At 48.2% G+C, this 62,009-nt stretch overlaps 2 protein-coding genes across 5 annotated transcripts; both read right to left on the bottom strand.

Moving 5' to 3' along the window:
* Positions 1–7,011: 7,011 nt before the first annotated feature.
* INTS15 (integrator complex subunit 15) lies at positions 7,012–22,462 on the bottom strand. 3 transcript variants are annotated; one of them, XR_006964066.1, is made up of 8 exons: positions 22,025–22,462; positions 21,289–21,510; positions 19,020–19,185; positions 13,604–14,128; positions 12,566–12,605; positions 8,206–8,757; positions 7,167–7,324; positions 7,012–7,049 (listed from the first exon to the last, which is right to left on the bottom strand). XR_006964066.1 is itself a non-coding variant. In XM_047089362.1 (6 exons), the coding sequence occupies exons 1-6, from the start codon at positions 22,214–22,216 to the stop codon at positions 8,568–8,570; spliced, it is 1,335 nt and encodes a 444-aa protein (XP_046945318.1). In that variant the 5' UTR covers positions 22,217–22,462; the 3' UTR covers positions 8,021–8,567. The 3 variants fall into 3 exon arrangements, 1 of the variants encoding a protein (XP_046945318.1); XR_006964067.1 differs by having other exon boundaries at positions 7,015–7,053; XM_047089362.1 differs by lacking the exons at positions 7,012–7,049; positions 7,167–7,324 and having other exon boundaries at positions 8,021–8,757.
* Positions 22,463–23,919: 1,457 nt separating this feature from the next.
* ZDHHC4 (zinc finger DHHC-type palmitoyltransferase 4) lies at positions 23,920–38,754 on the bottom strand. 2 transcript variants are annotated; one of them, XM_047089451.1, is made up of 8 exons: positions 38,401–38,754; positions 38,108–38,293; positions 37,411–37,534; positions 36,554–36,627; positions 35,906–36,084; positions 33,486–33,611; positions 31,698–31,915; positions 23,920–24,258 (listed from the first exon to the last, which is right to left on the bottom strand). In XM_047089451.1, exons 3-8 carry the CDS (start codon positions 37,525–37,527, stop codon positions 23,968–23,970), a joined length of 1,005 nt encoding a protein of 334 aa, XP_046945407.1. In that variant the 5' UTR covers positions 37,528–37,534; positions 38,108–38,293; positions 38,401–38,754; the 3' UTR covers positions 23,920–23,967. The 2 variants fall into 2 exon arrangements, with proteins under 2 accessions (XP_046945407.1, XP_046945406.1); XM_047089450.1 differs by having other exon boundaries at positions 31,671–31,915.
* Positions 38,755–62,009: the final 23,255 nt, after the last annotated feature.

Raw genomic sequence — 62,009 nt, forward strand, 5'->3', positions numbered from 1 at the left:
CTGATGGCTTGGAATGCATCTAAAGCACTCATGGCGGTGGCCCAGGGAGCAAATGTCGGGCATGGCTTCCTCAGGTCAATCCCCCCTCTCCTCCCCGCAGTGTTCCCTCTCAGAGCACCAGGAACCCATGGCGTTCGCCTGATTCTGCTTTTACAATCTGATTGGGGTCTTGCCAGCTGCAAGGGCAAAGAGTTCGTCTGGGTTGGTCACCCTTGTCTTCCCAATACTTCCTTCAGTTGACACGCAACACGTATTTGTCAAATGAATCAATAAAATAACCAAAAACACTTGCTAGCAGAGCGAAAACCATTCGGTATAATAATCCAAACTTCAGTGGGGGGCATGTGACCCAACACGGGCAGATAATCCTCTGCCTCTGCCGGGGAGGTGGAGCGGAGGCACACGGGAACCAAAGGTGGCTGGGTTGAACGCACCAGTGCAGGAGCCGCAGGGTCCCACCCTGGCTGTGACGAGCGCTTGTGTGCTTCCATGGAACCCCTTTTCCTTGCCTAACTCACTCAGGGTTGGTTTCTGCAAACAGAGAACCCTCACAAATGCAGAAATTGGGACTAGGAGTGGCACTGAGGCCCAGACGCCCCAGGAAAATGTGGGATTCGAAACTGGCTATTGGGCCAAGATGAGGACAAAGCACAGAGATTCCCACACGTGTTCCAGGACGGGGGTGGGGGAGGGGAGGTGTTCTGTTGAAACAACTAATCCCGGTACCAGCTAGGGCCACCTGAGACCGTGAGTCCTCTGATGTTGAGGTGCTCGAGGATCACTGGAAGGGGACAGGGATGCCAGGACCACACTATAGGATGGTTCCATCTGATGACATTCATTCCCATCCAGGAAGACATCAGCATTCCTTTGCTGAGGCCCAGGTGGAACCGGGGCCTTCGTGGGGCTGCTCTCAGAGCGTGTCAGAGCACTGGTAGCCACAGGCCAACACCTGGGTCTCAGGTTGATTCCTGGGTCACCGGAAGGGAGCTCCACTTGGACTCTTCTTTGAGTTTCCTGAGGTTGCCATGACGAAATACTATACAACAGGCAGAGGCCACAGAAATGAATGTGGGACAGCTCTGGAGGCCAGAAGTCTACGATCAAGGTGTTGGGAAGGGCGATTCCTTTTGAGGCTGTGAGGGTGGGTCTGTCCCAAGCCCCTCTTCCGGCTTCCGGTGTTGTCGATCTGTGGCGTTCCTTGGCTTGTAGAAGCATCACCCCCTTTATCTTCACATGGTGTTCCCCCTGTGTGTCTGTGTCCAAATTTCCCCTTTTTATAAGGACACCTGTTACATTGGACACGGGCCCAGCCTGATGACTTCATTTTAACCAACGACATCTGCAATTACCCCATTTCCAGATAAGGTCGTAGAGGGGCTGGAACTTCAGTAATATGAATGGGGAGGGGCAGGGAGTAGGGGTGAAAGAGACTGTGAGAAAAGTTATGCACAGGAAGCACAGTGTGGCTTCTTGGGTCAGGCTGAACGGGAGGCTTCAGTGCGGATGGGAGTCTGTGTTTTTGTGCCAGCTTGCCCGCAGGGTGTGGTGTAGCAGTTTCCAGGGAAGCCAATGCCAACCCGAGCCAAACATAGCTCTGTGCCTGGGGGCACTGCCCTTGGCCTGGATTGAGGAAGGAATACAGAGACGTTGGGGCTGGAGCCCTGGGCTGCACCGAACAGGGGCATTCTGCCCCTGCCCCAGGTTCCGTTCCCCCTTCTACTGTCTCTCCCAAAGGGGCTCAGAGGACTTCACCCTTGATTTGAGAGATGGGTGAGTGAAGAGACACCAGGATCGTTAGAAAGCTCTTTATCAGCCCGGTGGTGCCACCAGGCCACTGAAGTGAGCCTCCTAGTCTTCAGCAGCGATAGAAGGACAGTCTCCTGGCTGAAGCCAGAAGGCAGCAGTAAGCCTCCAAGAAGCAAAGCGGGGAAGCTTTGCAAGTTAGGTATCGGATGGGTGGCGCGGAAATCAGTTTTCAAGCGGTGGGTGGATACTCCAATCAGTGGCTACAGCTAAGGAAACCAGCGGGCAGCCCAGAAAGAAGACACGTGATGCGTGTAAGCTGACCTCTCTGGGTCTGTAGAACAGCAGGCTGAGCCACGGCTCCATGCTGGCCGCTACGGCCTGCCACCCAGTGCCTGTACCTGAACCTTGCCTTTAGCACAGAGGACACAGCCTAGGCCTGGCGGCAGAGGGGGATCCGTGACAGGTTTGGTTTCCTAGGACGCTGACTCTGGGATGGAGACGAACCTGCCTCACTACAGACGGCGGGGAACTGGAATGGAGAAGGGGAAAGGCAGGACCACGCCGAGGGAGGCTTTGGAGTGTGGCGTGGTCTCAGTGGCGCCCCCAGGCAACCCGATGGGGACCTCTGAAGCCAAGAGGGTCTTCAGACTGGTCACGAGCTGGGGCAAGAGGGCCCGGACTTCGTAAACTGGCATCGATCATTACATACAGGGGAGGGGCCGTGACCCCCAAGGGAGGTGTTGCTCTTCAGCGGATGCAAGTCTGAGAATGGCCAGCAGGTAGGCGCTGTCTTGGCAGCCCAGGAGGGTACATCCTTCAACCCTAAGGCGGGAGGAGGATCTGGATTGTGGATCTTGGCATCCACTACGGGCTTCTGCAGTCCTACCCCCACCTGGGGTTCCCTATCCAGGCCCTGGGTCAAGGCCACTAGAGGGAGGACTCAGGACTCAGCAGTTAATCCACACCAAGCTGGGTCATCAATGCAACATGCGGTCAAAGTGCTGTTGGGGGCTCAAGAGTGGCCGGGCCGGGGACGCCTGGGTGGCTCAGTCGGTTAAGCATCCGACTTCAGCTCAGGTCATGATCTCGCGGTTCGTGGGTTCGAGCCACACGTCAGGCTCTGTGCTGACAGCTCAGAGCCTGGAGCCTGCTTCAGATTCTGTCTGTCTGTCTGTCTCTCTCTCTCTCTCTCTCTCTCTCTCTGCCCCTCCCCCACTCATGCTCTGTCTCTCAGAAATAAACATTAAAAAAAAAAGAGTGGTGCAACCTTCGGAAACCACTGGCCATGGCCAATGTATAAATATGTCCCCAGAAATGAAATTAATTGGCAATCAACCTAGGTTTTCTAAGATTGTATTACCAGAAAGCCCCCAAGCCTGGTGCATAAGGGTCTGGAATTAGTTCTCTCCCTCTTGAATAGTAATCCCCAGGCCTAAGGAAAGAGCAAACGACATCTGTGGGAAGGGTCTGTAAGGAGATAAAAGGGGACTCATCTCCCTCATTGGCTGATTACAACTGAAAACTGGAAAACCCCAAAAAGCAATGACCTGAAGGCTGTGAAAAGTAAGTACTGGCAGGCAGGTTGGGAAGGAAAGTCAAACATGAAGAGAAACCAGTATGGCAGAGGTGGTTTCCTGTTTGTTTTTTTAATCTCCTTTATCTACTGGCCTTGGGCTCAGGGCCAGCTGAAGCGGGGCCTTGGGTAACAGGTGGAGACAGTAAAACCTTCAAGAAAAACTAGTGTTTATGGCCAGAAGACCAGGACAGTGGCCCCTATGAGCAGAAGTGTGGGAGAAGAATCACCACATTTTTCTTCCTTTTCTCCCTAGTCCTACCCTGAGGCCAGAGCCATTGAGGAACCTCATTGCCATGGTGGGGGAGGGGGCGTGGACACCTAACATCCTGAGAGAAGACCCACTTTCTGGATGGAGGAACGTGGACAAAGGGTCCCTGCTGTGTGAAGAATGATTTGTTTCCCTCTGTCTTTTCTCTCTTCACTCCAGAGGAGGCCCAGTCATAAAGAAATGTGCCTGCAGTGGGTTTGGGGGCGGGACAGACATTCTTAGAGAATCTCATCTTGCAGAAGAATCTGGAAAAGGGGACCTGGGGAGTGTGGAGGAAACTCTGGAGAGGAGGGAGCTTGGGAATGGGTTCCCCTAATTCTGCGTATCAACGAACACATGTCCCAACGGTGCCTCCATGGGCCGCACTCAGATATGTAGCAAAGTCTTTGAAAACTGAACTGTCATTGGAACCGCTGAACACAGGAGGAAGGAATGTGTGATTCAACCAAGCTGACCACCTGCTTTAAGCAAACAAAAAAGCACCATTCCGACGTTCTCCAGAGAAAGTAACAGGACCCAGTGTCTCAAAAACAAAAATAAACAAAAAGCAGTATTGCAAATGTACAGCCTATGATCCAAAATTACTCAACACACCAAGAACCAGGAAAATGGGACCGATTCACAAGGGAAGAAACAATCTCCATTTACCAGCCCTGAGATGACCCAGATGTTGAAATTATCAAAGACCCTAAGGCAGCTATATTGTAACTATCCTCCACGAGGGAAAGGTAAATATGCTTGAAATGAATGGAACATGTTTTCAGCAGATGATCATAAACTGTATAAAAAAGAAGACTTTAGAACTTCAAAATAAAAAAACCCAGTATCTGAAATATAAAAACCAAATCACTGAATGGGTTCAGTAACAGAATAGATGACAAATGAAAGAGTCAGTAAGATTGAGGACAGGTAAATATAAATTACAGGGTGAAAAGGACTGAGAAAATAAAGAGCATCAGTGACGTACGGAGCAGTATCAGAATCAGAAGGTTGGACATTCGTGTCATGAGACCCTGATGGAGAGGAGAAACAGATGATGCAGAGAAAATACCTGAAGAGATAACGACTGGAGACATCCTAAATTTGGTTAAAGACTTACACTTCCGGATTCAAGAGGTGCCTGGGTGGCTCTGTTAGTTGAGTGTCCGACTTCAGCTCAGGTCATGATCTTGCGGTTCGTGGGTTCGAGCCCCGTGTCGGGCTCTGTGCTGACAGCTCAGAGCCTGGAACCTGCTTTGGATTCTGTCTCCTCCTCTCTGCCCCTTCCCTGCTTGCGCTTTCTCTCTCAGAAAATAAAATAAAACATTAAAAAAAAAAAAAAGACATTATGGAGGTCAGAAAACAGTGGAATATTTTCTTAAGATTTTATTTATTTTTTTAATGTTTATTTATTTTTGAGGAGGAGGGGAAGAGAATGAGCAGGGGAGGGTCAGAGAGAGGGGGACAGAGGATCTGAAGTGGGTTCTACACTGACAGCAGCAAGCCTGATGTGGGGCTCAAACTCACGAACCATAAGATCATGATCTGAGCTGAAATCAGACACTTAACCAACTGAGCCACCCAAGCGTCCCAAGATTTTTTTTACTTTTTTATTAAAAAAAAATTTTTTTTAATGTTAATTTATTTTTTGAGAGAGAGAGAGAGAGTGAGCAGGGGAGGGGCAGAGAGGGAGAGAGGGAGACCCAGAATCTGAAGCCGGCTCCAGGCTCTGAGCTGTCAGCACAGAGCCCGACGTGGGGCTCAGACCCACAAGCTGTGAGATCATGACCTGAGCCGAAGTCAGACGCTTAACCGACTGAGCCACCCAGGCACCTCCCCACAAAATTTTATGTTTAAGTAGTCTCTACACCCAACATGGGCTGGAACCCACAATTATTTTTTTTTTTTTTACTTAAAAAAATTTTTTTAATGTTTATTTATTTTTGAGAGAGACAGAGTGTGAGCAGGGGAGGAGTAGAGGGAGGGAGACACAGAATCTGAAGCAGGCTCCAGCCCCTGAGCCGTCAGCACAGAGCCCGACGCAGGGCCCGAATCCACAAACCATGAGATCATGACCTGAGCCGAAGCTGGACGCCCAACCAACTGAGCCACCCAGGTGCCCCTGGAACCCACAATTCTGAGATCAAGAGTCACATGCTCACTGACTGAGCCAGGTGCCTCATCAGTGGAACAACATTTTTAAAGTGCTTAAATAGAAGAAATAATCAAGCCAGGATTCTATGTGGGGCAAAAATACCTTTCAGGGAGGAAGGTGAAGAAAGACATTCTCAGATCAAAGAAGATTAAGAGAATTAATCACTAGCAGACCTGCTCTCAAAGAAATGCTAAAGGGAGCTGTTCAGGCAGAAGAGAAATGATACCAGAGGGAAGCTTAGAACTTAAGGAACGAAGAGAGAGCAACAAAATGATAAATATACAAATAAATGTAATAGATGAATTTTCTCCTCTTAAGTTCTTTAAAATACGTATAATGTTGCGGTAAAGTTGTAAGGTTTGTACACTTTGCTCTAAGTGTTAAAATACTAACTTAGTAGACCACAGTCTAGTTAGGCACCCGTAATTACAATCCCTAGAGAACCCCCCCCAAAAAAACTAAACTAAAATCCTGAGATATAGCTAAAACATCAACATATAAATTCAAAATGGAATGCTAAGGAATTGAAGTCAATGAAAATCGTGGAGTAAGGGATTCCGAAAGCCAGCCCCTTCATAACAGCAATACAAAATCAACCTTTTTGGATCACCAGCAATGAGCTAAAAGCTTGCAGCATCCCAAGAAGTACCTGTTTAAAAAAATGGCTGATCTTTGGGGCGCCTGGGTGGCGCAGTCGGTTAAGCGTCCGACTTCAGCCAGGTCACGATCTCGCGGTCCGTGAGTTCGAGCCCCGCGTCGGGCTCTGGGCTGATGGCTCAGAGCCTGGAGCCCGTTTCCGATTCTGTGTCTCCCTCTCTCTCTGCCCCTCCCCCGTTCATGCTCTGTCTCTCTCTGTCCCAAAAATAAATAAATGTTGGAAAAAAAAAAAAAATGGCTGATCTTGGTAAGAGCAGTAAACTTTGTGACATCTGACCTTACTCTGCCCTGGGACTAGGTTCTGAAGTAGCCTTGAAAATGGCAGCTGAATTCCTGGGACCAGTGATGAAGTTTTGGGGTTGATGGCGGGGTGGTCCGGAGCCAATGGCCAAGAAAGAATTCTTGAAGACGTCTTTTGTACAAAAAGGTGATTTTATTAAAGCAAGGGGACAGGACTCGTGGGCAGGAAGAGCTGCACTGGGATTGTGACAGGTAACTCATTATATACCCTCAGGTTGGGAGGGGGTCAGGGATAGAGTAAGTCTCTAAGGAATTTTGGAAGTTCGAGCCCCGCGTCGGGCTCTGTGCTGACAGCTCGGAGCCTGGAGCCTGCTTCGGATTCTGTGTCTCCCTCTCTCTGCCCCTCTCTCGCTCATGCTCTCTCTCTGCCTCAAAAATAAAATAAAAACATTTTTTTTAATTATAAAAAAAAACCAAAAAGCAAAAAACAAAGAAAGAAAAACAGATTCCTGCAGAGGCTTCACTTGCAGGCCGATTCTTACCCACTGGCCGAGCGTGGCGGGGAACCCCCGAAAGCCAGAGGCTCCCGTGGCTGAGAAAGCACTTGCGCTTGGGGTCCTTTCCAACCAAGGATGGCCCTTAACACGCAGCTGCCTCTGGCTCATTGCTCCTTATCTTGAGGGATGCCCCGAACTCCAGACTTGAAAAAACACACACAGGAATTTATTAGGCAATCTGGTTTGGTCTGCTCTCCCGTCGTGGCCTCTGGCCAGGAACACAAGGGCAGACAAACCGCAGGGTTACATTTCATCCCACAGGTTAATCTCGGCCCTTTACTGCTCACTGTTCACTGTGACCCTCTGTCATTCCTCACTTTTAGCCCAGGGCAGTGCAACTTCATAGTTACCGGGACCTTTCCTTCCCAAAACTAGTAAATGAGAAATCAAAGCTGATACCTTCCATCGCATGCTAGGAAAAAACCAAGGGAAGCAGACAGCCCTGGGGCGCCCCTGCACGGTGGAGGGGACACTATCCGCTGGGTTTCTGTCAAAAGAAGTGCCTAAAATTGTATCCCGTCTTCTCTCCCTGATGACTGCGGACAGGGCATTGCTGCTGCTCACGTTTACTAAGTTTGTTTTTTTTTTTCTTTTTTTAATTTTTTATATGTTTATTTACTTTAGAGAGAAAGAGAGAGAGAGACAGAGTATAAGCAGGGGAGGTGCAGAGAGAGGGAGACACAGAATCCGAGGCAGGCTCCAGGCTCCAGGCTGTCAGCACAGAGCCCACGAACCCTGAGATCATGACCTGAGCTGAAGTCGGACGCTTGATCAACTGAGCCACCCAGGCGCCCCTCACGTTTACTAAGTTTTAAGAATACATTCCATAAACTCTATAAAACAGTTTAGAAAAAATTTATTTGAACATATGAAAGGAAAATTTAGACCCCAATAAAACAGAGAAGCTCCTCGGCGGTGAGGGCGGCCCTGGCCGGGTCCCCCACCCAGCGTCGAGCTCTCGGAGCTACTGGAGACCCTGGGGACAGGGACCCGCCACATTCACAAGCAGAGAAGCCAAACGGACCTGCAAAGGCTGCTCATGACACCCGTGCCCGGCCGCTCGGGCTCCCGGCACATCTGAAACGCCACACAGGCCCTCGGGCTGGTGGAATCGGCACCGGGGACGCCCATCCCATTCGGCGCGCCTTCTTCCTTCCATCCATCCGGTCTGGACTCCTGTGACAGTCACCCGGGCGGGAGGCACCCGGACTTCCCCACGCCGCGCAGCTTCCGCGCCAAGACAGTCCTGCCGCTGAGGGGCGGGGATGGGGGCCGCCGGCTGCCCCCCAAAGGTCCTCTTCTATGGGGTGGCTCCCCCTTTCTCTGGAAGGCTTCCTCCGGCCCCGGCGGAAGGCACACTGCCACTCGGCGGCACGTGGGGCCGGCCTAGCGGATGGGCCTGAACGGGAACGTCATGCCCGAGATGAAGGTGTGGCCCGGGTGCGTGGGCAGCGCGGGGTGGGCGGCGGGGTGGGCCGGCACGGCCCCGTAGCCCAGCGGGGGCGTGTGGATGTGAGGGTAGAAGCCTGGGGGGAGCGCCTGCTGCACCGGGCCCGAGATCACCAGCTGGAGCAGGCTGCAAATACAAGGACAAGGGTTAGGTGTGCGGCGGCTGGGCGGGCCTGTCCACTCGTGGATGGGCCGCGGCCGGGAAGGACAGAAGGCCTGGATCGGCGGTGGCCTCGCGCGAGCGCCAGGAGGGGCACCAGCTGCAGGTCCAGAGCCTGCACGTTTCCAGGCATGGAGATCTGTGAACACGCGTCGCATGGGGGCAGCTTGTGGCTGGGGAGCAGCGGCAGGAGAAGTGACCTGGAGGTGGCAGGACTGAGACGGAGACCCCCCCCCCCCCCCAGCAGAGAGGATCCTGCGGCATCGCATCGGAGAAACCACAAGGCGGCGCTGGAGGCAGGGCAGCGAGAAGGCTGTGGAGGAAGGGTCTGCACGAGGCTTACAGTCCCCAGGAGCTCTGGGCACAGCCTCAGTGTCTGTGGCCTGGGGACTCCCACATCCGGCTCAGCCCCAGGTGTACACTTAGGAGGATCGTGACCAAGGCCCGATGGCACGAAGGACGGCGGGCCACAGAGTCATGCGTAGTGACTGAGTCTCAGCTGAATTCCAAGCACAGCCACTAGAAAGCAGGTCTTTCATAGACTCCGCCCTAAATAGGGTACGCCCCGCCCCCACGATGGCCCAGGCCGGGGACCCAGCCCTTTCCCACCTTCAGGGGCCACCTCCCCCACCCCCACCAGGAGGCTCCAACCCTCCTGCTCGTTTGCTCCTTCACTCCAGGGTGACAGCCACACTCCAGCCCTACTCTTCATACCCCATCACTCCTTCCCCAAGGCCCTCCCGCCCACCACCGCCCCAAGCCCCAGGTGCCCCGCACCTTCTCCGCCCTGTGCTCTCCTCTCTGTGGTTCGGGACATCCATGGCCTGGGTCTCCCTCCTGGAATCCCCTTCAGCTTCCAGTGTTGGTCCCTTCTGGATCTCCCTGAAGAGTTCCCTCTGATCAGTCCTATCTTCGCCAGCCCCACATTGCCTCCCAGAGAGACCAGCAAAGATCGCTAACTTTCCCGCATCAGGAGCTTCCAGGCCTTAGCCCGCCCACACCCTGCAGTTAGCACCAAATACCCAATCACCCACCCAGTTAACGCCGGAATCAGAGAAGCTTCTCTGGCCCTCTCCTCTTCAGGACGGAGGCCTCCTTCCCCGGCCTGGCCTCTCCCCTCTCTCCCCTGGCCTCTGCGTGGGACAGACTGGCTCTGCTCTCGCTTTCCTAGCTACACCCCAAGGCCACGCCTCAACTGGGTTCTGTGTCTGCAGTGTCTACACCGGCCTCTCCACATCATCAACCATTCACACTCAGGACTTCCTTGTCTCTCCCTCACACTGCCCTGCTGGGTCCAGGAGCAACCCCAGGCCACCCTGCCCTGGCTACTGTCAGCCAGCTACCTGGAGCTCTGACAGGTGGGGGCTAAGTCGTCTGCAGACTGACCGTCACTGCCGCTCCCCCTGTCCACCCCCCCCCCACCTCCCCGGTATAAAGTCTGGTGCCCAGAGCCCACAGGAGGAGCTCAGAAAGTAAGCCGAGGTCAGGAAAAAAGCTGGTGCCTGGCCTGAAGCTCTTCTGAGCCCCTTTTCATTTATGTTACTATTTTTTTATAACTCGGGGTGAGGAATTCAATCAAAATAAGCAAACAAATAAATCTAAGGAGGGTGTTACAGAGGCAAAATTTAGGTCATACATTCGTTTGAACCTGCATACTGTGCCAGAGATAAAATGGGTTTCAAGAAGTTTCCAGTCTATTCAGAAAGACAACAGAAAAAAGACTATCACAAGTCAAAGAAAGTTTCCAAGTGACTACAAGTCCTCTGCGTGCATCGGTGCCAGGCTGCCCGTCCGGTATGTGCCAGGAGGGCAGGGCCTAGCGCCGGCTGTTAAGTTCCACCGGGGTTCCAATGGGGACCTCTAGCGATAATGCTGAGGTGACAAAGGATTTAAACCCTGTCATCATTTTAATGCCCTAAAAACATTAGATATGAAATAAGAGCTGTGCACAAAGAAGAGAAATACTACAACGGGATTACTGGAAGAGGGGCAGAAAGATACCTATTTATACAAACAACGTCTTCAGATGCCAGGGAATTTTCCTACACCCAGGGGTGGGGGTGGGGGCAAGAAAGGAACAGTATGGGCTCTTGAGGGAAAGGTGGCCCTCTGGACAGCTGTCTATGCTGTTGACAGAGTATCTCAAGCAGGACCGTTCTACCTCACCAGGAGCCATCGCACTCCACCAATACGATACTCAGTTATACTCGGTTTTCGGATCTACCCAGACACCTGACGGAAGCCGCCCCTCGCTGCAGGGTCTGACACGGAGTCCCCAACCACACACGGGGACGCAGACCTCAGGCTGCAACCACTCTCGCCATCAGCCCACGAGCTGGCCTTTGGCCGATCCCGGTTACTGGTCTGCCACATGTGCCCAGGCGCACCGGCCCTGGCGGCGATGGCGGGCCAGGCCCTGGGCAGCTGTGAGCACACGCGGCGGGCTCGCGCACCCTCCATCCACACTGCCTGCCAACGCCAGCCCTGGAGTCCCGGCCCCTGACGGTCTAAAGAAAGAAGAGTGTTAGTAATCCTACCGACTTCACTGACTGTTTTCTGTCCCTGTGCACACTACCCTGGTGGCCGGAGTTCTGCCTTCAACTGTAACATTTCCTCATCAGGATGCCACAATTACTCTTTTCAGTGGATACATAATTTCTGCCCTTCTGATGTATCACTACTAATTTACTAGGGATTCCCATGCTTTGGGACTGTTAGGTTGCTTCCAACTTTTTGCTACTAGTGATGCTGTATTTGCATGAAACATTTTTGCACCCTTGGCTTCTGCTTCTTAGAGTCAATGAAACTAATCACATCAAGCGACATGCCTAAGTTTTGAGTATAACAGTAAAAGCAACAGCAACAGCAGCTAATACTTCTTAGATACTTGGTACACACCAAGGCCTGGTCCAAGCACTGAGTTTTTACTCTAATCTTCGCAAAAATCCTACCTCAGGGGCGGGGCAGGAGAGGTGAGGGGAGCAGACAAGAGGCAGGTACTGTTATTTTTTTTGATTTTACATCAAAACAAGGCAGTGGGAGATAAGGAACTTGCCGAAGGTCATTCAGACGGCAAGCAGCGGCCTGGACTCTCCCCCAGAAGCTGTGACCACACAGCTCCCGCTCCTCACCTCTGTCATCACCACTACCCCCAAATCGTGACAACAGCCACCATTTACGGGCAGATTCCCACGAGCCAGGGACTCGGCCTGGAAGTTTACAAGCACCAACACATTTGATCCTTCCTCCAACCCCGGGCACAGGCGAATTCCCCGCCCCCTCCCCCGGCCAACTTTACAGAGGAGGAAACGGAGGCTCAGAAACAGGTGAAGGGATTGCCCGAGCAGCACAGAAAACCAGTTAGACCCATGCTCAGAACCCAGTCAGTGCCATCCATCGACAAGGCCTAACTGCCACGCTGTGCCCTAGGCCAGGGCTCTGAAGTGTTTCCCAGAGGGCTGCGCAACCCACAATACCACCAACAACACGCGCGTGGACGCCGGGAGTCACCACAAAACACGTGCGGTAATTTAAGTGAGCGGTAAATGGCTCCGAGCTTGCTCAGGTTTCTTTTCTGGACTCCCAGGCAAGGTGACCGCATCTCCTCGAGTTGCTCTCTCACGTGGGTCATGCTATCTCACCCCCTACTTATCATCGGGTCCTTCGGCAGCTCCTTACACACGGAAGCCAGGAAGCTGGCTGTCGTGTCCAGGAAGCCAGGACAAGAGGTCCAGCCCGCCCCCGCCCAGGTAGAATTATTCGAGAGAGCACTTACTTATTATGGGGCAGCCTGGAGCACAGGGTTCTCAGGTCATCTGAAATCAAGGAGACGCATGGTCAGGAATAGACCGGAGACAACAAGGTGAAATGTTCACTGAGTTCTTTTCAAGGACACCGGTAAGATAGCAATAGTGCCTGTACTGCCTTTTCCCATCACCACTCAGAAACTGCAGTCTCTCGGGGCGCCTGAGCGGCTCAGCTGATTAAGTGGCCAACTCATGGTTTCAGCTCAGGTCAATCTCCCGGCCTTGTGGGTTTGAGCCCTGCATCAGGCTCTGCGCTGGCAGCACAGAACCTACTTGGGATTCTCTCTCTCTCTCCACTCTCTGCCCCTCCCCAACTCATGTGGTCTCTGTCTCTCTCAAAACAAACTTAAAAAAACAAAACAAAACAAAAAACCCCTGCGTTCTCTCTTCCTTCAATTCTTGCTTTAACAAGGAGGCCCCCAAAAGAGTACATGGCTCAGGAGAAGGGGCAGGTCTACTGGCAATCTGGCAGGTGGCTAGGAAAGGCTCCAGTGGCAAGGCTCTCACTGAGCAGAGCAGATGGCCCAGGTGTCCCAAGAGTGCCGAATGGGAAACGTATCACATGAGCGCCAGCTGGGGCCACAGGCCGCTTCTGTAAGCCCACAGTCACTAAACAAGCACAAGTTCTACGAGACGCTGGGAGAGGCCAGCACCGCAGTGGAGAATCAGGGACCTGGATGCAGGTGAAGGGAATGTTTTGCGCACTTGAACCTGTGCACCGTGGTAGGTAACGTATGCCTCAATAAAAAAAGGACGCAGGAAAAGAAAGGGTTCTCTGTGAGGAGAGACAGTGAGGGATCATCCTCACTCCCAAAGGGTCCCTGCTCCTGGGCAAAGCGGCCAGGATACACTCAGACATCACAGTCAGCGTTCTACCTGGGGAAGCTGTGCAACTTTGCCCTCGTCCCTCACGCTACGAGGAGAGAAGCTGTGAAGGGGCAGAGAGCAGCACTGGTCCAGGAGTCCCTATTTTCCTTCCAGGAGGGCCCGGGCGAGGGAGTCCTCACCTCTCGTGCACAGCAGGGCTCCGGAGGCCATGGCCACCTGCAGGGCCTGCGCCAGCCGGTCCAGAGAGAGCTCGATCTCCTGGGAGGCGTTTAGGGGGTTCAGTTCATCCGCCAACCTGTTGATCTCCTCTACCAGTGGGACCATGTGGTCAAACAGGACGAGCCCCAGGCGCCCATAAAGATTCTTCTCGGTTAAGTGCACCTGCAGCATCATGAGGACCTGGAGGACGTTGAGGTGGAGTTTCGAGTACAGGAGGTGGGGGTCTCTGTCCATCCCTCCCGAGTCCTTTGTAACTTTGGTGGCGACGTGCCCGTTGGACAAGGAGGGCTTCTTCTTCCGTTTATAAGCCAGAGGGGCCTTCACACACCAGCGGATCAATCCAGTGAGCGGCGTGAGCTCTAAAAATCCTATTGGGAGATTGGCGGCAATCGGGGTATTTAAAAAAGTGATGAGAATCAACCTCGGGTCCTCAAAAATCCAGCTGACAATCATCTCGAGCAAGTCCAACGGTGGGATGAGGTCATCTGCCAACAAAGATGCCGTAAGTCAGGCGGGTGTGCGGCCCCAGTGACGTAAGTGGATGGCGGGAGACGGACCCGAAGTGCACACAGCTCAGTAGCACCTGATGTTCACACTACATGCTCCGCCTACCTATTTTCTGTCTCCTTTCCTAGAACGTCCCCTCCGTGAGGGCCGAGACCCTTGTCCTGGCCAAGGTTTAGCCCCGGAGCCAGGACTGTCTGGCCACAGTGGGGTTCAAAAAAATATGTTAAATCGACACTTCCCTAGAACTCCTCCAATACCCTGAAGTTCATCCCATGGGTCAATGTAAATACATCTGCACACTCTTTATGTCCCAAACTACCGCCAACCCCCCATCCCTTCCCGGAGAGTAGCTTTTGTCTCCTGTGACGGCTACAGTGGCCTTCACAGAACAGTTCAGAGTGCGGTCTGTGGTCAGTCAGCTACCAAGAGCCACCCCAGCCCCAAATCTGGAATCTTTGTCTACGCAAAGCCTGAGCTGCCATGACCCTGGAGACCCTGCACGTTCCATAGCCTAGACAGAGAAGAGCAATAAAAATAAATGTTGACATTCCTTCTGGTTTTGCGATGGGCCAGGCACTGTTCTAAATCCTTTACACAGATTAACTCACTCCTCAAACAAGCCACCTACTATAGAATGGATGAGGAAATTGAGGCACGACGATGTTAAGTCACTTCCCCAGGACTCACTAAAAGTATGAGGTCAGGGGCGCCTGGGTGGCTCAGTTGGTTTAAGTGTCCGACTCTGGCTCAGGACATGATCTTGTAGTTCATGAGTTGGAGCACCATGTCAGGCTCTGCGCTGACAGCTCGAAGCCTAGACCCTGCTTCGGATTCTGTGTCTCCCTTTCTCTCTGCCCATCTCACACACTGTCTCTTTCTCTCAAAAATAAATATACCTTAAAAAGTTTGGGGCGCCTGGGTGGCGCAGTCGGTTAGGCGTCCGACTTCAGCCAGGTCACGATCTCGTGGTCCGTGAGTTCGAGCCCCGCGTCGGGCTCTGGGCTGATGGCTCGGAGCCTGGAGCCTGTTTCCGATTCTGTGTCTCCCTCTCTCTCTGCCCCTCCCCCGTTCATGCTCTGTCTCTCTCTGTCCCAAAAATAAATAAAAAACGTTGAAAAAAAAAATTAAAAAAAAAAAAAGTTTAAAAAAAAAATGAGCATGGGGTGCCTGGGTGGCTCGGTCGGTTGAGCATCCGACTTTGGTTCAGGTCATGCTCTCACGGTTCGTGAGTTCAAGCCCCATGTCAGGCTCTGTACTGACAGCTCAGAGCCTGGAGCCTACTTCGGATTCCGTGTCTCCGTCTCTCTCTGCCCCTAACCCACTTGCATTCTGTCTCTGTCTCTCCCAAAAATAAATAAACATTAAAAAAAAATTAAGTATCACAGACCAAGGATGATGAATAATCAAATTCTGTGTACCTGAGGTCCATTAAAAAAAAAAAAAAAAAAAAAAAGCTTTGGAGAGCCTGGGTGGCTCAGTCAAGCGTCTGACTTCAGCTTAGGTCATGATCTCAGTTTGTGAGTTCGAGCCCCGCAACAGGCTCTGTGCTGACAGCTCAGAGCCTGGAGCCTGCTTCAGATTCTGTGTCTCCCTCTCTCTCTGCCCCTCCCCCACTCGCACACTCTGTCTTTCTCTCTCTCTCAAAAATAAATAAATATTTTATTGGGGCGCCTGGGTGGCGCAGTCGGTTAAGCGTCCGACTTCAGCCAGGTCACGATCTCGCGGTCCGTGAGTTCGAGCCCCGCGTCAGGCTCTGGGCTGATGGCTCAGAGCCTGGAGCCTGTTTCCCATTCTGTGTCTCCCTCTCTCTCTGCCCCTCCCCCGTTCATGCTGTGTCTCTCTCTGTCCCAAAAATAAATAAACGTTGAAAAAAAAAAATTAAAAAAAAAAAATAAATAAATAAATATTTTTTAAAAAGTTTTTAAGTATGAGGCCAGCCCAGATCTGGCTTCAGGTGGCCTGGCTCTTAACCAGCTGGCCGCACTGCCATCCTGGGGCTGGTGCACAAAGCCCTTGGGTCGTCTGCGAGCACGGGAGCGGGTGTCCGGCCTCCTGTCTCTGGGGCTGTCGAGCCCTCAGCTGGAGGAGCGCTAAAGATGACAGAAGCCCGTCCAGGACGCTGAGGCCGGAGCCGAGCATGAGACAGGAGAGCGTGGGGCGAGCGAGACACGTGTGCATGGAGGCTCCAGCTGCTCTTTCTCAAGGGACCGGGGCCTTCTTCCCTGAGATCATGCCTTCTGCTCTGCAGTTAAACTGTGCCCTGCCCTTCCGTCATGAAATGTCGTCCGCAGCCTTTACTTGGCAAAATGTGTGTGGGGGGGGATGGGGAGGACCCTGTGTGTGGCCCCTTTATCACCCGAGAGGGAACGCCAATTTCACACCTTCTTGTCGGGCACGCCACCCCTCCTTCCCGACACACACACACACACACACACACACACACACACACACACACCTGCTGAGGCACCTCCGAGAGCCTGAGGGAGGTGTGTGTGCCCAGCGTGTGCAGTGTGTGTGTGGACTCGAGCGAACCATCCTACTCAGAGACCCAGCTTGTCTGCACCATCCGGGCAAGACAAGGTTCTGTCTCCTTAGGGGAGTTTCTTCCATCCTGTGGTCTGGAAGGCACAGACTCCCCAGGAAGGCTCCCAAGAGCAACAGCGGTCACCATTCTGACCGTGGACTCCAGGTCCATCCGCCAGGGCCACCGCACCACTGCTGTGTGCCCGGCGACCTCCCTATCTCCAGACTCACCAGGCTGTATGCATTAGAAATGTACAGCTTTTTGTATGTCAATCATACCTCCATAAGGCAGTTGTAAAAAAAAAACCAAAAATCACTGACATATTAGACTGGCAAACCGGCTTAAGAGAAAAACACCACGTCTCACGTCCATGCTAGAACACTGGCGGTATTCTCTGAACATTGCCTCCTTTTCCACGCTAATCTGTTCCCAGCGTTAAGGTCAATTTCCGTCCTTGATGGTGTGGAATCACTGATCAACCGGGAAGCTACACAAAGGGTTGAATTAAATCTTTCCTATGGGAAAACTAAGGGCCCGACTACTGTTCCCAGCTATCCAACGCTCTGAGGAAGCCTCTGCAGGAGAGCGCCAGGGAGAATCCCACTCCAGCCGCAGGGCACCGCTCACAAGACCTGCCCTAGTCCCAGGGGCACGCTGCCGTGACAGAAAAGGCAGAAAGCGCATGTGACCATGATACGCATGTCAACGTCCACACTACGTCCACGCGAGCTTTCTCAAGAGAACGGAAAAGCTGAACAGCAAGGGGGGGGCGGAAATAAAGGTCCAAGTATATACTCAGGGTGCTGCTGGGCTGTACAGAAGCAGAAATGTCGTTGAAGGCTCTCCAGCTGCTGGTTTAGGCTTCAGACCAGAATAGGAGACTGTTGGTCGGCCCTCTGAACAGCAAGAGTGGAGGGCAAAGGAGGAGGAACAGGAGGAGTTTTCTGCAGAAAAACCGCTCACCAGGATGAGGTCCAAAAGTTTCCCATGTGGAAACCCAGGGCCGCAGCCTGTCCAGGGGCTCACATGAGCCATGGGGGTCACGCAAGGACAGAGCCCTGTTTGCTCCACAAAGCCCTGTTTGTCAACCCGTGTTCCCCGGAAGTCACCCCTGGGGAGGAAAGAAGGCAGCAGAGCCCAGTGAGTGTGGGTCTGAGACTCCCACTCCAGCTCAACCGGAGAGGTTGATACTGGTTTTCCCCGATTTGGAGTCTGCAGAAAATGATTGGACCAGAGGGCCCTGACGCTGGGCGGGGACGAGGCACACGGGCTCCTCCCAGTTGAAGTCAAATGCCATCTACTGGCTGCCCGGAGAACTTCACCCGACATCTCCCTGAGGAAGCCTCAGAAACCTCACAACAGAAGCCGCACGCGAGCCTCCTCATGCAACAGGCTGAAGACACGTCACCACCTCGGTGTGACTGTTGCCAAAAATGTTGAACTCGAATCTTGCACAAGGAAACGACCAGATAAATCTAAATTGAGGGACATTCTGCAGAACAACAGGTCTGAGCTCTTCCAAAACATCGGTGTCAGGGGGCACCTGGGTGGCTCGGTCGGTTAGCGTCCGACTTTGGCTCAGGTCATGATCTCGCAGTTTGTGAGTTCGAGCCCCACGTTGGGCTGTGTGCTGACAGCTCAGAGCCTGGAGCCTGCTTCGGATTCTGTGCCTCCCTCTCTCTCTGCCCCTCCCCTGCTTGTACTCTGTCTCTCAAAAATGAATAAATGTTAAAAAAAAAAAAAAGTCAACGTCAAAGAGACTTTTTAAAATGCTTCATCTGTTCAAGATTTGAAAGGGCCAAAATGATGTAACAGCCATGTATAATGTATGATCCCTGATGGAATCCTGAATTCTCTGGACCTCTGGGGGGGACGGGGGAGAGGTTATTATTGAGATGATCAGAGAAATCTGAATATAGGCTATATAAGAGAAAATACTGTTCCCTCAATATTTAGTTTCTTAGGCGTGATAACAGTATCTTGGTTAAGTAAGGGGACGTTCTTGTTCCTGGGAGAAAGATACATATTTAAGAACTTAGTACAAGACGTTAGTAACAAACCCTCAAAAGTTCAGGAAAAACCAGTACTTGTGAGTGAATGTGAGAGAGGGGCAGAGAAAGAGAGGAAGAAAGGAGGAGAGAAACATGGCAAATGTTAACAGGTGGTGAACCCAGGCGGGAGTCTTACAACTTACAATAATCTTGTAACTTTCCCGAAGTTTTGTTATGTTTCAAAATAACAGAAACGCCAAAGCATTCACTAGACATTTTACCTGGGCGTTTGAGGGGACACGAAAGTGGCCAAGAACTGAACTTGTTGAGAGCAACAAGCTGTTTAAGGCTTACCTGACGACAGGTCATAGAGCGCAGTGACGGACGTGATGAACTGGCAGCAGAAGCGAGGGCTGGCACTGAAAATCTGCTTCAGCGTCTGCACGGATCCGGGCACCAGACAGCAGTAGTCGTCCACCAGGGCCCTGGCTAACCTCACGCAGTAGACCACCGGCGTCCGCTGGAAAGAAGCCACAGTCCACGTGACTACAGGTGTCGTGAGCTGGGAGGCTACAACCACGTACACACGGGGAAGACCCCCCCAGAACGGGCACATCCACTTCCCAGAGGAGATAAAGATGTTCACACCTAACTCCGAAGCAGGGCTTGGCAAGCAAAAGCCCACGGACCAAATCCATCCCGGTTTTTGTAAGTCAGAGACGTGTATCTGCTCATCTGCTTGCCTGTTGTGTAAGGCAGCTCCTATGCTACCAGGACAGAGTTGAGTGGTTGCGAAACACTCTGCATGATCCGTAGAGCCTCAACTATTTCCTGTCTTGCCCTTTACACAAAAGGCCTGCTGACCCCTGCTTTGAAGTGCAGTTAGTAAAGATCACCTCGGACTTCAGAGGAGGAAATGACAACTTTTGGGACCTGACAGGTAAGACTCCAAAGGCAGAAATGAACGGTGGCTACCACTTTGAAGAGCTTGAGGAGAGTTTGCGAGCTATCATGTGATTTAGAGCAGTGCTTTCTCACTTTCTCTTACAATCCTATCCTTATGGGTTCCCGTGATTCTTTCAAATCCTGTATCACCAGCCTCTCCTGCCTTTTTCCTTCCCACTCAGAGGCCGATGTGTAGCTAGGGCCACATTCAACAGCTGCTCAGGATGTTCTAGTTCCAAGGGCCAACTGTGGCCTACAGGGGAAACTGCAAGGAGAGAGCGTGCCAGATTGTTCCCTCAGGCTGAAATTTGCCCCCACAACCTCAAACCAGCCAACCCTACCTTCCCTAGCAGGGAGTGGGAGCCACTTACCCCTGGGGGTGGAGGCTTGGTGGCGGTGACAATCCCTGACTCAAGCCACCAAGACCCTGCCATTGACATCCGCTTTTATTTTGCCAAAAAGCCAGCACAATAGCATCAGGAGAGATAAATGGGAAATTATGTAATGAATTACAGGGGGCTAAGCCTGACTTCACTAAGTTACCAAGGGATAGAGGTAATTGTGAGATTAAATACAGCACACACCATCAGTTCAGATTCCCCAGGAGTCAGACTGGTGAGAATGAACGTATAGATTCCACTGAAGCTTACCTGTGTGCTACAGAGACCAATATATACGTTTCTAACCAAATTCTGAGGATAAACAGATTTCAAGCAAAACATCTACATAAACTGGGGAGGGGGAAACAACCCCAAATGATTTCAAATACTTGAGAATTAAGCAGGTCTGTGAAACTGAACGTGGTAAATTCTGTTAGCTTAATAGCGAATCATGTTAAGCAAAGTTCTGATTAATAATTACTCTAGGGGCACCTGGGTGGCTTAGTCAGTTAAGTGTCCAACTTTGGCTCAGGTCATGATCTCACGGTTCATGGGTTCAAGCCCCACATCAGTCAGGCTCTGTGCTGACAGCTCAGAGCCTGGAGCCAGGTTTGGATTCTGTGTCTCCCTCTCTCCCTGCCCCTGCCCAGCTTGTGCTCTGTCTCTTCCTCTCAGAAACAAATAAATGTTAAAAGTTTTTTTAAATAATTACTCTAAGTAGATTATCAGTTTCTGAGACTCGAGTAACAAAAGGCAAAACAAAATGAACCTTTCAAAGTACCAGCTAACACAAAATCTATTGTAAATATACATCTTTTCCTTTGATATTTAAAAACGGCTCTTCTGTCCATATCCATTGGGAGAGCCATCATGTTTGCAATGTCACCCTGGAACAATGCAAAACAAATTACGTGCTTACTGACCCAACTGTATAATTTAACTTACAATGATCTTTAAACAAACAAACAAACAAACAAAAAATCCTATCTTGGAGGCTACATGTGTAGCTGTTTTCAGAATACTAACTTACCATATTCAACTAAGGAAAATGATTTTTCACTTGTTCTGAAGATGGAACTTTTTTTCCTTCTCAAGTCCATTTACCACTCCAAACTATTATTTTCTCAAGAAGGGATACTACCTGTCTATAAACATAGGAGGAGGCTATCAGTGTGCCGGGTAGCAACACAGAGGAGATAACATATAGAAAAGGCCTCTCCTGAAATCCAAACAAGGGAAAATTCCTGACACTAAACTCCTCTTCAGAGGCTCTCAGAAGGCTCTTTCTAGAGAAGTACCTGAAGCCAGGAGGCTGCACACTCCAACACTGGGATCCGACAAACAGCTACCGCCATGGACACCAGTTTTCCCAACAAGCTCATCCGGCTGTCATCAGCCTTGTTCCCTTGGGGGCTGAAAAGGGATGAGAAAATAATCTGCCGGACAGAGTCCTTGGTTTGCTCCTGGAAATAATTGCACATGATTTCAAGAAGTTGGAGCTCCTGAAGTGAATTCAACCTCTGTAAAACAAATCCAAGAAAAACGATAAAAAAATTTAGCTTCAACAGATGCGTTAATTCGTAGAGTAAGAAAACAGGAAAAATACTATTCCCCACCCCCACCCCACCCCCCGCCCAGGGAACTGTTCACCCCTCTAAAGGCCGGGTCCCAGGAGGCAGAACTCTGTTAATCTCGGGAAACGTCACTATACATAATCGTACATCATCCTGGGTGGACTCAGGATGACCTACAGCGGTTCAAGACTCTCGGTTACAGGCCTTTAACGTCTCTTCCTGTAGCACTACTGACACCCGGCTGTCGCACGCCCCGCAAAACAGGCACACGGCTGAGCAATGCTCAGGACGCCAGAGAAGGTGGATCTGGGCTGCTGTGAAGGAGCACGGCCAAGGGCGAGAACGGAGCCTGAGATAGCAAGCGGGTCTGTGGTTTGGCAAATGCTTGCCACCTCGAGAGGCGGAAAAGGAGCGGGAGTTTCCTTGTCGCGGACGCGGGCATCCCGGCCGCCCGCCGCACCTTGGGCTGCGCGCCGCGCTCCTTGGGCACCTGGAACACGAACTCCTCGAGCAGCTCCACGGGGCCCTTGTCCACGATGGGCAGCGGCGCGCTCTGCAGCTGGCTGCTGAAGTAGATGTCCAGGTGGTACAGTACCTCCTTGGCGGCGCTCAGCGCGTCGCGGCGCAGCAGCGAGTGGCGGATGTCGCTCATGGTGCGGCCGCTGCGGCCCGGGGCGTCCAGAGCGCGTCCGCACTTCCGCCCCGGGCCCCGCGGGCGCGCCCGCCGCCGCCGAGACAAAGAGGCCGCGACACGACCTCTGCCCGCCGACCCCGGCGCCCGCCCGTCCGCCGCTCCCGCTCCGTCCTGCTCAGGGGGCCATCGCCGCCGCCGGCCAGCGGGCGCCCGGCTGTGCGACTGCGGCGCCACCGAGGGCAGCGGGAGCCCGACGCCGTGGGGCCGAACGGCGGCGGAATGCCGAGCGCGGCGACGGCGGCCCGCAGGGGCCAAGCGCGGGCCGCGGCGAGGCCCGGACTCTCGGGAGGGCGCCACCTGGCGGCTCGGCCGGCCCGCGCGGAGGTACGCCCCGCCCCTCAGGCCCCGCCCCCGGGCCCCGCGACCGCCTGTGGGTCCTGCGGGGGCTCGCCGGGCCGCCGCACCCGCCGCTGAACGCTCATTGGACTTTGCGCTCCACTCGCCCGCGTGCAAGACGAGAAGTTCCCCTTGTTTCCTCTGCGCGGCGCTCAAAGCCTATTGGATTGGATTTGACCACGCTTTCCCACCTGTAAGGTAGGCTGGTGTGCTGAGCCGTAGCAGTTCATTGTAAAGATCACGTCTACTCCGGAACTCTTGGCGCTGCAGTGACAAATGATGCCCCCTTACCCCTGGCCTCCAGCTTCTAGTCCCGAGTCCTCTTCCCCAGTCCTCTCTTCCCAATCCCCAATCCTGAGCAGTCTGGCCATGGGAATCTTAGGTATTCTGCTCCTGAAAACCCTCCCCTCCAAACCCCCCTCAGCACTTTCTATGAAACTCTTACGCATTCATCTCTTTGCACTGAATTAACGGGACAGTGGAGGGGTGGGGGGTGATAGTTTGGAATTTTAAAAAATAGGGCAGAGGTGGCTCAGTCGGTTAAGCGTGGAACTTCGGCTCAGGTCATGATCTCACCGCTGGTCGCTTCATGCCCCGCCTCTGGCTCTGTGTTGACAGATCAGGGCCTGGAGCCTGCTTAGAATTGTGTCTCCCTCGCTCTCTGCCCCTCCCCCACTTGCACGCGCTCTCCTTCTGTCTTTCTCAAAAATAAACATTAAAAAAAATTTGTTTTAATAGGTCAGAAAAGACTTGAACGTGGCCACAAGAGGCCAGTGAAGGGCAGGGGACCACCAGCACAGGAATGGGCCTTGTGTAAAAGGCCCATGCTGACCCAAGGGAGGGCCTGGGTGAGGGGTGCTAGATATGGTTAAGGGGATAAAAAGCCAAGGCCTTTCCCTAGGAGGGATGGGAAGGGTGCAGCCTGGCACAACCCCAGGTCACTGGAACTCTCCCGCACATGTGGGGACACAGCCAAGGCCCCTCCTGTCAGAAGTCTGAGGTCTGGAGTCTAGAGCGGGAGACCAAGGTTAGCTGGGTCCTCTGAGAAGGCATCTCTGGTCCCCTTGACACCAGGACTTCAGATATACTCTGTTCCAACAGGCTGAGTGAACAGAGGAAGGGCAAGGGGGTTTCTACCACAGGGTCCAGCACAGTACCTGTAAGGATTAGGCACCCAATAAACACGAGTTTTCTCGTCCCTTCCTTAACTACTTGAAGCCAATTTATAAACATGCAGCAGAAGCCAAGAGAGAAAAAAATAAAAAAACAAAACACCCCAAAACGAAGAAACACCACACTGATGCTTAAAAGTACAAATAAAGACGTACAAATAAATGTATACTATATTTAAACAGCAGTAACACTTCTCATTCTTAGTTCATCTTCTTGGCACAATGTGCAGTGGCAGGTAGGAAGATCTCTCCAAGGTTGCTCCAAAGCCCATGGGAGTGAATGTTCCGGTAGACCTGGGGCTCTGCTGATGGGGGCCGGGCCACATGGGGACAATGGTGGCACCAGGCCCGGTCACCTCTGTACCACTCATTAGTGGTCTGGTTGGTGGCAGCCAGGTACAAAGTGAAGCACAGGTAGCCCCCCAGGAGGAAGCTCAGCATCACAACAAAACCCAGCATGAAGACGATCCTTGGCAAGGTCAGGAACAGGTACTGGGGGCAGAGAAGGAACAGCACGTTAGGCAGCCACGCTGTGACACAAGTAAGGGCCAGCACCCACCAGCCCTGGCCTCGTCTGCAGACACGTGAGAGCTGCCGCCCCAGCTCACCCACCTGTACACACACCTGACCCACTGAACACAAAACAGAACCATAAATGGCACTGACAAACAGCCCCGGAAGCAGTCCTAGCATGCAGGAGTTTACTATGGGATAAATGAAATGTGCACACCGAAGGAAAAGGAAAAGGATACTAGAAGATGTGACTATGCCAGTCAGCTACTTGTAAAACAAAGAAATAAATACAGATCTTCTTTCATGCATCACCCAGACGGACACAGGAGACCAATCTCTCTCTCAACACAATATGGTCAAAGAAACACACGTACAAGAGTATTCACTGTAGTGATTTTCACAGCCCCTCTTCCGAAAAGAGGAAGTCCAGTCGTGAGAAAGAGTAAAATCTTGGGGTAATGATACTATGGTATAATAAGGAGCCGGTACAAACGAGGCCAATTTTTACATACTGATTCGGAAAAGACATTGGCAACATATTGCCGGATAAGAAAGACAAGAGGCAAGGATCCACATGGGATCATATTCTTATAAGAAACAAAAACACACTCCATGAAGGTGGGTAATATCGACAACCACAGGAAAAAAGCCTGAATGTACACACCAAACTACAAAAGAGGTGGCCTCTAGGCAGTGAGCTGTTGGGAAGGGCAGGGTATAACCCCCGTTTTCATTTTTTTTTAAAGATGCTTTAAATTTCATGTGTTTCCCCCCAGCTTTATTGAGACAGAATTGACATGACATTGTGAAAGAAAGCTTAAGGTGCACGTGACGTATAGCAAATGATCACAACAAGGTTAGTTGTTTCAACTACAAGTTTGTGCCTTTGAGCCCTTTCCGCCTCTTCTCCCCCTTTTCATTTTAAGCACTTCTGGACTGCTTGAATTTTTAGAAGTTATTTTTTAGAATAAAGAAAATGAATTTTGACAGTGTTCAGTATCTTTGAAAGGCAAGAGTAAGAGAGGCAGGCGCATCAAAACTCTTCACAGGAGGGACCTTCTAACTGAAGTCACACAGAAAAGAGACAGATTCGATGAGAAAGGATGTCTAAATTTTTTTATAGGATTTTTTTTTATACAAAAGAGGATACACAGGGGCGCCTGGGTGGCTCAGTCGGTTAAGCGTCCGACTTCAGCCAGGTCACGATCTCGCGGTCCGTGAATTCGAGCCCCGTGTCAGGCTCTGGGCTGATGGCTCAGAGCCTGGAGCCTGTTTCTGATTCTGTGTCTCCCTCTCTCTCTGCCCCTCCCCTGTTCATGCTCTGTCTCTCTCTGTCCCAAAAATAAATAAACGTTGGAAAAAAAAAATTCAAAAGAGGATACACAAACAGAAAACAAATACAAGAATGAACTATCATTATTATATGATCTCAAATCTAAAGTAATTCTAGTATAATAAAGGACATAATTCACAAAAAAAGATATACAAATGACTGCCAAACAAGGAAAGTAATCAAAAGTAATAAAGAAATATAATTCTTTAAAAGGGTACAACATGTATTCCTACTAACATAGAAGCACCTGCCACCACCGGGCATCCTCAATGTCCACCCTGACACAACAAAGTGAATACTTGCCAATCACTCTAAGCACAAGGTTTTATTTTATTAATGTTATTTATTTTGACAGAGAGAGACAGCGAGAGAGAGAGAGAGAGAGAGAGAGAGAGAGAGCGCGCGCAGGTGGAAGAGGGGCAGAGAGAGACAGGGAGAGAGAGAATCCCAGGCAGGCTCTGTGCTAGAAGCCCCACCTAACCACAATGTTCTAAAAAACAATTTGACGATATATATTAAAATCAAAAGATTTATTTATAAATGTTAATAATCTTTGACTCAGGGGTACCTGGGTGACTCAGTTAAGTGTCGGACTTGGGCTCAGGTCATGATCTCGCGGTTTGTGGGTTTGAGCCTCGCGTTGGGCTCTGTGCTGACAGCTCAGAACCTGGAGCCTGTTTCAGATTCTGTGTCTCCCTCTCTTTCTCTCTCCCCTCCTCCCCCGCTCATGCTCTGTCTCTCTCTTTCAAAAATAAGTAAATGTTAAAAAAAATAATAATAATCTTTGACTCAGTACATATACTTTTTGGAAGCTATCCTACAGAAAGTCCTAAATACAAAAACAAAACCATATACACTGATTACCTACCGTAAAGGGGAAAATGCACTTCACCAATGGAGAGAGCTGGTGGGCACCATCTTAAGCAACAGATCAAGCTAAGTGTCACTGACCCTGTGTTCCACCTGATGGGATGCAACATGAAATACACACTCCTGCCTAGAAAGCATTTTTGCCAAAAATATTTAACCTGAATCTGATCAGGTCTCTAGAACTAACTTCCAGTTCACATTAATATTAAGGAACAGAGAAAAATTAGTTGACACAAGTAGGAAAAAGACAAATTTAGACGAAGGGACATTCTAAAAGACTACTAAACTACTAAATGTCAACTTCATGAAAAAAAGGAAGGGCATTATTTTAGACTATGAAACTAAAAAGATATGACATTCAAATGCAATGTGTTAACTACAAGGTGGATTCTGCTTCAAGGAGGCAAAAGAGCTTTATAAAAGACATATTTGAAACAATGGGGAAATTTAAACATGGACTAGATTATATATTACATATTTACTATATATTCTATATTTATTACGTATTTATTATTACTTTTCCTTGGTGAGATAACAGAATTGTAGTTATGTTGGAGGTTGACACTCTATAAAAATGCATGTTCCAGGGGCGTCTAGGTGGCTCAGTCAGTTGAGTGTCTCTTGATTTCAGCATAGGTCACGATCCCAGGGTCGTGGGATCAAGCTCTGCACTGAGTGTGGAGCCTGCTTAGAATTCTGTCTGTCTGTCTGTCTGTCTGTCTGTCTCTCTCTCCCTCTGCTCCTCTCCCCTGCTCCTGCTCTCTAAAATTAAAAAAGAAAAATTAAAAAGAATAAAATTTTTTTTTAAATGCATGTTCAAGTACTTAGGGGTGAAGCAACATAATGTCTCCAATTTGTGTCTAATAATACAGAAAAATACAAGGGGCACCCAGGTGGCTCAGTCAGTTGGGCGCTGACTTTGACCCTGGTCATGATCTCGCAGTTCGTGGGTTCGAGCCCTGCATCGGGCTCTGTGCTGACAGCTCAGAGCCTGGAGCCTGCTTTGGGTTCTCTGTCTCCCTCTCTCTCTGCCTATCCCCCCCTCACACTCTGTCCTCTCTCTCTCTCTCAAAATAAATAAATAAACATTAAAAATTGTTAAAAAAAGAAAGAAAAATACACAAAGAACAGATTAAAATGTTAATTTTTAAATCTAGGTGGAAAGTATACAGGTAACTTTTCAGTATGTTTGGACACTTACATAAATGAAAAAAACTGAAACAAAAACTACTCAAGGATAAAACAACAAATCACTACACACCTATCAGAATGGCTAAAATGAAACACAGTGATAACATGAAATGCTGGAAAGAATGCAGAGAAACCAGTCATTCCTCCATCACTGGTGAGAATGTAAAACGGTATATTTTACTCTGGTACATTACTCTGGAAAAGAGTATGGTGGTCCTTTTCAAAACCTAAAATGGACTTATCAACCCGACAATCACAGTGAAGAGGTATCATGCAGGAACTTGCAAATGGGAATGTTCAACGCAACCTTATTAGTTAATAGCTAAAACCCAGAAACTACAGAGATGTCCTTCAAAGGCTAAATGGTTAAGCAAAGCGTGGTCCACCCATACTGTGGAATACTATACAGCAGCAAAAAGGAAGGAACCCTAAATACATGCAACCATTTGCATGGATCTCAAGGAAATTGCACTGAGTGAAAAAACCAATCTCTAAAAGATAGGATGTGATTCCATTTATGTAGCAATCATGAAATAACATACTAATAGAGATGGAGAACAGAGTAGCAGTAGCAGGTATGCAGGATGAGGCTGTGGCTATAAGGAGTAACACGAGGGAGTCTGTGGTGATGGACACAACGTGCTGACTATAGTGGTGGTTATGCAGGCACACACATGCGACACAGATCCACACAGACACACACACACACAGACACACACACACCAATGAACATATACGTAACTGGTGAAATCTGAATCAGCTCTGCGGATTGTGCCAATGTCAACTGCTTGGTTTTGGCATTGGGCTGTGGTTGCCTAGGGATGCTGGCATGGGGGGAGGGGCTGGCAGTGGGGGGCAGGCTTAAGAGTGCATAGGCTTCCTGTAGGTTTCTTTGTAACCTCCTGTAAATCACAGTTATTTCAAAATAAATTTAAAAAAATACTAGCTTTTACTGTGCATTTTATCATATTAAGACAGTCTCCTTCCATTTCTATTTTCTGAGTGCTTTTATTAGAATGGGTGTTGAATTCTGTGAAACACTTTTCAGTATCAAGAGAAATAACCATGTGGGGCATCTAGGTGGCTCAGCTGGTTAAGTGTCTGACTTCAGCTCAGGTCATGATCTCATGGTTCATGAGTTTGAGCCCTACATCAGGCTCTGTGCTGACAGCTCGGAGCCTGGAGCCTGCTTCGGATTCTATGTCTCCCTCTCTCTCTGCCCCTCCCCAACTCACGCTGTATGTCTCTCCCTCTCAACTATAAATAAACATTTAAAAACAAGAGAGAGAGACAGGGAAATGACCACGCTATTGTTCTTTATATTTAATAATGCCGAATAAAATACTAATCAATTTCCTAACATTGAACCAACCTTGCATTTATGGAATACATTCCACTTGTTCATTTTCTTTGAACAAAAGGAAAAAAAAAAAAACAAGAAGAATTAACCAGTTACCTAAAACAGTGACTGCTCACAAGCTACTTCCCATAAATGCAGTAGAAATCTTTTAGCCATCAAATGAGTTTTTATAAGAACCCTACATTATTGTAAATTAATTTTGACAAAGTGCCAAAACAATTCAATGAGCAAAAAACAGTCTTCTCAAAAAAAAGATGCTGGGACAACTGGATACCCACATACTAAAAGTCTGAAATTGGAACCCTACCCTACGGCATGTGCGAAATTTAACTCAAAATGACCAGAGGCCTAACCTGTAAGAGCTAAAACTACAAAAACACTTAGAAGAATATGTAAGTGTAAATAAATCTTCACAACCTTGGATTAGGCAATGGATTCCTACATGTGACACCAAAAAGCACAAGCAATAAAAGAAAAAAATCAACTTAAAATCAAAATGTAAACTTTTGTATTTCAGAGAAAACTATCAAAAACACGAAAAGACAACCCACAGAATCGGAGAAATCGTTGCAAATCGTATATCTGATAAGGGTCAAGTGTACAGAATATAAAAAGGATTCTTACAACACAAGAATGAAAGACAACTCAATTTAAAGATAAGCCTCTCAGGGCGCCTGGGTGGCTCAGTTAACTGGGCATCAGACTTCAGCTCAGGTCATGGTCCCACTGCTTGTGAGTTTGGGCCCCGCATCGGGTTCTGTGCTGACAGCTTGCAGCTTGGAGCCTGGAGCCTGCTTTGGATTCTGTCTCCGTCTCTCTGCCCCTCCCCAACTCAAGCTCTGTCTCTCTGTCTCTCTCTCTCTAATATGAAAAAGAAAATTAAAAAAAAAAGATGAGCCTCTCCTCTAAATCTTCTTGTCCAAAGAAGATATACAAATGGCCAATAAGCACGCACAAAGTTGCTCAACATTGTGAAGTCATCAGGGAAATGCAAATCAAACTGCAGTAAGGTATCGCTTCATGCCTGTGATGAGGGCTATGATCAAAAAGACAAGTAATAACAAGTGTAGGCGAGGATGTATGAAGGTGGAACCCTCACACGTTGCTGGTGGAAATGTAAAATGGTCAAGATACTTTGAAAACAGGCTGGCAGTTCCTCAAATGATTACAAACAGAGCTACCATATGATCCAGCAATTCTACTCCTGGGTGGAACTCAAGAGACATGAAAACACAAAAACTTGTACACAGATGTTCAAACCAGCATTATTCAAAAATAACCAAAAAGTGAGAACACTCAAATGTCCATAACTGATACATGAATAAAATGTGGTATGTCCACACAATGGAGTATTATTCAGCCATAAAAAGGAGTGAAATACTGATTCATGCAACAACATGGATGAACCATGGACACACCATGCTAAACAAAGAAGCCAGCCCAAAAGACAGACTGTGTGTTATGTGAAATGTCCAGAAAAGACAACTCCATAAAGACAGAAGGCAGATTAGTGGTTGCCAGGGGCCAGGGAAGAGGACAAAAAGGAATGACTGCTAACAGGTAAGAGTTTCTTTTTGGGGTGATGCAACGTTCTGAAATTAGATGGTGGTGGTCGTTACACAACTCTGAACCACTGCACTATATAGTTTAAAAGGATACCGACTTCAGCCAGGTCACGATCTTGCGGTGCGTGAGTTCGAGCCCCGCATCAGGCTCTGGGCTGATGGCTCAGAGCCTGGAGCCTGTTTCCGATTCTGTGTCTCCCTCTCTCTCTGCCCCTCCCCCATTCATGCTCTGTCTCTCTCTGTCCCAAAAATAAAAAATAAACGTTGAAAAAAAAATAAAAGGATGAATTTTGGGGCACCTGGTGGCTCAGCTGATGGTACGTCTGGCTCTTGATTTCAGCTCAGGTCATGACCTCACTGTTCATGAGATCGAGCCCCATGTTGGGCTCTGTGCTGACAGCATTGAGCCTGCTTGGGATTCTCTCTCTCCCTCTCTCTTTGCCCCTCCACTGCCTGTGCTCGCTCGCTCTCTCTCTCTCTTAAAATAAATAAACATGAAAAATAAGATAAAATTAAAATAAAAAATAAAATAAAACAAAACAAAATAATGAATTTTAGGGGCACCTGGCTGGCTCCATTGGAAGAGCAAGCAACTCTTGATATCAGGGTTGTGAGTTCAAGCCCCACACTGGGCATAGAGATTACTTAAACAAACAAACAAACAAAAAAAAAAACCCTTAAAACAAAAAGGATAAATTTTACAGTATATGTACTGTTATCAACTAAAAAAATTATATATTCTTTTTTTAAAATTTTTTAAGTTTATTATTTTGAGAAAGAGACAGAGCAGAGGAGGAAGAGAGAGAGTGGGGGAGAGGCAGAATTCCAAGCAGGCTCCACGACAGTGCAGAGCCTGATGCCGGACTTGAACTCACAAATTGTGAGATTATGACCTGAGTGGAAACCAAGAGTCAGACGCTTAACCAACTGAGCCACCTGGGCACCCCATGTTCATTTTTTAAAAAGGAATGGCTTCATCTCTTGACTGGGAAAATAAATATCCTTTTTCCAATGTTGAATCCTAAAGTCAGAAACGTACATTCCACAACCTAACTCCGTGAATATTAATTACCTGAATAAGAAAGACAATGTCAATAACCTGCAAGTGTCCAAGGTCATCAACGTAAGTCTCCAGATACAAGTCCGACACCACCACCAACTGGACCAGAAACACGGTGCTCACAACGGCCATGGTGGCAGCTGAGGCCGTCAATGTCAAGAGGTAGATGAGGAAGTACCTGGCGTTCCAGGCCCCGATACAGTTGTTCACCCAAACACAGTGATGGTCAAAACGGTGTACACACCTGTTACACACACCTGCACGGAAAAGGGAAAGTCACAGCCCTGAGTTAGTCCTTGAAGAAACATGAGACCATGCACACCTCTGAAATTTTTACAAACTGACTACTGGCAGATGTTGCAGGAAATGGCGACTGCCATCACCAGGCTATTAGAAGCGCAGGGTCTAGTACTATAGCCGCGAGCCACAGAGGAGTACTGAGCACTTAAAATGTGGCCATGAGGAAAACCTGAAAGAATACTGTTTATTTTGCTAAATTTAGAGTTGTTTTTCCATTTATGCAATGCTCCTTTAAGTTCAATGTCAGCAATGCTGAGATGACATAAGGGTTAGTGAATTTACTTGCACAGACTTAACTTTGAAACTGATGCTTTTTTTTTTTAATGTTTATTTTATTTTTGAGACAAAGAGAGACAGAATGTGAGTGGAGGAGGGGCAGAGAGAGAGGGAGACACAGAATCTGAAGCAGGCTCCAGGCTCCGAGCTGTCGGCACAGAGCCTGACGCGGGGCCCAAACTCACAAACTGTGAGATCATGACCTGAGCCGAAGTCAGACACTTAACCGACTGAGCCATCCAGGTGCCCCAAACCAATGCCTTGAAGTCAAATTAATTCTTCCGATAGAGATGAATCATTACGTGACTATTAAAGGAAAATGATTATGTTATAGAAAAAACTTGCAAGAATTTCTGGAGTAACTTGGGTACGTGAATCTGCTCTTCCAACTGCAAATTTTATGAAATCTAAATAAAGGTCAAGAATTTACTATGAAAATTTATTGTCTCAATTGAGATGTGCTGTAAATGGAAAATATATACCAAATTTCAAAGACTTAGTATGAAAAGGAGAATATAAACTAACCCATGAATGATTTTTTACAACTGACTACACATTAAAATGGTGTTTTAGGGGCGCCTGGGTGGCTCAGCGAGTTGAGCGTCTGACTCCTGATTTCATCTCAGGTCATGATCTCACAGTTCGTGAGCTCAAGCTCCACACTGGGCTCTGTGCTGCCAATGTGAAGCCTGCTTGGGATTCTCTCTCTCCCTCTCTGCTCCTCCCCCGTTCACTCTCTCGCTCAAAATAAATAAACTTAAAAAAAAAAAGCTCTTACATAAACCATGATATTTTAAATAGGTTACGTTAAATAAATACATAATTAAATTTAACGTTGCCTCATCTTACTTTTGTAATGTGGCTACTAGGAAATTTAAATCACACATGTAGCTCACATTATATTTTTTGGGCAGCACTAGTCTAGAATCTTGGCTACTCCCCAGAAGAGTAGGCTCTGCCAGCACTGAAATCTGCAAACACAGCATCCCACAGAAGTCCTGTTGGGCAACACGCCCCGCTGCGCGGCAAGGGATGGGCTGTTATGCCTGGGGCTGAGTTGCCCACTATGTAAGAATATCGAGACCTCACCTCCAGTCATCTGAAGGAACCACTATCTGGCCTCGACAAGCAGAAGCTGCCCATGCCTGGGAGACAAATGGCCTTGCTTTAGATTTCTGGAACCTTCCCTTACTGACAAAGCCCACGTCTGTTGTACAAAGGTAGAGAGGGAGTAGCCAAAGCCAAACTTACGGCAGTGCTTGGATCGCGCTGGTTTCCTCACATTGCAAGTGAAGCACTTCATATTCTTTGGGAACATCACTTCATCGAATTCATAAACTTGAAGTAACGAGAACGCGTTTGCTTTTGTTATAGTGCCTGAAAAAAGGGCAAATGTCAGTTTTGAGCAATACGGTAGACTGGACATTCACAAAATCTGTCCTGACAAAGTGCAACTAAAACTTATATATTTAATATTCTAAATAACTCACTTTAAATAAAGTTTTGGGGCACCTGAGTGGCTCAGTCGGTTAAGCACCCGACTTTTGATTTCAGGTCAGGTCATGATCTCACAGTTCGTGGATTGTGGACAGTGGGATCGTGGATCCCACTGTGGAGCTCTGCATTGACAGGGTGGAGCCTGCTTGGGATTCTCTTTCTCCCTCTCTCTCTCTGCCCCTCCTCTGCTCACTCTCTCCCACGATAAATAAACTTAAAATTTTTTTTAAATAAATGGCTTTATTGAGATACAACTCACAAGCCCAATTCGCCAATTTAAAGTGCACAATTCAACATATTTTAGTACATTCACAGAGTTATGCAACCATCACCACAACCAATTTTAGAATGTTTTTATCACTTCAAAAACAAACCCGTTAGCAGCCACTCCACATTTGTCTCTAATCCCAGCCCCTGGCAATCACTAATCTACTTTCTGTCTCTATGCATTTGCCTTTTTTGGATATTTCATATGAATGGAATCATACAATTTGTGGTCTTTTGTATCTGGCTTCTTTTTTTTTTTTTTTTTTTTTTAATTTTTTTTTTTTCAACGTTTTTTATTTATTTTGGGACAGAGAGAGACAGAGCATGAACGGGGGAGGGGCAGAGAGAGAGGGAGACACAGAATCGGAAACAGGCTCCAGGCTCTGAGCCATCAGCCCAGAGCCTGACGCGGGGCTCAAACTCACGGACCGCGAGATCGTGACCTGGCTGAAGTCGGACGCTTAACCGACTGCGCCACCCAGGCGACCCTCTTTTTTTTTTTTTTTAAGTTTTATTTTATTTATCTTGCAACAGAGAGTGCGTGCACACACATATGCAGGGGAGGGGCAGAGACAGAGAGAGAGAGAGAGAGAGAGAGAGAGAGAGAGAGGGAGAGAGAGAATCCTAGGCAGGCTCCACACTGTCAGCGCAGAGTGCCACACAGGGCTTGAACTCACGAACTGTGAGATCATGACCTGAGCTGAAATCAAGAGTCAGATCTTAACCGTCTGAGCCACCCTGGCGCCCCTCTGGCTTCTTTCATTTAGCACAGTTTTTCAAGGTTCATCTATGTTCTAACACATGTCACTCCCTCATTCCTTCCTGTTGCTGAATACTGTCCCGTCGAATAGGCACACCGCAGTTTACCTGTTCATCAGCTGTCGGACCCTTGGTGCTTCAAGGATAGAAAGGCTTAAAAGGAAAGGCATGGAGGGGCGCCTGGGAGGCTCAGTCAGTTAAACATTCAATTTCAGCTCAGGTCATGATCTCCCAGTCCATGAGTTCGAGCCCCGCCTCAGACTCTGTGCTGACAGCTCAGAGGCTGGAACCTGCTTCGGACTCTGTGTCTCCCTCTCTCTCTGCCCCTCCCCCGCTCATGCTCTGTCTCTCTCTGTCTCTCTCAAAAATAAGTAAACATTTAAAAAAAAAAGTAAAGACATGGAAAAAAGATACCAAGCAAATATCAATCCAAAAAAGTGTAATAATATTAACATCACACAAAAGAGAACTGAAAGCAAAGAGCATTACTAGTGACAAAGAGGCTAATTATATTTTGAAAAAAGATTCAATGGAAAGAGAATACCAATTCTTAACTTGAATGCATATAATACAAATGTACACATAACCATGATATACGTATACACACACACTATAAGTAAATAAGTAAAGCAAAAATTGCAAGGAGAAATCTCAAATCTACCATCAGAATGAGATAACATGCCTCTCTTGATAATTGATCACACAAAAATATTAGTATGAATATAAAAGACTTGAACATAATTTAAAAACTTGATCTAATGGACTTATATGCTGTCTGTGCCTAAGAACAAGAAAACATACTCTTCCAAGCACACACAGATCATTTACAAAAACAACACGTGACTGCCATAATGCAAATTATCAATAAAATGTTTAAAAGAAACTGTGTCATAGGGATCACAAACTCTCTATATAACACAATTATTAGTGAAGAGATCAAAAAATAAACTAAAAGAGTATATGGAAAATTTTAAGCAGTTCTAAATAACCCACAGGTCAAAGAAGAAATAACTTAGAAAACAATCACAACCGAAAGATCATGAGACCACTATGTATCAACTCTTTTGCAAAGTCCTCAGAGGGATCACTGGTCTGTAGCATGGTAAGACCGACGGCTGCCGGTCTCTGTAGTGAGAGCCTCAACTTACCAGGGTTGCTTACGCAGCTAAGTGTGAAAAACACCAGGTTTATAACCAGCAGCAGGTAGGGCAGGAGAAGGTAATGCAGGGAGAACCCCAGCTCCTGACAGTAGCCAAATACTTCCCAGGTGTATTCAGCATAAACCATCCCTTGCAAGAGGAGGTGCAGCATAATGAAGGTGTGGTTTCTGAAAGGAAGTAGACACGTGGCTAGTTTTACAGGGCCTTGTCCATGAAGAAACCATGTAATACTAAAGTTAACCCGGGGCCAACCACTTCCTTTGGGCTTGGGATAACAGCAAGAATTACATAACAATGCGACACAGTTCTCACAGTGCCTAGCAATAGCAAGCATTCAATATTTGTTATCCATTACGATTATCATCTTCGCTGGGAAGTGAGGTATCAGGACAGATTTCTTTTTACAGAAATGCATGTCAATATATCCCCACTCTTTAAATATTTCTGTCAAAACTCCAGAAGTAAAAGGCAGGTTACTTATGAGCAGAGGTCCTGAACCAGGACTCTTCATCCTTCCAGCCCCCTCCCCATACCACAGCTGGAAACCAACAAGAAACTTCCTGAAGCTACAGGACAGCAACAGTTAGCAATCAAAACAGAAGAGAAGATAGTATGTAATCTGTGAAATATAAATACCGTGTGTGGAAGAGGTAATGAAGCACTTTTCGTATAGCTCTCTGAAGGCATTCTGGAATTATACAGGAAATTACCTAAAATAAAAGAAAAGGATTCAGTTTCATTTCTCATCCCCCCCCCCCCAAACAAATTAGATGCTTCCCGGTCAGCCGTCAATACTGGTGATCTTGTGTTTCTGCACACGGGCAGAGAAGAGATTTAAGAGAGAATAGAAAGGAGGGCTTCACTCAGCTGGTCTGCCTTTGATGCCAGCTCCTCCTTTTTCACCCCAGCACCAAAGAAAGCACCATGTCGGGGTCTTCAGGCAAAGGGAGGTGAGCAGAGGGACTGGATTAGGTAACACCAATGTGAATTCCACTCCTTTCCCTGCCTTGGGTTCAATCTCAGATTCCAGAGTCCACACCTGCAGTCACTGGGCATTAGCCCAGGTCCCTCCAAAGTGAACCCCCTTGCCAAAGGCCACTGACCCCAACTTTGCTCACTTGGATTCCTGAAGGAGTGTGGGCAGCTGATGCTCAGCTCTCTCCTCATACAGCCCCCAGTTCCACTCATCAGACCCCTCCAGGCAGACATTGCTCACATCCATGCCCAGTCACAGGCATCAAATCCAGAGAAAAATAGCCAACCTCGAGAATGTGATCTTCTCTCAAAGCAACATCACAAGGTTACTTCAAAAGTAACAAAAAACAAAACCCACAAAAAAAACCCCAGAGACTTTCGGATACACCGTAACTGCCATAAATGAAAGAAGTGAACAAATGAATAAAAATGACATCTGTGTTTTGTTCCATTAGGGAACCAGTGAGCCTTTTAGATATGGTAGTCACAATCCAGTGGTCTCCAAGCATCGTGGTTACCTGGGCTCCTCCTCTGATCAGGCCTCTCAGGTAATGGGTTTTTGAGCAGATGCATATCGTAACAACACCAATTAGCACCAGAGCCAGGTAGAACAAGAAGAGAACCAGGAAGTCCATCCTGGGGCTACAAAGAAACAGAAAAAGTGTGACTACAACTGAGGGATAAAACCTATGGTGCACATTCTCTGACATCAACTCCCTAAACAGAATTCATCAGCCCTTGAGCACACACTGCCTCGCACTAGGGCCTCCCAGATGGTCCTGAGTTCTTCTGCTTAGGGAGTTTTCTAATCAAACCACTGTGATGTCTTTAGGGCACCTCCCGCCTGCAAATTCCAAAATAAAACGGGGGGGGGGGGAAGATATGCCAAATGCATACACCTTCCCTCCCACCAGCAACAAATCATCTTTGTACTTCCTTAAACACTCACATAGACATTGATACAGAATGTACCCAAAATAATCTGCTGACAACGTTACTGGAACAAGCAAACCCCAGAGGCAGTCAGGGACCCACTCCCACAGCAATCAGGGATCACCCACAGGGGCCAGAGTCAACACACAGGTCTGTATTAACTGGAAATGGTTACTTTGGGTCTTAGCAAGTATGATTTGGAGCTGGACTTCCAACTGAGATCAGCAAACTACAAACTATTCACGAGGTAAGACAGAGGAAACAAAGAGCAGCAATTCTCACGTGATTCAGGGTCGCCAGCCTACATATTTCTGGTTTGGATAATTTTCAATCGGCAGCTCGGGCATTCCTCCTCCCAACATTCACGGAGAATCCAAACGGCATCCCGTCCTGTGCAGCGGCGTGCGCCCGGTGCAACAGGTGGCACCCAGAGCTGCCGGGGGCATGGTTCTAGAAGGCTGGATCTGGCTGCAGAGACATCGATAAAACACTCACATAATAAAACAGGGTGGGAGTCAGGAGCGGCAGAAATTGTGGAAAATAATTTGAAAGTCGGGGGATATTGTGTTACCTACCGCAGGGTGAAAGGGGTTATACGACTTCAGGAGGAAAAGCTTAATTGGGAAGAATAAGGCAGGAGCCTTGGATCCCCGTTCCTATCCCTAATCCCTGAGGTGCCCACGCTGCCCACCGAACAGAAAGGCTTTCCCAGGCTACGGTCCCGGCGGGTGGACGAGGCCAGAGCTTTCCCCGGGGGCCGGAACCCTGGGTGGGGGGCGGGGTGCAGAAGGCTCGGCGGGCATACGGTGGGTGCCTGAGCACCCGGCGGGGCGGAAAGGCGGGTCAGCCTGGGTGTCAAAAAACCCCTGAGAGGCGGCCTTAGCGCCTGGATCGGCCAACCGCCAGCCGTACCAACCCGGCGCCGTCAGGGCGCCTCTCTAGACTTCCGTCGGACCTGTGACGTTAGCACGCGACGATCGCCGCCAGGCCGACTTCCGGCGGAAGTCCGTGCGGACGGCAGCTGGAGGCGGGGCCTGCCGCTCGCGAAAGAGCTGCCCCTGGTGTCCCTAAGTGCGCGCCTGGGCTCCTCCAGGAGGTGGTTGTGTCTTGGGGCCGGAAGGTCGAACTTTGGGACGCTGTTGCCAGAAATCTTCCTAAACGACGGTCCTAAGCTAGCGCGGGCGAGAACGCCGGTGCTGTGAAGCGGCCCGAGCCGCCTGGCGGCTTCGGTAGAACCAAGCCAAGCAGGGGCTCCGGCTGGCCCGTGGCAGGCACCCTTAGGGGCTCCTGTACTGAGTCTTCGTGAAGGGCAGGATTTGCTTTTTTGCTTTCTGCCAGCCACGCCGTTGGGCTCTGTCCGAACCGTTCCAGTGTCTTTGCGCCTGCTGTCTCAGAACAGCTCTGAACATGCTGCCCCTGGGAACAATGACAATTGCTTGACTCCAAACCTGGAGGATAAGAACTAAGGCTGTTTAATGACAGTTGAACCTGGGGTGAGAAGAGCTGCTTCCAAACATAGCATGGAGAAGTCTCCCGTGGAGCGTTCCTTTGCTCCGAACGCCTCTGAATCCGCTGGGACCAGTCTATTCTTGATGCCTCTGAAAAATCAGTCAGGCCTGTCTTCCCTTTGAAGGGAAATGTCTGATCTCCAAACACTGGCTTTAAAGCTCTTCTCTTTTTCTGTCTTTGCTACCTACCCCAGCTTCTTGATTCCTTTTCTTCTTCCTTTTTAAAAAACTTACAAGCTGGGCACCTTCTGGTACATGATGTGCAAGGCCATCATGAACTTGTGGACACAGTATTGAAAAACAAATTCCCCAAATCAGAAGATGTGATGCCCCCCCCGCCTCGGGGCGGGGGGGGGGGACTGTAAGTTATGGATGGAACGTCATCACTTATCCAGAGTGGGCTGGATTGCATCAGTGTCTCCAGCTGACTCACCTTGCTGCTTAATTCTGAGCTTGTGGTTAAGTATTTTGAGTTAATTTTTCTTTCTTTCTTTTTTTTTTTTTTTGCTCATAAATGCAAGTTTACTTTTATCCCCATTCATTATTCTCCAGATGACACTTAACTTTTAATCTTGGTTTGATCTCCTATGTATTTGGCGTTGTCTTTAATTTAAAAAAAAAATTTCACAATTAATACTGTGTTCTTGTAAAAGAAACTATACAAAACAAAAACAAAACCCTTCCTTGAACATCACCCCGAAATCCCAATCCCTTGAAAAAAGTAACCACTTATTTAGTATATCCTCCCCAAATTCTTTTGTACATTTATTCACAGGGGTACCTGGGTACAGCCAATTGACCTGGCTCAGTCAATTAAACGACTCTTGGTAGCTCAGGTCTTGATCTCAGGGTTGTGAATTCAAGCCCCATGTTGGGCTCCATGCTGGGCATGAAGCCTACTTAAAAAATAATAATCTTATACATTTATTCATAAGTATTCAACAAATATATATTGAGCACCCAATATATGCCAGGCACTTTTCTAGGGACTGGGAATATAGCAATAAGACAGAAATATTCCTGTATTTTATAGTTTACATCCTAGTGTATATACACAAATATATAATTTGTTGTTTACAGAAATGGCATCATACATAATGGTACTCTATCTTCCTTTTTGGTTTTTTTTTTTTCAGTCTTGGTGATCTTTCCACATAAATATCTATTATATTGATTTACCTCATTATATGCATTTCATTACATAGCTTAGCTATAACTCGTTTTCCAGGGTCCCAAATTCCAGTGCCTACAGGGACTATGCAAGTAATAAGTAGAGTGACAAAGTAGAGCAAGTTTATTTTTTCTAAGCAGAAATAGCTGTTTATGCAGACCAAAAGGATTGATAACTTGAATTACAGTGTTTCAAGAGTACTTGAAAATCTGGGTTTTTAGAACATAAATCTGATTTTTTAAATAAATTAATAATTTATTTTTGAGAGAGAGAGAGAGCATGCATGCACAAGCAGGGTAGGGAGAGAGAGAGAGAGAGAGAGAGAGAGAGAGAGAGAGAGAGAGAGAAACACTGAATCCGAAGCAGGCTCCAGGCTCTGAGCTGTCAGCACAGAGCCCCATGCAGGGCTTGAACTCTCAGACTGAAATCGTGACCTGAGCTGAAGTCAGACACCTAATCAACTGAGCCACTCAGGTGCCCCCATAAATCTAATTTTTTTAGTGTTGGCAACTAACCTAGACTTTTAAAACACCATTCAGGCTAAGCAGAACATACCTGCAGGACAAATTTAGCCCAAGGGCCACCAGTTTGCAATATACTGTTCTATTACTAAACATGGAGATTCATGTCAGTTTTTGCTATTACAAACAATGCTACAGTGGAAATACCTGTGTGAGCTTCATTGCACGCAACTAGGTGTGTTTTTCTAGGGCAGCTATGTGAAGTAGAATTTCTGGGCCAAAGAATATATAAGCATTTTAATTTTAATAGATGCTGTTAAATTGCTTTTCCACCACAAATGTCTGAATCTGTCTCTCCAAACCCTTGCCAGCATTTAATAGATCAGTTCCTTTAATATTTATCATTCTAATGGACAAAATGACATTTTATTTATTTGCTCAACAAACATTTATAAAGTGATTCCTGGGTTCCAGTTACTGTTGTAAGCACTTAAAATTTTTTTAAATATCATTTAATCTTTATAGTAACTCAATGAGATAATAATAATAATAATTATTATTATTATTATTATTAACCTATAGATGAAGAAACAGGCACAGAGAAGTTAAATTTCCTAGGGACATAGAGCTAGAAAGCATTAGAGATTCAAACTCAGACCTTTGGACTCAAGAGTCAGTATTCTCAATTACTGTGCTGTGCTATCTTGACCACCACTAGCCAGTTTCTAGTGATGAATGTCTTATGTGCTTATTGGCCAATTACGTTTCCTCTGTTGTGAGTTGTTTACAGTTATCCATTTTTATTTGAGTTGTTTACCATTTTCCTGTTGCTTTGCACTACTTATTTACATATATCATGTATTTGTTAAGTACGGACTAGCTGCTTCTCTTGGTTTAGCCCCCTCCGCCCTCAAAAAGCAAACCCTAAAACAAGGATTTGGTAAAGGCAGCTTGTTTTTGTTTCTTTTTTTTTTAAGTTTATTTATTTATTTTGAGAGAGAGAGAGCACAAGCAAGGGAGGGGCAGAAAGAAGGAGAGAGAATCCCAAGCAGGCTCTGCACCATCAGCACACAGCCCAGTGCGGGGCTCGAACTCGTGAACCTGTGAGATCATGACCTGAGATCAAGAGTCAGACGATTAACCGACCACGCCCCCCAGGTGCCCCCAAGTAGCTTGTTTTTGGAGATAATCCCAGGAAACATGGCGAGGGATTGGGAAAGTGAGAGAAGACTGGAAAGCCAAGAAAGCAGATGTTGATGAGTACAGGTGGGCACGCGGACCTCAGTCCCACCGGAGACCCTCTGAGAGGCTCCAAAGAATATGCCTTCGAATCGTTCCACTGAGGGACAGCGCAGCAGCGGTATTCACCCAGCCATTGCTGAGGTGGTACCTCCCTAGTCCTTCTGGCCTGCCCACAGAGAGCCCAGCCCAGACCCAAGGAGAGAACCCCCTGAAGCAGATACTCCATCAGCATGTACAGGAACCATTGCAGGTGACCTGTCCAGTGGGCTGCGGGGATATAGGCAGGACACCTACAATGTCTGCTTTGCTGTGAGGACCGAGAGATCCCCAAACACAATGGCTGCAATAGGAAAGAAGTCTATTTCTTTCACACACTATTGTCCTGAGGAAGGTGGCAGTCCACAGCAGTCGGCAGTTCTGTCCCAGGAGATCCACAAGATCACACAAAGACCCAGATTCTTCCTATCTTGTTCTCCACCACCAGGCAAAAATTCCCAAACTTTCTCTGTGCAGGGCACCCTTAAGTGCCTTAGAGATTCTTTCACAGAGCTCCTAAGCCCAAAGAAATATCTAACAATCTCCACTCTTAAATAATGAGCTCCAAACAACTTCATAAATATTTATGTCCTAACAACTCAGTGTCCGTTGCACAGTTTATCAAACTTTAAAATCAGATTGGGAACCACTGTTCTCGTTATTTGCTCCACATGGATATTCCAATAGCAATTGCTTCCTAAATCCATCTTCTCAAAGATGCAATATCAGGAACTTGGTGACCTAATGTTGAAGATGTGAACTAGTTCAAGCTGTCATGTCATGCACGACACAGAAACAGCTTTGTTTCCTCAAAATGTTAAGATGCCCCACAGCACCCCTAGAAGCTTGTTCTGGCACCCCACGGCACTTTGTGCACAGTTTGGAGACACAGCACTAGGGTGGTGTCCTTACCCCCAGGTCACCACCTTCTAGCCCCTGAGAAAGGGAAAAGAAGGAAAGGAAAGGCCGTTTACCCTTAAGGATGGAACGCGTAGGGGGCGCCTGGGTGACTTGGTTGGTTGAGTGTCACAACGTCATAGTTCGTGAGTTCAATCCCCGTGTTGGGCTCTGCTTGGGATTCTCTCTCTCCCTGTGTCCTGCCCCTCCCCCCTTCTCTCTCAAAAGTAAATAAACAAACTTAAAAAAAATTAAAAGCAAACAAAAAAGAATGGAACTTGTAAACTGCACATAGCTCTTCCTGCTGAGATCCCATTGGCCAGAAGTTAGTCACATGGCCAAAGGGGAGCTGGGAAATGTATCTCTGGCTGTGCTGCCAGGTGTTCAGCTAGCACTTGATAGGTTATTACTAAAAGGAAGAAGTAGATATTCTCTCTCGCATTCTGAATATTAACCCTTTATCTCTGACATAAACTCCAAATATTTTCTTCTATATATCACATATGTGTTCACTTGGTATTAACTTGGTTAATAGTGTTTTCGTCACACAGAGCTTTTAAATTCCAGAATACGTTTATCAGCCTTTCCTTTGTGACTTAAAAAAAAAAAAATCTTATTTAGGGGCGCCTGGGTGACTCAGTCGGTTAAGCATCCAACTTCAGCTCAGGTCATGATCTCACAGTTTGTGGGTTTGAGCCCCACATTAGGCTCTGTGCTGACAGCTAGCTCAGAGCCTGGAGCCAGCCTAGGATTCTGTGTCTCCCTCTCTCTCTCTGCCCCTACCCCTCTCGCGATCTGTCTGTCTCTCTCAAAAGTAAATAAACATTAAAAACAATTTTTAAGGTATTCTTTACTCCAAAATTACACACACACATGCCCCCCCCCCACACACACAAATACACACACAAATATATTCTCCAGTATTTTCTTCTAGTTGATTCATACTTTGATCTGTAATTCATCTGGAATTTCTTCCTGTGATGGCTGAGATAATTTCAGAAGGGAAGGAAGACACTTAAAGTGTGTAGCCAAGGAACTAGGTATTTATCAAATTCTCAGCTGCCTTCCAATTCACATCTGTGCTTTTCATGACACTCTTCTGCACAGACATTATACAATGGACACTGAGATTCCCTACTCCCCAGGTAAGCCACACACCTCCCTATGTGCTCTTTGGGTCGGATTGAACTACCTCAGCTCAGGGGGTGGGGGACTTCATTGGTATCAGTCAGTCAAGGCAATCCTATACTCCTTATCACAGTAATTTTTCAAAACAAAAGCCAGCCTCTGGAATACCAGAGACCCAATCAGAATGAAGCTGGGATCCCCGTGCCATGGTGCCTCTTCTCCCCAAGATTGAATAAAGATATTAAAGAAGAAGCCTGTAGCTTTACTTCCTTTACCTTGGGGCTATGAAGAAAGTCAGTCCAAGAAAGAAGTCTACACACTGGGGAGGGCAGACCTGAGAGAGGCACAGAGGAATGAAGTCTGGGCCCTGAGCAAACCGTGCCTGAAGCTTACACCACCTCTGGACTTCCCTGTTAGATGAGCCAAAAGTCCCCTTTATTTTTTAAAACCATGTGGAATTACCTCTTCTGTAACTTGCAGCTTAAAACCTCCAAATCTTGAGAGAAACACGTAGTCACTGAGCTCTTTTTTCCCCACCTCGTATTTTTCTTTTTAAACTCATTTTACACTTTATAGAAATACATACATAACAACATAGAAAAAGGCTATATTTTACTGTCTTAACTGCTTGTGTATTTCTTGTGTATTTCTATAAACATATAAAACATGAATTTTATATATTCATTTAAATGCTTTACATAGATACAATCATAGCATGCAGACAATTTTCGAATTTTGCTTCTTTTAGTTTATCATAGGTGTTATTCCTCTATCTAGACAGTTTTAATTATTAATCAGGGATGCAACATAATGACCTCAATATCATCTTATTATTAGATATTTGTATTATTTCCCACTTTTTAATTTTATAGTTTTGCAAGTAACCTATTCAGAACTTGTATTTTATTTTTTTTCAGTTGAATTACTTTCCTGGGATAAATCTCTCAGTGGTTTGTCGGTTCCTGAAGCTCATGCGTTTCCCACATTTTACTTTTTCCCTCTGTTCTTCAAAACCTCCAAGCATGAAACTTGATGCTTGTGTTCTATAAATAGCACAGGAGAAAACACTATTTAAGCCTAAAATCAAAAACCGAATTCAAATGTGATAGGAAGGACTGTAGCACCTGTGAAACATACAGCAAAGAATTTCTCCTGGGAGCATTCCTAATCCCTCCTGTCAGCCCCTGAAACTAGACCTGTGGTATCAGTTTTTTACCTGCTGCAAGATCGGTTGACAGGATCAACCGCCGTTTATACCATGATCTCTTGTCCCCCAGGGAATGACTGAGGCAATACTTTGGAAACGGGATACAGGACTTCATAGCTACCCTCGCAACAGACAAATATAGCGCACGAGGCTCGTTTACAGTCAGTGATTTATTGGTCAGAAGGAATTTTACAATGGAGGAAAACAGGAAAAATTTTAAAAGGGACATCGCACAAATATTTTTGTTGGAAGGCAAGGATGGGTCTGTATCTGCTTCTTACTGTATCAGGGGCAGCGATTTTAATGCCTAGCTCATAACAGATGTTCAATAAAAATATATTGCATGAATGCAAGAACAAAGATGACATCCACCCAAAGGAAATCGATATCCTGGATATCACTGAACCACAGAGTCCTCCGGCCAGTCCCTGGGGCCATGTCTTGTACATTAGCCAGCTTGGAACGCAATGTAGCTTATACTTTCGAATTTCCACTTGGCCTTTGCTACTTTGATTATGCCCCTTAGAGCAGCTGTGTTCGGCTACGACGTCCAACGGGACTGTCAGGGCAGAACCTCCATTTCCTGATCGCTTCTGAATCGGTCTTGACCTGGTACACTGCTCAGCTCTCCTTACCCAAATGTTGTGTTACTCTGGTCACCAACACTGCAGTTCACCATCAGCTGTGGTAGCCCTTGGAGAACGAGAGCGTAAGGACACTTGCATTCAAAACTTATCTCTTGTTTATCTGAAATTCAAGTGTAACTGGGCATCTTCTATTTTTATTGGCTAAATCTTGGAGATCCTATCTCCAGCCACCATCGGGATGCCTCTCCATAGTGCTTCTAGTTTTCTACCTTGGTTGGGACCAAGAGGTAGTCTCACAGTTGGAATCTGGTTACCCCTTGGCTAGTAGTGCTGAGCAAAAGGAGCGTCCAGCCCTGGACATTGAGTTGGGGCTGAGTCGTCTCAGGACAACCACTGGGACATTTTCAGAAAAGAGAAGCTGTCTGACAACCTGGAGAAAAGAGGAGCAAGAAATTACAGGCGGGCTGGTGGAGGACAGTGCCTCCATATAAACTATACAGTTTGTGCTCTTTCTGTTTGATGTGTGTGTCACACAGAAAGAGGGTAGAGAAGGACAAGGGACAGTCTTGTGAATGCTCTCTCAGAGCTGGGAGGAAGAAATGAATGGCACTTCATGGCCATGAGACAGACAAGCTGAAGGCATCCCGTGAAAAAACCCTGCTTCTTTGCTCCTTTTCCTGCTCTGTCCTTGCTAGGACCTGCACCCCCGCCCTCCACATGGCTTGTAACACCGACAATGTATGTCCTCCTTATAAAGGTCAAGGAGATAATGATCGCTTTGGAGTCTCCCAGCACAGTAGAAAACACCTAAGGAGTGACGGGGCGAGGTGGCATCATGTATGTTTTCCAAGACCAGTAAGTCCAGATCCCTTGATACGAAGACCCCTGGCTCCAGGGTGTAAGTGACTTATGGAGGACACCTGAGCACTCGTCTTTGTTTTGACAGGTTCCTGGATGCCTGGGAGGACACGTATGCCAGACCACATCCTCCCTAAAAACCCCAGTCCCCAAATAAAGATGAGACTCACGCCCCTTTTCCTTTCCGAGTGTCCCAGACGCCCTGTCTGTATGTGCTCTCTCTACATCTTCAATAAACACTGCTCTCACTTCCTCCTGGCTCGCGTTTGATTTCTGCCCTGCACAAAGCCAAGGACCATCTTGGCTGGCCCTGCGGAACCCCTTCTGGATGCTCGGACCTAGCCTGCCTATATCAGTTAGTTCCCGAGTCATGATTTCCTTGTTAACATTCTGGACACCCAAGCACATCGGGGCTGACGCTGGACTCTGTGAAGCACAGACATGAATGTCATCCCAGGAAGAAATTCAGAATGAGTGTGGGGTGGGAAGCCATGTAGGGGTTAAGAGTGTGAGCTCAGGAATCAGGCTTCCTGAGTTCCGGTCCAGGATCCATCTCTCGTGGTTGTGTGGTTTTAGGCTGGTTACTTAATCTCTCTGAGTCTCAATTTCCTCCTCTATAAAGTAAGGATAAGAGAATCTACCTCAGAGGGTTGTTGGGAGGTTAAATGAGATAATGCAGGCATGTAAAACACATCCAATGAATTTGGGCCACTAGTCTCATGGTTACCAAACACGACCAATACAGAAGAACAAAAGTGGGAGGTGTTACCAGGGTTCTTTATGTTTCGAGTAATAGCCCAACTCAAACTGGATTAAATAAAAAGGACACTTCATGGCCTCTGCCACCGTAAATGTTCAGAGATGGGGCATGCTTCAGAGTTTGAATCAGCAGCTCAATGGCATCATCAAGGACAGAGGTTGTTTTTGTCCCTCGCTCTGTCACCCGAGTAACAGCTTCCTTCCCCAACCAGCTTTTCTCCCGGTGGTGGGATGGCTGCCAGCCACCCAGTGGAGCTTCCGCATTCACTTCCAAAGAGAGGCCAATGGGGAGGTTTGCCCTGGGATTCCAAGTAGGGGTGCTGAAATTCACTCTGACTTGAGTCATGGGCTCACCCCTGAACCAGTGACAGGGCCTGGAGAATGGAACGCATCACTTGGTGAGTTAAATGAGGGCCCCTGCCGAAACTTCAGGGGGGATCAATTTCTCCCAAAGGCGAGAGGAAGATTCCAGATGGAGAGCTGGTAATACTAGAAAGGGATGCTGGGTAGGCACTCAGTAAGTGGGTATCTAGTAAGTTCTTTGTGGAATGATAGAAATATGTCAGAAGTGTCCCCCCAAGTTAGGTGAAGCCCAAGATGAATGAAATGTGCAACCATGAAAGCATGGACTGCTCGGGACACGGCAGGAGCGTGTGGTAGATGTCCTTCGTTTCCCAGACGCAAAGGCAAATCTATTAATAAAATTCCTTCCTGGCAGCTGTCTCCTGGTGTAGACTCAAGGAAATGTATATTCAAAGGAAGGGGGAGGAAATTTTAGCCACAAAGCCGCAGTCACTAGTGCTGCAAGGTCACTTGGAACGGATGCAGTTCCTCAGGACAAGCACAAAGGTGTAAAGGGAGATGGGGCAGAGGCTCTCCAACGTCACGGCCGGAAGGAAAGGAGGAGCTGGCAAAGAAGGCCAAGAGAGGATGGGCAACCTAACTTGAGAATGAGGAGAGAGGGCCGTCACGGAAGGCAAATCAGGAAGTGCTCGCTAATCTCTCCAGGGAGGCCGGAACAGGGGAGGTGCATCGAGAGACCTGGAATGAGCATCCCATAGGCTCCATGAAATGTCCCTGGAGAACCCCTTATCCTGCCTTCAGCACTGACCGTGAACTAGCCCACCAGGTTCTGATGGCCCCCCTGGGCCAGTGAGCCACCGGGGCAACTCCTCTTCAGAGCCTGATACAGCTGGTGCCTCACTGACTAGGAGCTCCAGAATCAGCAGGATGGACCGCTTATCAAGCCTGCAGCCTGGGGCAGAGGGACCCCTGAGCCTGCAGTGTCAGAGCGGTTCGGAACACTAGTCCGAAGCAAGGGAACCACAGGGAGAGGCGTCTGGGACACACCGTTCGTTGTCACACATACAGATAGGTGGTTTGTTACAGCAGCTGGTACTCATCACCCTGATTATCTCACTCCGATGGTGCTCCCAAGAGTGGGGTGGGGCCCCAAGAGGGGAGCTTGTGCAGCTGATAGGAGTTCACACAGCTGCAAAGTCAACCGTCCTGAACGCCACCTTCTTTGTTTTCCCATAGCTGGACCTAGCTTGGCTCCCATGACCCAGGTTCCAACGGAGCAGCGAGTCTGCTCCTCTGAGCCTCCCTCTTGAGTCTCCCCTCCTTGCCCTCCTCTCAAGCTCTTATTTCTTTTGGGTGTGAAAGAGGCTCTTAGTTCCCCCTGAAAGCAGCCCCCCTCTGTGGTTTATAGGGTAAACCGTAAGTTTTGCAATAATCTTTTTTCCTTTCCGTAATCCCCAACCTGACACCAAAAAAATTAGTTTGACTTTGAGACATCTGTCTTTTCAAAAGACATCTGTCTGCAGTCTACTTAGGGGGTTGAAAAACAGAAAGGTGGCTCTTTGAGGGTTCAGTCTCCCTCTGCCCACCTCCGCCTGCCCTTTCACAAGCCCCTTCCCCCACCAAATACCCTGATGACTGGGGGAAGAGCTATGGACACAAGGAATGAGAAGGCAACTTCTCAGTGCCCCAGACTCTCTTCTCCGCCACATTTGTGTATATCTCCCTGTTTCATTCCAGGCAGGACTGGAGATGGTTTACACAGACACACAAAACAAGCTGCGATAACTTTAATGTGAGCAGAGGGGAGACAAGACAAAAGGGAAATGGGCATAAGACAGATGAGGTGCTCCCGCGGGCTGATCTCATTTCTGTTGTGGAAGCAGGTGCTGGCAGAGGCTCCCGCTGGCCCTTGGCTCACAGACCAGTTCCACATGCAACTTCAGGCCTATGACCTGTCACGAGGGCTGCACAGAGTCAGGCCTGCCTGGCCCCAGACACAGCAGCTACTTTGTTCATCACTATTGTCTCGCTAACACTTCCAACAGAACGCCAGTGGGATTTACTATCCCAAACTCTGCTCATCACAACACCTTCTTCTTCCAGGAGCACTCCCGACAAGCTCCCTCCTTAATTCGCACCAGACCCGTGGTCAAGAAAGCCCCCGGCTCTTGGCCTGTTTATCGCTAAGCCAACTCTCCTCCTGTCTTGCTAGACGGAAATGGCTGTCACAACCATCATTGCTGACTGTGGAGACTGAGTCCCTACCCACCATCTTCTCCAGCATCCCAACAGTTGCAGGCTGGTAGGAAAATCTGTGTCTTTAACCGTGGTAGAGACAACACCAAGTGTTTGCCACACTGCTTCCTCTCCCCGGGCACAGGGGAAGACTACATCTTTCAGGCTCCTTGGAAGTTTGTTCTGGGTATTGAAAAAGTGGACAGAAGAAATGTAGGTCGCTTCTAGACTGGGCCTCTAAAACATTCTCGTGCAATCCTCTGGCTATCTCTTCCCCTTCTGCAGTGACCTCTGGAGAAGCAACCACACATTTATATGTCTGTACAAGATGGAAGGCTCAAGAACCCAGAGGACATTCTGCCCCTAACCCAGGAGAGCCATCCAACCCATGCTGGACTGTGATGTAGGTGATACATGAAATTTCATTATGTTAAGCCACGGAGATTGGAGATTGTTTGTTACAGCAGCTGTAATTACTCATCTTGACCAGTACACTATCCAAGTTGCCGATGAAAGCCATAGCATGGCCCCATGGCAACCATCAAAATGTCCTCAAAATTCCATTATGCCATTGGTCAACTTCAGCCCTCATGTCATGGGTATGGACAATCATGTGGACCAACCCCTCGATCCCCCCAGCAGGTAGTCACCTACTCCCCTGCCTTTGTCACCTGAGGTCTCAAGGACACCATGAAGATATACTCAGAGGCTTTGGGTAGCAGTACATGACAAGACTGTAAGATATCAATTTCCAGTTTGGACTCGGTCTGCTCTGTCCAGAGTCGCTGGACGTGTCAGGTAGACTTGGCACGGAGAAAGGACACCAGCCAATTTTAATCTTAGGTCTGGGTTTTCCCAATCAATCCCTTTCTGCCCACCCTTGCTCTCCTTGGCCAAGGCCACATACCCAGCTCTCGACCCATAGAGAGTCTTTGCACCATACTCTGATAAAACTTCATTGTGACAGTGCATTCGTTTGCTAGCGCTGCCATAGTAAAATACCACGGACTGGGAGGCTTAAACGATAGAGATTTATTTTCTCTCAGTTCTGGAGGCTAGAAATCTGAGATCAAGGTGTCGGCCGAGTTGGTTTCTCCTGAAGCTGGTAGATGGCCACCTTCTCACGTAGTCTTTCCTGAGTCAGTGCACATCCCTGGTGTCTCTGTGGCCACATTCCCTCTTCCCATAGGGAGAGCAGTCATGTTGGATTAAGCCCCACCCTAACAGTCTTATCTTAACTCGATCACCTCTTGAAAGGCCTTATCTGCAGAAACAGTCGAATTTTGAGGTTCTGGAAGTTAGGAATTCAACATATGGACTTGAAGGGACAAATTCAGCCCATACCGGTCAGTATCCATATTTCTGTGGATTATTTCTGTGGATTATTTAAGGGGGGGGGAGCCTGTTCTCATGGAGGAGTCAGATCAGCTACAACATAGACTTAACAGGGCACCAGGGTTGGGCTGCATGTTTTCTAGAATTTTCTAGAAGAAGAAAATTAGGAGAAAATACATACCGCCTTGGGTTTGATGATGAGTTTCTAGATACAACACCAAAAGCATAATCCCCCCACTCAAATTTAATAAACTGGACTTTATCAAATTTAAAACCTTTGCTCTGTGAATAGCACTGCTAAGAGAATGAAGATACAGGTTACCTACTGGGAGAAAATATTTGTCAATCACACATCAGGTAAAGGGCTTGGACCCAAAACACATACATAAAAAAAAACTCTTGGGACACCTAGGTGGCTCAGTCGGTTAAGCATCAGCTTCGGCTCAGGTCATGATCTCACAGTCTGTGAGTTCGAGCCCCACATCAGGCTCTGTGCTGACAGCTCAAAGCCTGGAGCCTGCTTTGGATTCTGTGTCCCCCTCTCTCTCTGCCCCTCCCTCACTCACGCTCTGTCTCTCTTTTTCAAAAACAAACATTAAAAATTTTTTTTTAATTCTTAAAACTCAATAATTACTGTGTGGCTCAGTCAGTTAAGCCTCTGACTCTTGATTTTGGTTCAGGTCATGCTCTCATGGTTCACAGGTTCGGAGCCCGCCATCAGGCTCTGCACTGACAGCACAGAGCCTGCTTGGGATTTTCTCTCTCCTCTCTCTCTCCCCTTCCTCCTGTTTGTGCCCTCTCTCTCTCTCTCTCTCAAAATAAATAAATAAACAAAAAGAAAAACACAACAATTACGAACAAAAATTTTAATGGACAAGATATCTGAACAGATACCTCACCAAAGAAGATCGACAAATGGCAGATAAGCATATGAAAAGATGCTCAACATCATTTAACATTAGGGAAAAAAACCAAAACATCAGTGAGATACCACTGCATACCCATTAGGACTAACACCCAAAATAATCTTTACGACACCAATTGCCTGCAAGGATGTGAAGCAACAGAAGTCTCATTCTTTGCTGGCAGGATGCAAATGGTGCAACCACTTTGGAGACAGTTTGAGAATTCTAACTTTTGTCTTAGGGTAATGATGCAACATTCGTACCATGCATTCACCCAACTGATTAGAAGGTAGTTATGTCTGCCGTAAAACATATGTTTTATCTCTTTCAAATCTGTGATTTATTCATAATTACCAAAAACAAGAAGTCCTTTTTTTAAAAATATAATTTATTGTCAAGCTGGCTAACATACAGAGTATACAGTGTGCTCTTGGCTTCGGGAGTAGATTCCCATGATTCATCGCTTACATACAACACCCAGTGCTCATCCCAACAAGCGCCCTCTTCAATGCCCATCGCCCATTTACCCTTCTCCCCCACCCCAATCAACCCTCAGTTTGTTCTCTGTATTTAAGAATCTCTTGTGGTTTGGGGCGCCTGGGTGGCGCAGTCGGTTAAGCGTCCGACTTCAGCCAGGTCACGATCTCGCGGTCCGTGAGTTCGAGCCCCGCGTCGGGCTCTGGGCTGATGGCTCAGAGCCTGGAGCCTGTTTCCGATTCTGTGTCTCCCTCTCTCTCTGCCCCTCCCCCGTCCATGCTCTGTCTCTCTCTGTCCCAAAAATAAATAAACGTTGAAAAAAAAAGAATCTCTTGTGGTTTGACTCCCTCTCAGTTTGTAACTATTCTTTTTTCTTCCCCCCAAGACGTCCTTTATTTTTTATTTTTATTTTTTTACGTTTATTTATTTTTTGAGAGACATAGAGGGATAGAGCACAAGTTGGGGAGGGACAGAGAGAGAAGGGGACATAGAATCCGAAGCAGGCTCCAGGCTCCGAGCCGTCAGCACAGAGCCCGACGCGGGGCTCGAACTCACAAACCGTGAGATCACGACCTGAGCCGAAGTTGGACGCCCAACCGACTGAGCCACCCAGGTGCCCCTAAGATGTCCTTTAATAGGTAAATAGATAAAGAAATTGTGGTATATCCATACAGTGGGATGACACACACACAAAAAAAGGAATGGGCCATCAAGACACAAAAACATGGATGAATATTGCTAAGTGAAAAAAAGCCAGTCTGCAAGTCTAAATTTGTTATAATTCCATTTATGTGACAATCTGGAAAAGGCAAAACTACAGAGATAGTAACTGGGGGACTGGGGAAGCAGAGAGGTTCAGTAGATGAGGCACAGGAGATATTCTAGGGCAGTGGTACTGTAACGATGGACACATGCCACCACGCACTTGTCAAAATCCATGAGTAGTTATAACACAAAGATGGACCCTCCATGTATGCGATTTTTAAAATGTCTTAGGAGGGGAGCCTGGGTGGCTCAGTCAGTTAAGCATCCGACTTCGGCTCAGGTCATGATCTCACGATTCATGAATTCAATCCCCGTGTCGAGCTCTGTACTAACAGTACGGAGCCTGCTTGTGATTTTCTCTCTCTGTCTCTGTCTCTGTCTCTGTCTCTGTCTCTGTCTCTTTCTGCCCGTACCCTGCTCATGCTCCTTCTCTCAAAATAAATAAATAAACTTTGTTTTATGTTTATTTATTTTTGAAAGAGAGAGAGAGAGAGAGAGCGTGAGTGGGGGAGGAGCAGAGAGAGAGGGAGACACAGAATTCCAAAGCTGGCTTCAGGCTCTGAGCTGTCAGTACAGGGCCTGACCCAGAGCTCAGACTCACAAACTGTGAGATCATGACCTGAGCCGAAGTTGACGCTTAACCGACTGAGCCACCCAGGCGTCCCAATAAATAAACTTCTAAAAAATTAAAAAACAAACAAATCATAGTACTAGATTATAACCCAAAGTGTAAACCATCCATGAGTCCATACTGATATAAATGATTGAATAAATAGCAGAAAAGAGACATATCTCCCATGCAGAAGGATCCCAAATAACATATGTAGAGCATAACTCTCCCTCCTTAAGTGTGGACTTCACACAGTGACTTCCTTCCAATGAGGACAGTATGAGGGGGTGGGGGGCAGAGTACTTTACAGTGGGGAAACTGACAGGACTTCAGGCAGGTGATGAAGTTTGAAAGCATGTAAATCAGGGTGATAGCATGTAACACTCATATGGTGTGACAAGAATGTCACTTTGCCTCTGTGGTCTTCCTCCCCAAAACTATAACCAGTCTAACTATGAGAAAAATATCAGGCACGCCCAATGGAGAACATTCTATGAAATGCTAACCAATACTCCTCAATTGAGGGGCGCCTGGGTGGCTCAGTCGGTTAAGCGTCCGACTCTTGGTTTTGGCTCAGGTCATGGTCTCACGGTTTCGTGGGTTCAGGCCCCACATCTGGCTCCGTGCTGACAGTGTGGAGCCTGCCTGGGATTCTCTCTTTCCCTCTCTCTCTGCCCCTCCTCTGCTCGCACTGTCTCTCTCTCAAAAATAAATAAATAAACTTAAAAAAAAAAACCTGTCAATTGAAAATATGAGAAGGGTGGGACGCTTGGGTGGCTCAGTCGGTTAAGCATCCGACTTCAGCTCAGGTCATAATCCCGTGGTTCATGAGTTCGAGCCCCACGTTGGGCTCTGTGCTGACAGCACAGAGTCTGCTCGGGATTCTCTCTCTCCCTCTCTTTCTCTGCCCCTCCCCTTGCACTCTTTCTCTCAAAAATAAATAAATAAGCATTAAAAAAAAAGAAAAAAGAGAGAAAGAGAGAAGGGGAGGAGAGAGGGAAGAATAAGAGTGGACAGAGAAAGGACATTAGGTAAAAACTACGAAACTCTGAGTTAAGTAATAATAATGGATCAGTATTAGTTCATTAATGGTAAGGAGGTGCCGTAGTAATGTAAGATGTCAGCAGTCAGGGACATTGGATGTAGAGTATATGAAAACTCTGTACCGTCTTTGAAATCTTTCTGTGCACCTACAACTACTCTAAAAGAAAAGTTTACTTTGAAGCTCCTGGGTGGCTCAGTCAGTTGAGTGTCCGACTCCTGATTTCGGCTCATCATCTCACAGTTTCATCAGTTCAAAGCCCGCGATATCGATGCAGAAACTGCTTGAGGTTCTCCCCCCTCTCTGCCCCTCCCCCGCTCGCACTCTCTATGTCCCTGTCAAAATAAATAATTAAACTTTTTAAAAAATTGTAAAATAAAGGGCGCCTGGGTGGCTCAGTCAGTTAAATGTCTGACTTCGGCTCATTTTGGGGAACGCAACTGAATGGTCAGAAGGACATAATAATTGTGACTATAATAATAATCACATAGTAATGCTTACCATGTGCCACACTGGGGGCCTTCCTTGAGATTCCCTTAAGATCACTTAGGGCGGCCATGGGAGGTAAATGTACTTCCTTCTGTTAGAGGGATGAGACCTCAGGGTAGGGTTTATTAATGTCCTCACTCCTTTTACAAATACTGAGCACCCACTATGTGCCAAGCACTGTTCTAGGTGCCACAGGTACAGCAATGATCAAAACGGAAATCTCTGCTTTCCTGGGGCTTGCATTATAATGGGTGGGGACAGACATTAAACAACACAAACCAGGGGGTGCCTAGATGGCTCAGTCGGTTGAGAGTCCAACTCTTGATTTCAGCTCAGGTCATGATCCCAGAATGGTGGATTCTAACCCCACATCAGGCTCTGTGCTGAGCAGCTCGGAGCCTGGAGCCTGCTTCAGATTCCGTGTCTTCCTCTCTCTCTGCCCCTTCCCTGGTCATGTTCTGTCTCTCTGTCTCTCAATAATAAACATTAAAAATTTTTTTTTAATAAAAAGAAAAAAACAGAGAAATCAGCGAGGTCCATGGCACGGCGGATGGTGAGAAGTGCTCTGGGGAAGCAGAAAGCAGGGAAGGGGAGAGAAGGGAAGGGCTCATGGGACAGGAGACAAATGAAGAGATTTGGGGGTGGGTACGTGCCGGCACATGGAAGAAACAGTCTAGGCGGAGGGAAGAGCTAGTGCAGAGGCCTAGGGGTGGGAACATGCCTGGTCTGTGCAAGAAGTCAGAGAGGTGCAGGGGGCCTGGCTGGACAGGGTCCTGCTGGCCATGGAGAAGACGTAAGCGATGGGCTGGGTTTGGAGCAGAGGAGTGGCAGGATCTGACTTTGGCTTTAACGGATCGTTCTGGCTTCTATGTTGACTGCAGGGGGCCTCCAATGAGGAAGAGGCTGAGGAACCAGTCTGGGAGAGGGATGACGGCAGCTTGGACCGGGATGGTGGCAGTGAAGTGGAGACAGCAGGTGGGTTCTGGTTCTAATTTGAAAGTAGGAGGTAGAGTCCATAGCCTGTGCTGGTGTTTGAGTTTGGCACGTAAAATAGAGGAATCAAGGACGCCAGTCCTCCTCAGCTGCACCCGCCCAAGTGTCTCCTGGAGTCCCTTTCTCCAAACCCGCGGACACCCCTCCCACCGCCGGGACACCCACAACTTGGCTTAACCTCCTGAGACTGGAGTGGGAAATGCCAGAGCACATCCTGAGCCTTTTGGTTCATCCTGGGCAAAGCCTTAAAGAAGGTAGAACGTGGAGCACGGAGCCAGGCTTGGACCGCATCTTCCTTCCGTGGTTGATTCCAGAGTCCTGGACCTCCAAGTCTTCCCCAGAGCTGGCAGGGAGTGGAGGCTGGGGAGGGTCAAACCCTTCCTCAGCCGCTGGAAGCTGGTATGACCTGGGACAAGTCCCTTCGTCTCTCTGAAGCTCCATTCTCTCCTCTCTACACTGGAGGCAGCCATTCTGACTTTGTTGGGGAGCCGTGACAAGCAAACGAGATTTTTAAAAAAATACATGAAAATTGCTGGCCTGTGATTGGGTCTGGCTCAGTATATGTGTCACTTTCCCCATCCCCTTTAAATGACAGGATTTAGGAGTATACTCCTCAAGTAATTCAAGTTTTAAAAGTCAACTTTGTTGAGGGGCATACAGCACACTGTGTACATATGAAGTGGACAAGTTTTCTCGAGGTCCTTCGCAATTCATCCTTGCCTGTACCTCGGCCCCAGAAATCCCTGATCTGCTTTCCGATGTAACAGATCAGTTTGCACCTTACAGAATTTAACAACAATGGAATCATAGAGCCTTTTGTTGCCGGCTTCTTTCACTTAGCATGATGTTTTCGAGTTTCACCCGTGGTATATGCATCAGTCATTCATTTCATATTATTACCGAGTCACATTCCATTGCATGGATGGACCACAGTCTGTTTATCCATTTTCCAATAGATAGATGCGTAAATTGTCTCCAATTCTGAGTTATTGTGCACAGTGCTGCTATGAACAGTCACATCCAGGTCTTTATATGGACATATGCTGTCATTTCTCTTGCACATAATATACCCAGGAGTGGGATGGAGGGGTTGTAAGATTAAGTGTATGTTTAGCTTTTAAGAAACCATCAGGGCGCCTGGGTGGCTCAGTCGGTTAAGCCCCCAAGTCTTGATTTCAGCTCAGGTCATGATCTCACAGTTTGTGAGATTGAGCCCTGGGTCAGGCTCTGTGCGGACAGTGCAAAGGATTCTCTCTCCCACTCTCTCTCTGCCCCTCCCCTGTTCTCTCTAGCACGCTCTCTCTCTCTCTCTCTCAAAAATAAATAAATATTTTTAAAAAAAAGAAAAAAGAAAGAAGCCATCAAGCAGTGTTCCATAATGGTTGTACCCTTTTACATTTCCATCAGACTCCATTTTTTTACCATCTAGAGAAACATCACTTGGTTAATCAAGAAGACAAAAGAGCATGCCGAGGAAAGTCGCCCATGTGACTGTCACGGTTTGTGTGTAATTACCGTGCAACCCAACAATTAGGCCGCCTGTTAAGCATTTGGAGCTGTGCTCAAAGATGTATTCTGTCACATCATCAGTCATTCTTCTACCCTGCTCTGGGGACAGTGCTTCACCCAGAGCTTTTGGTTTTTGGTTTTTCCAGTGAGGATATACTGCAATCTCCTTAGCACAGTTTGTAATGTAAATGAGACCAGACGACACATACGGACACATCTATCTCTCCCCCCCCCCCTCCACCAACACAACACGCATGCTCACATGCACACACACGGTAACTTGGAACACCTTTGGGTAAACAAACTCGGGAAAACATCCAGCTCCATCATGATGACCTATTAAGGGTATCGTCCGCCTGTCTGATCCCCATCCCCCACATCCTGAGAAAAGGTTTTGATTATAAGAATTTAATTTTAGGGGCGCCTGGGTGGCGCAGTCGGTTAAGCGTCCGACTTCAGCCAGGTCACGACCTCGCGGTCCGTGAGTTCGAGCCCCGCATCAGGCTCTGGGCTGATGGCTCAGAGCCTGGAGCCTGTTTCCGATTCTGTGTCTCCCTCTCTCTCTGCCCCTCCCCCGTTCATGCTCTGTCTCTCTCTGTCCCAAAAATAAATAAACGTTGAAAAAAAAAAAAGAATTTAATTTTAGAATACTGTTAGATGTGCAGAAGAGCGTGAAGGTAGTACAAAGCTCCCTGCTGCCCCACACCCAATGTCTCCTATTGCTGGCATCTTACGTTACTATGGTACCTTTGTCACACTACTGTACTAATACTGATCCATTGTCATTAGTTAGTTCTGATTCCTTAGTTTTTGCCTAAAGTCCTTTCTCTGTCCCAGGATCCTGCATTACATCCAGTCATCAGCTCTCCTTAGACTCCTCCAGTTTTTTAAAAAAAAAATTTAATGTTTATTTATTTTTGAGAGAGAGACAGAGACAGAGCCTGAGCTGGGGAGGAGCAGAGAGAAAGGGAGACACAGAATCCGAAGCAGGCTCCAGGCTCTGAGCTGTCAGCACAGAGCCCAACGTGGGGCTCGAACCCACGGACCATGAGATTGTGACCTGAGCCAAAGTCAGACGCTTAACCGACTGAGCCCCCCAGGAGCCCCAGTAAATATTTCTGTACGTGCCCATCTGCAGCTATAGTAAGCCAAACTTGAGTTCACGCTGATGTCCCCAACTCTAACCCAGTGCCACGTGGATCATTCTAGCTCTCCCTTTTGCTTGTCTGTGACCTCCCACTCTGCCAGAGAGTAACCTGGCCCCCACAGTCCACTTACTTAATTGTTCAAGTCCAGCATGCATGTGTGGTGATTTCACGGTTGTTAACCTGTACCCCAGTGGGGACCGACTTCACCAGCTACAGCATAGCGCTGTGTGCTTAGTTATATGGACTCCACACATTTCCAAAATTACTTAGGTGAGCATCCTTTCCCATCCAAACCTTATTTCATGGCCTGGACCTCCTCTTCTGATGATGGTAAATCCGACCTCCTCTTCTGATGATGGTAAATCTGGCCGTTGGGTTGATATTCCCTGTGGATACTGGATCCCCCTGCCTTACTGAGTCTCATCATTCTCCTCTGCCATCACTGGACTGAGTGATACCTCCTACCTCAAACCAGTCTGAAGAAACCCTCTCGGCCCACCCACCAAGCTCCGTGACCTCATGGGGGGACCCAGCCATGGCCCAGCTCCAGCCAGCCTTCACTCCCGTCTGAACATCACTGCTTGCCCTCCAGGACCACGCAGCAGGGGCCGACCACTCTGGGCCCTGGCCAAGCTGTCCAGCCATCCTGCTGGCCTGCCTTGTAACTGGGGCCTTCTCAGGTTACTCGGAGGATCACTTTGCCTTAGAAACTCCAGCTGTCACCTCGGGCGCATCAGTAACCGATGCCAAGGCCCTGAGCGGTGGAGGGCTGGCCACAAGCAAGTGTCCCCAGGCATCCCGCAAGCCCCGTGCTCTGTCCCCGCAACCACTGAAAGCACCAGTGAGGAAGGTGAGCGATCTGGGGGTGCGGGGGGTCATCAGCCAACATTCTGGGATGGGTGGCCCTGGGACACCTCCCTCTGATGCCCCAAGATAGCCCATCAGCCCTGCCAGGAGCCTGGATTCCTGTTTCTAGGGGAAGGTGAGAGAGCAGAGAGTGGCCCGGACCAGGAGCTCGGGGTGGGCGGGGGAGGGCTTGGGTCGCTCTGCAGGGCTGGGGACAAATAAGAGGGCTTGACATGGTGCAAAAGCCCAGTGGGGTCTGAGTGGCTTTCAGTCCCCGTGACTCTGTGGGCTCCCCAGGTTGTGTGTAGAGGTGTGAGGTATTGCCTGCTCTGGCCTCTGGTAGGCAGCTTGCCATTGGTGCGCTGGCCAGACAGGTGTGCACGTGGAGGGGAAGCACGGCTCCCAGCCCCAGCTTCAGAGTTTCCAGCCAGCCCCTCTTTGACTGTGGGGGAGCTGGCCGCCTCCCTCGCGGTACGAGAACTGACCTCAGGCTCCTTTAAGACACGGTGATGCCCCCACCCCATCTGGGCCCGGTGCACCCAAGAGTCCAGCACTGCCTCCAAGCGACAGAAAACGCGTCCCTGAGACCCCATGGCAGGATGGCCACTGGCAGAGGAGGACCAGGTCCCCTGGGATGGGTTCAGGAGTAAGCCAGCCGGTCTTGGGGTGTGACAGCCTCCACCACACCCAGGGTGCTCACACTGTGTCCTCTGGTGGCCAGGTGAGACAGATTCTCACCTGGTTGTCGCTTAAAACCGTTTCTTCCTGGCCCACGATGCTGTCAGAACCCTGGGTCTCCTCCCCGCCCCAACCTCAAAGACATTTTCAGGTGCCTGGGAGTGGGAGCCACGGGAGACTGACTCCGTGCAGGGGATCCAGGCATCTGCGGAGGGCCTTCAAAACCAGCCGTCCGTGGTTCTTCGAAGCCAGGGTCAGGAAGTCCTCAGAACTAAGGACTCTTCCCCGGAAAACTAAGCCTTCACACCACATACTGCCTACAACTTCAGAGGCTGTCCCTGGGCTGCTGTTCTAAATAGACACAGGGAAACACAGGTTGTTCCATCCAGGACAGTCCCCCCCCCCCCCTCCTCTCCAGGTTGTGTTCGTTAACCTTAAAAATAAAAATTATTTTTCCGGCAAAAATGGGTTAACGCAAGAATGGTAGAGAATGGTAATTCAGGACAAGCCTATGGCAAAAGTCATAGGCTAGTCCGCCGAACCAAGGAGGGGAACTTTCTTTCACAGAGAAGGAGGAGGAAGTCAGGAAGGGTTGTTTTGAAGGAAAGCCCACTGGGAAAAGTGAGGGATGGGGGCGAAGACAGCTCCTCACTGGCTCAGCTGAGCTGCAGGGCGCTCCCTTTCTCGGACGAGAGGCTATGCACATCTTTCCCTGTTGGACCTGAACTGGATGGTTCTGTTCTGTTTGATGAGTCCTCTGTGGGGGTTGGTAATAGATCATTCTTCCTACAGTTGAGGTAGACTGTTATGGCTCCCCCTTCTGGCCTCCTGGCTCCCTTTTAGTGAGGTTTCCCATTATTAATTTTCCCATTAAGGTTTGTGGCCCCAGCCCACCTCACCGGTGCCCACATCTGGCCTCTTTTGGAAGACAGAGGCACCCCCCACCCCCCCCCCCCCGGCTCCCGCCCCCGGCCAGGCTCTCCTACAGCCGGGAG

The sequence above is a fragment of the Lynx rufus genome, unplaced genomic scaffold (genome assembly GCF_022079265.1).
Source record: "Lynx rufus isolate CCGP_SWC_20201006 ecotype Redwood Valley unplaced genomic scaffold, mLynRuf1.p SCAF_27, whole genome shotgun sequence".
NCBI classification, from domain to species: domain Eukaryota; kingdom Metazoa; phylum Chordata; class Mammalia; order Carnivora; family Felidae; genus Lynx; species Lynx rufus.

What these genes read in the sequence shown, in the direction of transcription:
- INTS15 (XM_047089362.1), bottom strand. Translation starts at nt 22,216, where the DNA reads ATGAGCGACATCCGCCACTCGCTGCTGCGCCGCGACGCGCTGAGCGCC. An exon ending in AGCGCGGCGCGCAGCCCAAG is followed by an intron (nt 21,511 to 22,024) that starts GTGCGGCGGGCG and finishes TTTGTTTTACAG; the next exon opens with AGGTTGAATTCACTTCAGGA. An exon ending in TCCAGGCTGCCCCATAATAA is followed by an intron (nt 8,758 to 12,565) that starts GTAAGTGCTCTC and finishes TTGTATTTGCAG; the next exon opens with CCTGCTCCAGCTGGTGATCT.
- ZDHHC4 (XM_047089450.1), bottom strand. Translation starts at nt 37,527, where the DNA reads ATGGACTTCCTGGTTCTCTTCTTGTTCTACCTGGCTCTGGTGCTAATT. An exon ending in TGATCAGAGGAGGAGCCCAG is followed by an intron (nt 36,628 to 37,410) that starts GTAACCACGATG and finishes CTTTTATTTTAG; the next exon opens with GTAATTTCCTGTATAATTCC. An exon ending in ACATTGTCTTTCTTATTCAG is followed by an intron (nt 24,259 to 31,670) that starts GTAATTAATATT and finishes CTCTGCCCCCAG; the next exon opens with TACCTGTTCCTGACCTTGCC.